The sequence below is a fragment of the Engystomops pustulosus genome, chromosome 5 (genome assembly GCF_040894005.1).
Source record: "Engystomops pustulosus chromosome 5, aEngPut4.maternal, whole genome shotgun sequence".
Lineage (NCBI taxonomy): Eukaryota > Metazoa > Chordata > Amphibia > Anura > Leptodactylidae > Engystomops > Engystomops pustulosus.
The window spans coordinates 113,673,617-113,745,705 of record NC_092415.1 but is presented as its reverse complement, the minus strand read 5'-3'; the positions used below and the strand labels follow the sequence as shown (position 1 = coordinate 113,745,705).

At 39.6% G+C, this 72,089-nt stretch overlaps 1 protein-coding gene across 1 annotated transcript; it reads left to right on the top strand.

The window, feature by feature from the left end:
* The first annotated feature begins 27,956 nt into the window (after nt 1–27,956).
* Nucleotides 27,957–32,264, top strand: LOC140133158 (iroquois-class homeodomain protein irx-1-A-like). The gene is made up of 4 exons (XM_072152922.1): nt 27,957–28,546; nt 30,031–31,045; nt 31,300–31,369; nt 31,670–32,264. Exons 1-4 carry the CDS (start codon nt 28,283–28,285, stop codon nt 31,725–31,727), a joined length of 1,407 nt encoding a protein of 468 aa, XP_072009023.1. The 5' UTR covers nt 27,957–28,282; the 3' UTR covers nt 31,728–32,264.
* The last annotated feature ends 39,825 nt before the right edge of the window (nt 32,265–72,089 follow it).

Below are 72,089 nucleotides of genomic sequence, written 5' to 3'. Positions count from 1 at the left end.
TTAATACATACAAAATTCCAATGTAGTAAACTGGCTAGACCACACGCTGAGCACTGAGGGGGTAACTTATTGTGTGATCTAGCTCATGGTATGGCATTGCTGTATCCCTTTTATGCCCCCATACATGCCTAAGATACATGTTTGAATTTGTTAAAAAAAAATTAAAATTGGTTAAAATTTGGAAAATTCTCCATTATTTTAAATATTATACATTTTTAACCCCTTAAAGCATTATGATGTGTACATCATAATGCTATTAAGGATGCATGAAGATGGCTCACATCCTGAGCCCTTTTAAAAGCTGCCATCAGCATGTAATGGCATGAATGGGATCTCAACTCCCCATGACATTATGGAGGTGCGGGCAGGCACAAACCATTCCCATTGCATCTTACAGTCTGTATTAGACTCCAGTACCTGTTGTTCAGCAGAATCTATAACAGTGTGCCCAAGGTATAATCTTATAGATCCATAGAAAAGGTGGAGGTAGTGGTCCTGCTGCTGGGTTGTTGCCTTTCTACAGCCTTTTCACATCTCCTGGTGTACTGGCATGTGTCCTGGTAGCGCCTCCAGCCTCTGGACACCATGCTGACAGACACAGCAAAACTTCTGGCCACAGCTGGCATTGATCCTTGTGCTATCCTGAATGAACTGCACTACCTGAGCCACTTGTGTGGGTTGCAGAGCCATCTCATGCTACCACCAACTTTCAAAATTGACCAAAACATCAGCCAGAAAGCTTTGGTACTGAGAAGTGGTCTGTGATTTTGCGGACGTCTTTTCGAAGAAGAAGGAAGAGACTTTGCCACCATACTGTCCATACGACTGCCCGAATGACCTGCTGCTGGACACATTTCCTCCATGGGTCGGGTGTACTCACTATCTGTGCACGAAACCGCAGCAATGTCAGCCTACGTCAAAGAGAACCTGCAGAGGGAGGTCAAACGTAAATCCTTTTCTCCTGCCAGTGCAGGGTTCTTCTTTGTGGCCAAAAATGATGGGTCACTTTGTCCCTGCATAGACTATCGCGGCCTTAACAAGGTCAATTGGTAAGAATAAAAAAATTAAAAAGTTATTTTTCTGCTCATTAATGTAAACTCTACACCCAATCTTGACCAAAAAAAATAAAAAAAAAAAATATATATATATATATATATATATATATATATATATATATATATATATATATATACACACTCGAGCATAAGCCTAGTTTTTCAGCTGAAAACCCAAACTTGGCTTATACTTGAGTAAAACAAATATAGGTTTTACCAGGTTTTTGTTGTAAAATTAGCAGCCTCGGCGTATACTTGGGTCGGCTTATACTCGAGTATATATGCGGTACATATTTTTGCTAGTTTATTAAACAAAATTCTTATCCCATCTTATCTGGACAAAGGAAAAAAATAACTGGACCGTTGCTCAGCGCTCCAAAGTGTTGTTTTCAGTTTAACCCCTTAGCGCTCCGCAGTGGATATATCTACCGCTGAGGTGATGCCGACTCAGCTCTGGATCGGAGCCGAACCGGCATCAGGAAACATGGGGTGCCGGCTGTGACTAATAGCCGACACCCCAGTGTTATACCCACGGTCGGAGTGGGCTCCAATCACAGGTGTTTAACCTGTTAAGTGCCGTGGTCAATGTGACCGCGGCATTTAACCTGCTTTTGGAGGGTCTTTCCCCCACGATCACCCCTGCGCCGTTTTCAGGGGCGCCAATCGTTGCTATGGCAGCCCTGGGGTCCGATCAGGACCGCAGAGCTGCCTGCTGGCACTGCTTGAAAGATGGCGCCTGTGACGTCATCTTAAAGGCACAGTGTCAGCCTATGCATGTGCATAGGCGGACACTGCTAATACCCTGCAATACATCAGTACTGCATGGTATTATCATGAACAAGCAATCAGTAAAAAGAAAGTTTTCCAATAAAAAATTAAGTAATAAATCAATAAAAATGCCCATAAGCCCCATAACATATAAAGAGACATATAACGCAAAAAAAAAAGTCTAAATCGTAAAATCCTATTCAATCCCAAAAAAATGCAATAAAAAGTGATAAAAAAAACATATGTACTCCAGAATGATACTGTTGCAAAGTACAACAAGCCATCAACCAGCTCCAAAAAATTTAAAATGTTACGCCACTTGGAAGATGGCAATGCAAAAATGATAGATTTTTTCCCCACATTAGGGTTTTATTTAACAAAGTTAGAATAAAGATAACATGATTATTAGGCTATGCGGTGAATACGAAAAAAAAAAAAAAGTTACAAATCCAATACAGAATTCAAGCTTTTCTACTCCTGTCCTCAAAAAACAAGTTCCTAAATTTTCAGCAATAGGGGACACCAACCCAAAATGGTGGCACTGGAAAAAGCATCTCATCTCGCAAAAAAAAAAAAAAAATGCCATCATATGGCCCCAATAAAGAAAAAGTGAAAATTTTATAGCCTACAAAGAGGGGCCAATGAGGAAACCAAAATCCTGGCAGCTGCAGGGAGCTCCTTCCCTTCTGCACCTCGCTGTGCGCCCATAAAACAAGAAACGGCCACATGTGGGGGGTCTCTGTTCTCAGGAGAAATTGCAGAACAAATTGTATGGTGGGTTTTCTTTTTCTATATTTTGGAAATGTGTAAATTGTAGGGCTAAATGAACATATAACCGACAAAATTTGACCATTCTAAATTTCACCTAAATTTTTAAATCAATTACTAAGAAGATCTCAATGGGTTAACAATCTTCCTAAAAACAGTTTCTGATAGTTTGCAGGGGTGCAGATTTGAAAATGGTTTTATTATATAGGGGGTGTTGCTGTTAAATATGTAAGATTTCATTCAAAACACTATTTATACGCAAAATAGTTAATCCTGGAAATACGGAAAAATCGATTTTCGATTTCTAAGCCGAGTGACATGAAAATAAATTATCCAGACATTTCAAAAAATTATGAAAATGTAAATTAGACATATGGGAAATGTTATTCTTACTTATTTAGATGGTAAATCTATCTGCCTGAAAACGCAATAATTTTGAAATTTCGAAAAAAGGGAAATTTTTCCAAAAATTCACCATTTTTTCTTTTTTGTAAATAAACGCAGAACTTATCCAACATTTTCCACTAGCATGAAGAACAACATGTGGGGAAAAAAATTCTCAGAATCACTTTGATAAATAACAGTGTTCCAAAGTTATAACCATATAAATCGATGCATGTCAGAATCCAAAAAAAAAACGGGCTGAGCCTTAAGCTACAAAATGGTAAATTTTGCATTTCATTTGAAAATAAAGGTCTCAGAGTTTGGAGGAAAAGTGGTGAAGCACATAATCCAAGCTGCTTCAGAACGAACTATAGGCTACTATCAAAGCAGCCTGGGCTTCCATAACACATGTCTTCCCATCAGCTGATCTTCTCCATACCATGGTGCATTGATGCAGTCATACCAAAAAAGGAGCCCTATCAAAGTATTGAGTGCATTTACTGTACATACTTTTCATTTGGCCACTATTTCTGTGTTCAAAAATATTTTACAGTGTCTTATAGAATATTCTAATTTACTGACATAACTGACATCTATCTTAGTGATGGCTTTGGTAGCATGGCTTATTCCTTTTTCTGCTGGTCAGGTGTGTTAGTTTTGCTATTTGAATACAGCAAAGTTTAGATCTTTAGTGAATTTCCGAAAAAAAATTTAAAAAAGGCCCTGGAAAAGTCACAAATGGCTAGAAGCCGTTTCCTACGTCCAGCAAGAGCAGGTACTGATTTGTGCCAAATTTGTGACTTTTTTGCAACTTTTGTTCAAAAAGTAACAACTTACACATCTGTAATATATTGAAAACTCAAGAAACACTGCAGAAAACTATACCATGGCGAATTTTGTAGTGGGGTTATCATGCAAAAAAAAGTCACAAATTGATACATGCACCACAAAATGTGGCAAAAACAGAGGAAAAGGCCATGCCAAAACAAAGGTACATGTGACCCAATGATTATTGGGTTATCCTTGGCTTTAAGCCATAATCATTAACATTAGCATATACAAAGCCTTGAAAGGCCAATCTGTTTGTAACATATAATATACAAGTTTCACTTTTTGAACTGAATTGCTGGAAAAAAATATATACAGGCGGTCCCCTACTTAAGGACACCCGACTTACAGACAACCCATAGTTACAGACGGACCCCTCTGCCCACTGTGACCTCTAGTGAAGCTCTCTGGATGCTTTAAAATAGTCCCAGACTGCAATAATCAGCTTAAAATTGTCTGCAATGAAGCTTTATTGATAATTCTTGGTCCTATTACAGCAAAAAAAATTGAAACTCCAATTGTCACTGGGGCAAAAAAAAAAATAAATTGTCGGGAACTATAATGATAAAATATACAGTTTCGACTTACATACAAATTCAACTTAAGAACAAACCTACAGTCCCTATCTTGTATGTAACCCGGGGACTGCCTGTAGTGAGTAAGAAAGTCATCACATTACTTTCACACAAACACTTTACAAATAGTCTAATTCTATAGCAAAAGCCAGTGTAAGGACTGATATATAGTTATTCATCTCCGATATCATATCCAAAGTTACTGTCCATCTAACCAGAATGATCTCACATATCTCATATATCTGTCACAAATGTCTGCACAATAGGAATCCAACTGATATGTTTCTTTTTAAAGGCTGTAAAAGAAATCTTTAAATACCCACACCCAGGAGCTGCTATTGGAGCAAGTTGCCAGAATAAACAGATTAAAGATCAATAGAGGTCAGTAGATTTAATCACGCAAAACTGACACATATAGGAGAGGGATAAAGGTAGGAAATCAGCTTGCTCAATCCATTGTACCAATGCCCTTGTCTGTTTTTTTTTTTGTCTGTCATTTCTGTTTTTTGCTTTCTAATGGACTCTGTTGTTCACGTCTTTCACTGGACAATCTGAGTAACACATCGTCTTTATTCTTTGGGTCTGTACAATCATGGAGATATGAAATTTATTTAGGTTTTATTATTTTTTAATTGAATTTAAAGATTTGAAATCTTCTGTACAAAAACAAATTTGCCACATTCTGACATCCATAGCCTTTTCATACTTCAGTGTAGGGACCTATGTAAGGTTTTGCAGGATGAACTTATGTTATCATTTTGGGGACCATATGACCTTTTGATCACTTTTATCGAATTTATCACAATAGGTGAAAGTGTTGAATCTGACTCATTTGGAAGTTTTTTTTTCCCATTACAGGGTTCACTGCATGGAATAATCAGTTTTATATTTTGATATATGGGGGACTTTGGCATGCAGCAGTACCTAATATGTTTATAATTATAATTATTTGTTTATATTCCTTATATTCCACTCTAGGCAAACGGGTGCTTTGAACTTTTATACTTTTTTAAATTATGCCTTTCCTTTTTTTTTTTTCTTTTTTTTTCCTTAACTTTTTCACATCACTTAGGGTTCTTGATCTCTAGGTGGTCTAATCGCTCTTGCAATATATTGCAATACTACTGTCTGCGGCTCCCGAGAGGCTCCTGTCATAGCAAAGCCAAGTGCCTGGTTTAACACCCATGATCAGTGCTGGCACTGTCTAAATTAACATAGTACTGAGCTCATTGTGCTGATGTTACAGAGGTTTCCAGGCCTGAACACACTTACGACATATCAATAGAATAGGCACTTAATATAAAATTGGTGACTGTTCAAAGCCTCGCATCATTAAAGATCCACACCATGCTCACACCAAAGACCCTTGACTTTATATGGCTACATAGATTGGCAGCTGCCAGCACCGATTGTAGCAATTGAGGGTATGTGTACATGTATATTACTATCACTGTGATCAGTTTAGAATGGTCAAAAAAAAATTGTGAGACTATTTTAATTTAGAATAATACATAAAGTTCACTTAATAAAACATATATTTTCACTTTTTTTCTTTACTAAGAGTGACCAGTTGCGTTTATTCTTAACTTGGTCTTTACCTCCTACGTACCGTTTCCTTTGTCAGTATCCAGTGCAGCATCACTACCTAGGCTTTGTATACCAATAGCGGCCAAAATTGATAGGTGATGCAACACTGGATTGAAGGCAAGGACTGAGGGTCTTAAGCATTTTTACACCACCTATATGACCAATCTTATGTATTTCATGTTATACTCATTGTTATTTTACTGTTGTTAAAAGGAAATCTACCATCAATTTCAAGCATGATAATGCAGGGACATTTACTCATAAATCACTTACCCCTCACATTGTGTGAGATGACAGCAGGCAGAGGGAGGAAGGAAGTGCCTCGGGTGCAGGGGGAGGTGAGACATGCTCCTGCACCCCGTAAAAGCCTGTGAACCCAGAGTACAGAGCGGCTCTACTAACTTCCCCCAGAGCCCTTCTGGCACATTAGCAAAACTTTAAAGGGAACCTGTCACCACATTTGTACATATACATGCCTTATGCCTCCTTACTGGACACAGTTGATGTCATGTGACCAGAGTGACATCATCTCAGGTCCTTTAGCCTCTTAACAATAGCAAACTGTACTCTATGTATGCATGTGACCACACGAAGTCACAGCAGCCTCCATGGACTTCTACTCATTTCCAACCTCCATGGAGGGTGATGTGATTTCATGTAATCACATACATGGTGTACACAGTTTGCTATTATTAGAAAGCTAAAGGACCTGCGATAATGTCACTCTGGTCACATGTCATGAATGTAACACAAGGCACTGTGTAAAAGAAGTGACACAATATTTCCCATATGTACATCGAGTTTTATATTTCTGTAGTTGAATATAAGCAGACAGTCCTTAAGTACAAGGAGACAGGGGGTCAGTTAAAATAAAGGGGCGCGGTTTACTGCCAGCCTGGACAAGAGAAGAGTCACAGATACCAGAAATAAGTAAAAAAAAATGTAGGTGATATGAGGAGGACTTGTAACCCTTTATCAGCAGGCATTGTCAGTGGTCAAAATCTGGTGACAGTTCCTCTTTAAACATTGATTTAAGAAGGAAGGAGGCCATGGATAACAGGTATAAGAAGAATGCCACAGTCATGGTGCCTGAAATTATGAGTTAGTGTCCCAGGTTTATCATGTTGGATTTTTATGGTAGATGCCCTTTTACTTATTAGGCTGTTGAGTCAATTGCAGATAGGAACAGTAATGATTTCAGTGGCTACTGTAAAAGAGCAAACATACATACTCTCCCAAACCTGTGTCTCCATAATTACAGACTACAACAAATCCTGTATGCAGTCCTTCTACTCCTTCTGTGACTTCTATTATATTATAAAAAAAAAAAAACAAGAGGGTGGGGGCATATTTATCAAACGGTTTGTGATATAGTTCTGTAATTTGAAATGCCTTGTGCCAAAAATATCAAGGGATTTTATAACCAAAACTGATCCAACAGTTCAAGTAATTTCTCCTGCATCCAAAATACCATACTACAAGTAAAATCTTTAATTGTCATAGTGTACCCACATATTTCACTTTCAGATTGAAAGTGGCAAACGAGCTTAAATCCAGTCTTCATTCTTTTTCCTTTCTGACTCCACTGTACCAAGAAGAAAAAAAAGCTTTTCCTAAAAATAAATTTCATATAAGGTGGTCATAGAATTATGAGACGCAATACCTTTTATGAAGTAATGTTACTTTAGTCAAATCAAGCATCAGCTCTGGAATTAGTAATATATTTATTCTCTATTGTGCATGGCTCTTGATGTTGTTAACGTTATCCATATTTTAGACTGCACTATGCATTTTGCACTGTCCAAGTAAGTAAAACAGGAAACTTCTGAAACCCTCAAAGAATAAAATGCATTTATTATGATATAAGAAAATAATCTAAATTGTGTAATGTTAAGGGGAAGGATACTTTTCAAGCAGTTGATATAGCCCACAAGTCTACTGATACTTGGCAGATCATCTCAAGTTTGTTGACATTGCAGGGTTAAGTGATTTGGTCTGTTTGAAATGCAGCTCTTTCAATGCTGACTCTTGCACAGCTGTACTCTAATGTAATAGAGCACAATGCAAGCTGTTCAGTAATTGACACAAGATTCTTGCTGCTAGCGGATACTTAGGAGGCTGCAATACTTTATAACAAATGAGATAACATTAATGTACTGTATTCGGCTAGTACTTAACCTTCACAATGAACAGAGTCCTGTGCTTGGGGCAGGTACATTATGTGCCTTCTCTACTCTCCATTGCTATTTGTGCTAATATGTCATTTTCAATGTGTTTCTTCATGGCTATATTTAATCTAATTTATGTGGCTAATATTAAAGGACATTTTATCCAATAGATGAAATAATAGCGATCTTAGAGTAAAACCTTCTGACCTGTCTGCTATTCATGTGTCAACCTGAGTTACTGTTGTGAAATACATTTATTAATAGAAGTACGGTTAATTAATAAAATGTACATATTGCTTGACTACGGTACTGAAGAGGTTACCTTAATGTTCCTGATTACAAAATCTCATCTCATCTGTTAGTTAGCAATCTCAGATTATGTTATATTAAATGATGGCAACTCTTCTTTTATTATCTGACTGCAAGAAATCATCTTCTTAGACAGACACAGGAATTCTCAGTGACATTACAGAATATATAGATGCTTTGTTTACTATACTGTGCCAGGTATAATGCATTCAAAAGTACAGAAAAAAATGTTAACATAATCAAGCATGGTGGGTCATATGACCAAGTGAGCCCTCTGGTGGAAGTAATTTTTCCCAAAACACTAGGTCTATGGAATTATAGACCTTCAATAAGAACTCAATCTGAAGCTTGAAGCACAACTTTATACTGACATGACTTTAAACTGATTTTATAATTGAAGAACCTTTTCTTTTACATTTATATTTTTATGTTTGGATACATTACATTTATTATATGTTAAGCAGAGCTCTGCATTGCAATTTTTGCTACATTTATTTTTGTTTAAAGAAACAATTCATCTGCTTTGTAATAACATTTTTAGAATAATATACTAATGATAAAGTACTAATGTCTATACAGGCACATGTCAAACTATTATAGGTGATCAAAAAATTATATTTCCATTTCATTCATAACTAATTCTACTTATGTATACTCAATGCTATTTATGCTCTTTATTTTTACTAAAAATGCATTCCCTAAATTCCTTAATGCTTCTGGCATTAGACTGACTTCAATATGAATTAGATGTAACATTTTTAATACTACATTAAAACACACGATCAATTTCATTCATTTAACACCAAATGACTTGTAGGATCTACTAAGATCCAGCCGACAGCAGGCTAGAATGAATCTCGGCCAGGTCAGACCTGGTGGAGGTCTCAGCTATAGTCTCCATTGGTTTTCCCATGGAAAATATAGTAATTAGAGCAGTTTGGGGTATGTGACATGTTACAGGAAAAGCCAGGGAACTGGCAGAGATGGGGCTTTTAACATATAAATATAAAACTGACAATCAAAACATATAACATGCAGTACCTAATCAGACTTAAGACCACCAGCACTAGCAAACCATAAAGTGGAGCTAGAGGACTACAAGTGGCAGCAGTCCCACGTTGTATGAAACTTTTCCAATACAATATATGGTATTTCCTGCTCAAATGTCACAAGCTTGGAAGTTACAAGGTAAAAAAAGTAGTACCTCAACAACAAAATGTTCAACTAAGGAGAAGAAACTCCAGAACCAGGCAGCAGTTCAGCGGTCCAAGTCTACTCTGAGAAGCGTGTCTTGCTGCATGCACTGGCTGTGTTGCATGGAAGAAGGGTCCCTCAGAAACACACACCTGGCTTCCTAGGTTCCTTTCTCTCACATTAGCAGCTCGATGCTACTATTCATTCAAAGAGGATAACAAACCACATTGTCCCAGATTCATTAAAGCCCCTGCGCCAGTTTTCTGTCGGACTTTGCACATTTGTGTCGCAACTGCACTATACGGCAATGAAAGGAATGTGCACAGTGTACAATCAGACTGTGCTCCACATTTATCATGCAGAGTCTTCCTGTGCTCCACAATCAGACAAAATTGTGTTGCACGAAAAAAAAAGGTGCACTCTGTTGGAGCAGTGAAAAGGGTGCCAGATTTGTGATAAATGTGGGCCATTTTGTAATACTGTCTCCTCAGATAAGTAATTAGAGGGATTTTAGTATACACACAAACAAAGTCTTTGAAAATAGCACTCGCACATAAAAGCAAAAGAAAATGCTGCAATGTTCAGGAGTCATGTTGTGATTTGAGATGTCATGTGTTGCCCACTTCTAGTTTCGCTTTTATGGACATACATTGGCCACAAACTATCCAGGTGTAAAACAAAGATGGTCATATTGACTTACAGTCATGAAAAAACAATGTACAAAATATATGACTTCTATGAGTCTCTGCATCAGGAAATAAATGTATCACACATTTAAAATTTGATGCCTAGAAGTTTAAAAAAAAACAAGACATGACAAATTAAACTGCAAGATTATTAAACAAAACACTAGGCCAATATGTGTTAAAACTTTATCTTCTACAGTAATTAAGATTGTTAATAGCACCTATTATTATGCTTATTATTTAATTAATTAAATAATTGATCATCAACCAGTGTGACTAAATCAATAAAAGCAGGAATTAAGGCAGTTTGCAGCAATGATCTTAGTCTGGGAAGGTCTGTTTAACTGTAAAAAAGTTTATTCACAGACGATAAACATACAAGTACACAATCTTCCCAGGAGAGAATGTCCCAGCACAATCACCAAAAGGTCAGACCATGCAATGCTCAGAGAAATGGCAAAACCCCCATGAAGTACCTCTCTGACTGAAAAGGCCTCCTTTAGCATGTTACATTTTCAAGCCCATGAAAGTACAATTCGAAAGTGGCTTTACAAGTATGACTTGTTTGGACTTGTTGCCAGGAGAAACCCTCTACTCCCTGCTCTGCGCGCCAGCATATGATAAAAGCCCTGCCCTCTGCTGTGCCATATACATCAAGTGGATCCGGTGTATGGCTGCACTGGCGTACAATTACGTAATTACCCATGGCCATTCAGGATTGCAGGCTACAGTTAGGTTAAGGCCCCTTCCACACTAGCGAGTGTGATGCGATGAACTCGCATCACACTCGCAACGCAAGCTGCCGGGAACGCACGGGACGAACCCTGCACCGCGGGAGTGAACTGACATGCTGAGTTCACTCCCGCGGTGCAGCGTTCGGGCCGTGCGTTCCCGGCAGCTTGCGTTGCGAGTGTGATGCGAGTTCATCGCATCACACTCGCTAGTGTGGAAGGGGCCTAAGAATGACCCGCTTCTGCCCATTCTAGTATCAATCATGTCCTCGTTCACACTGCTCCATGCCCAAGGACATGTAGCAGCAGATCACTGGTGGTAGACTGTCCACACTATCTTGCTCACTTCCTTGGGGGTGTTGATGCCACTGTTTTTTCATATTTTCAGGGATCCGGTATGTAGGAGAATGACTTTATTAAAATATGTAAATGATCCTGAGGCCCAGCCGGGCGCTAATCATGCATATCCACCACCAATTATTATTCACCCCTCTAGGTCCCATATCTTGGCAGACAGCTGGTGATGTTACCAGTAATCTAGTGGTAGATGTCCTTTAAAGGGGTAAATAATCACAATTTCGGGCACATTGCAATTGTGATTATTTGAGGGCTTGTACTAATACTAATATAGAAGCCCTTATGTGTCCCCCATTGTGTGACTTAATACAAGTATAAATCATTTCACCAAGGAAAAAATATTTGGAGGCAGGGTAGAATTTAGTGAAACTGTGTCTAAAAAAACTGTTCCATCCATGTTCAGAATATTAAGGCAGTATACACAACACGCATTTATAAATAGCCACAATGCCCACGACTAATGTCTCCTTCTTAGGTCAGTTTCATGTTGCTCCGTGATCAATCCGCGAGCATGAGAAGTGCAGTGCCACGGACTGATCATTTTGCTGGGGACTAAATTCTGTGCATTATATTTATATATGATGCACGGAGTTCTTGTTTCCCTGAAATGCAACATAGCCAAAAGTACAGAAACAAAAACTCTTTGCATCATATATCAATATTATGCATAGATTTCAGTCCCCAGCAGCGTGATCAGTCCATACCACGGCACTTCTCACATCCATGATCACGGACTCATCATGGACAAATGTGAATCCAGCCATTTAGTCGGTCGTCTGCCCAGTCTCCTCTACTTTTCAAATCCTCTGACTTTACAGATAGCCTCTTTGCTTTCCTTACAAAAGGGCTTTCTAGATCAGTAATAACAATAATATCAGTTTACTAACACCATTAGTGCTTAATTAGGTTGTATGTTAATGAGGTAGATTAAACACTGATAGAACAGCATCTGTTCCTCTACTAAGGCGTTAAAGAAAAACTTCAGATCCAATGGAATAAACACCTTCTTTACACACCTTCATTCCAATGGTCATTGAAAATGTACAAGATCTCCTTTAGGGGAAGCTGGATGGGGTATTACAAGAAAGATCTCATTACCATTAAAAAGACCCCTTTACTCTTCCAAAAACAGTACAAACCTACAATGAATATGTGTGAAGGTCTATTTACTGACAATCTCTTTATGTTACGTTCACAAATACAAGCTGTTACTCCCAGCATTAAAGCTTCTTTTACTTTTTCAAATATCTGTAGTTTTCTAATTAAATAGTAATTAAAGGTGCAGGTCAACATAGAAATGTATATTGCCTGGTAATTGATGTGAGATTGATGGGCTTGGAGCAGCTTTCAAACTGTCTTTGGAAATGTTAATAACTTTTACACCATGCGGTGATGTACCAGTCTAATTGGAGAGAGTAACAAGGGAATCTACATTTTACCCTGTGTCATAGGGGCTTTTTTCTCTGTGGTTGGGAATGTCTTGCTGCCCTTTTCCCACCCACACTGCAAATAGGTAGGAGGACATAATTGTACTGCGGATGGTGGTAACAAATTATATATCACTCTTCTAAAATCTTGGCCAGCCCTCTCACAATTGTTCTCATTTGACAATTATTCAACTTGGATTAGGAAAATGTAGATCAAGCTATATAGTCTTCTTCACTGGGGATAAAATATTATTTCCACTGTTACTTTATTATTATTTTTTTTGTCATTGTTATTCAAGTATTTACATTTATGTATCCTACATCTTAAAGCATCTGCACAGCTATCCACAAGAATCCACATGTTTTTTTTACTAAATATCACTTCTAATTCTTATGTTAATTGCTTGGAGGCACTTTGAAGATTATTAGAGGGAACATCTTCCTAGTATAATGTTATTATCATTTTCTGTTTGTACTGAATTGGCATTCCACTAATAATCTCATAAGTAGCAGGGTATTTTATATTTATTGATCTCACAATATAGGAGCTGATATAAACTTCTATTACAATCCTGTAGGGCATATACAGGATTCCCTGCATCCATATCATAGTATATAAGGCTGGAAAAAGACACAAGTCCATCAAGTCCAACCTTTAAGCATTAAATAAATGTGTTATCCCCATAACCCGTGATATTTTTTCTCTCCAGAAAGGCATCCAGGCCTCTCTTGAACGCGTACATAGAGTCCGCCATAACAACCTCCTACGGCACTTTATGCTTCACTTTAGATGGTCCCTTCTTGTAAACAGCAGTTTTGAATCTGTCTTCAGGAGCCATTTTTCTAGCTCCCCCAAGTCCCCATAGAGAATAATGTTTCTGATAAAATAAAAGTTAGAGGAAAGTGTGCCATTTTCTCTGTGGAGCAGTGTCCTGTGTCCACTGGGAATGGCCAATGAGAGGCGGATTCCCCCCACCCTCGGGAAACCGCTCAGCCCTGCATCTATTTCAAATTAGAAAAATGCCCATCTACCTTATATTCTCTAGGGGGACATGTGGGGGCCAGAAAAAGGGCTCCTGATGACAGGTTCCTGTCATCAGGAGCACTTTTTCTGGCTCCTCCATGTCCCCATAGAGAATAATGTGCACATTGCCAAAGTGCTTTTATAGTAAAACTGACTTTTTCCGATAAAATAAAAGTTAGAGGAAAGTTTAACTTTTTCTCTACAGAGCAGTGTCCTGTGTCCCCTGGGAAGGGCCAATGAGAAGCGGTTTCCCCCACCCTCAGGAAACCGTTCCATCATAATAATAATAATAATCTTTATTTATATAGCGCCATCAAATTCGGTAGCGCTTCACAAATCAGGGAGTGAGGGCCCTGCTCACAAGAGCTTACAGTCTATGATGCATTTGATTATTTTTTCTCAAATTTTTGCACCTTTTGTGGCGCAATTGATTATTTACACAAAAATGTTGACCTTTTTCACACGCCAGCAAAGGTTTACTACGTCTTTCTTTCAGTGTTGCTTCTAATATACTTTAAAAATCAGATATGGACATATGAAAAACTTCCACAGTTTTGTGAAATCAAAAGATTAAATTTTTGATGCAAATAAACTCCAGTCTTGTGCAAACGGTGGCTTAAGAATGTCATAAGTATCTTAAGACTCTGACTTTGGGGGAGATGTATCAAGCTGCCTAAGAGTAAGAATGTGCTTAGTTGCCCATGGAAACTAATTACAGCTCCCCTTTAAAATATTCATGAGCACTGGTAAAATTAAAGCTGAGCTGTAATTGGTTACCATGGGCAACTAAACACATTCTTACTCTTCAGCAGTTCGATAAATCTCCTCCTTTGTGTGACTTGAAAAAAGCCAAAAAAATACAACAGTCAAATGCTAAATATATAACCCTCTAAGATAAATCAAACAAGTCAAAAACTGTGGATTTAATACTAGTTCCATCAATAGTAAAAGTTCTTATTTTGACTTGGATAAAAGTATATTAATATAACAGGCATATGGGGAACTTATTACACTTCCTGCATTTCTACTTTCCCAAAAACCTTTTTTGGCAAAAAATTTTTGTGCACATGTAGACGAAAAAAGAAAGTCTACCAACTTCTAAACCCCTTTCCGAATGTAAAGTGTCTTTTTTTCTTCTTACAATGCACAAAATACATTAAGTATTTAAAATTCCAGGGCAAAGCATCACTAAATTTGGATGCCTAAAAACAGACCTTCCGCCACAAATTAATAAATTCCCCCCATTGTGTGTAAAAATCCTTGACAATTCATAATTAGACACATGCTCACTGTTTTATTGTCCACATCAATGCAGTACAAAGGCCACAAATGTCCCTGCACTCTGGAGACTGATCTCTGGTGGGTATTTTGAATTGCCTCTAGTATCCTGCTTTTCTATCTTTCATGGTCTTCTGCAAGCACATGGGCTTCTGAAAGCCACATTCAAATATCTATATAAAGCTAAATTCACACTACTTTTCCTCCACTAAAAAAGTGGAGAATGGAGGTTTAACACAGGTCTAACATATCAGTTCAAAATCATATTGACATCAACGTAAATTTTATGTCATCCGTTAAGGTCAGTTTGGCATGGCATCTGGTATCCACGCATTTTATTCGAATGGAGAAAAAGTACTGCAGCCTGTGTAATTTTTTCCGTCCAAAAAACGCATGGGTAACAGATACCTGCCTAAATGGAACATAACGGATAACATAAAATTTAAAATTGATGTCAATGGGATTTTTAAGTGATACGTTAAAAATCCATTAAACCTTTATTCTTTACTTTTTCAACGAAAGGAAGGAACGGAAAGAAGGAACAATAGTGTGAAATGAGCCAAACAAGAATTGAAACAAAATATTTTATGTATATATGTAACAATTAAAGAGAAATTCCCCTAATAGAGCATTTAGCAAAAGATTGAGTTCTTTCCTATAACTTTTAAAACTTAATGGTTAAAAACAAAGCAGCCTTCTGACTTCCTGTACTTCTCCTGTCAGTTGTAATGTATGGATTCACCTTTTGATTGAAGGGTCCAACAACAATGGACATTTTAGTAAACACTCTGATTGGTAGTTTTAATCTATTGGCCTGGATTGACCATCTAAGGCTCACTTCACACTACATACTTCAGGAATTCTGTTTATTTACCTCCGTTATAAAAAGTTAAGATGGTAAATAATCTGTAATACTAAAGTATTAGTATTTACTGAAGTAAAATACACTTTTATTTTCAATAGAATCATCTAGAGCTTCTATATTTGTATCTGTATCTATCCCTCATAGATGTCTATAGGTGTCTCATTTTCATCTGCCTTCCTATCTTTCTCTCTATGCCTCACATGTATCTATAATCTATCTCCCTATATATATAACTATTTCTGTGTACCTACATCTGTCTATTTCTTCATCTTCAACAAAACTGTAAACACACTTACTATCCGTCCGTTACTGACTTCAATGTAAAAGATGTTATCTGTTATGGTCAGTTAGACATCATCTGTTATAAATAATTTTTTTTATTTTTCAAACTGAAAAAAAGGACTTCAAGCACCTTATTTTTTCTGTAATATTTATAACGGGTACGTTCAATTTCCCTTTTTTCCTTTTTTTAAGCAGAAGCTATAAACGGAAATCTGAATGATAATGTGAACTTGGCCTTACAAACTATCATTTCTACATAATCACATACATATTATCTATAAATGTGACACTTCCTTAGCAACCTTGCTCCTTATAGTGGGATGACATACCTACACAACCTACATTACATACTTACACAATTCCCTAATATATAGAAGCTATTTTATTATGTAACAATGGCATCTATTGGTCTTCCCCAGAATTGGGCTCCACAATATAGCTAGTAAATTCCCTGTACATAAGTGGCAGGATGTTTATAATGAAGTGTTGTGAAACAAACAACATATAATGTCACTTCCACGCCAAAGATGAGGGCCCTAAACCTAGAAGGGCTGGATAGGATATTATCAGAAAACAAACATAAAATTTTATTCAATTCAGATAAAATTTCATGGAAGAACATATGACCTAGAATTATTCGCACAACAATACACTTTAAAAGAGCATATGTCATTTCTACTCAGCAGAGGACAGATCTTATTACACAAACAGACGGCTTTTTATAGAGGCCTAAACAGCCTTAATAAATAAGTATTCACTGTTATTTGAAGGCAGTTTAATGGTCCATAATTAATTTTAGTTAGACAATAATATCCAGTTGTTACAGTCCATCAATAACTTATTAAGCAATATATAATAACTGATAGTGTCTTTCATCCTTTTAGATAGGGAATGATTTGTTCCAATGCTTCATTTTTGGCGCTGAATAATTACGGAAGGGGTTCAAGAGGTATAGCTATATAGGAGCAGGACCTAAACCTAGCTTTTGATTTGAATCAGTGGATGCAGGCCATTAAATGGATTGCCTAACAATCAGGCTAGATAAATAATCTGGAGCAAAGTTTAAAAAATGCATTTGCAGTGGTAGCTCCCCCCAAAAAGGTTAAATAAGACCCATTTCACACTACCTTTCCTTCACTCCGTTCCTCCCCTCCATTAAAAAAGTGAAGAATGGAGGTTTAACAGAGGTTTGACGTTTCATGTTCAAAATCTCATGATGACATTGATGTCAATGGGATTTTTAAATAATATGATAAAACTCTGTTAAACCTTTATTCTTTACTTTTTTAATGGAGGGAAGGAACAAAAAGAAGGAATGCAAGTGTGAAATGAACCTAAGGGTCGATGCTTAATTACGAGGGTGGTTCAATAAGTATCCGTGTTTGGCAACAGAGGACGTTCCTGAGGGAAGTTGGTGTTATCATCGTGTGCTGCCATCTATCAAACAATGGCAAAACAAATTGCAGACTGATTGATAGGTTAGTTTGGATTTGGCAGCCATTTGAGTAAGACTTTTTTTGTGATTTTCGCTAAGGTGGAAAAAGAGCTGTATCGTTCGATAATTCGCTTTCTGTTTTTGGATGGGAAAAAATGTGAGGAGATAAAAGCAAAGTTGGATGCTGTTTATGGGGACACTTCGCCATCTATGATTTTTTGGGATCCGGCGTCATCCTCATGGATTATTTTGAAAAAGGAAAAAACGATCACTGGACAATACTACAGTGAGTTATTGGACTGCTTTGCCAAATTGAAGGAGACGCGACCGCATTTGGTGAAAAAGAAGGTGCTGTTTCAACCCAATAACGCACCAGCACATTCATCTGGAGCTGTTGCCGCCAAACTGCATGAATTGCGTTTAGAATTGCTGCCACACCCCCCATACTCAATCTGAAGCCCTGCGACTTTTCTTGTTCCATAACATGAAGAAATGGCTTGTGGGAAAAAAAGTATTTTGGAGAGTTCGACAAATCCTATTTTTTGGAGGGGTTTAAAAAATAGCAGGAACGTTGGGAGAAGAGTATCTTTCTAAAAGGGGACTATGTTAAAAAAATTTATTTTTTAAAAAAATGGTGTCTTCATTTCTAACATGGGTACTTATTGAGCCGCCCTCGTAGATGCATCTATGAGATTTCGTTCATATATGGTAGTCATCTCCCAAAGTTGTTCATTTTTGTTTGCAGGTGTTTACCTTGATTTCTAGAGTCCTAGAGGCAAGGATTGACCCAAATATCCCCTTAGTGTAATCACTTACATTTTAATAGCTACAAGACAGGTCTTTACATCAAAATGAAAAACAATGGCCCAGGTATATTATTGTGTCTGCAGCAGTTTTTTGTTCACATTTCCATGAAAAAAGTTGTCTCGCATGTGTATTTGTTATGTTCCTGCGCCACAATTGTGTCACAGTTGCATTTTAGGTGTTACTAGTTGCGCCAAATTTATTCCTAAAATGCGCCTCAATTTTATCACAACAGAATAAAGCAAAATGCACAAAAAAAATATGTGCAACTAAGAGCATGCAACAGTATTCAATAATATGAGTTCCAGCTTATCCTTCCAAGCCGCACTTCTGCTGTCATCCTAGGCTCGGACTGTGTCCTACATCCCTGTCATCCCTGGCTGCCACCGTGAGTTTAGTCGCACCCGTGGATTGACATGGTGGCACCCCGCCGCAGCAAGACCATCCCGCTTTGCAGTGGGCTGTGGTGAAAACCAGGGTGCTACTTAGACTCCAGTCCTGGGTTGCGGCTAGTACTCCATCTCCCGCGCTGGTCCAGAGGGTCCACTGGTCCACAGACTCCTCCCTCTAGACTCTTCCCATAGAGACTTTCCTCCCGGGTACTCCCAGGTACCTCCCAGTTGTCTGTGTGACCGTTAGAATTATCAATAAAGCTTCTTTACAGACACCTTACAGCTGATCACTGTAGCCTGGCACTAAAGAAAAGCATCCAGAGAGCTTCACCAGAGGTCACAGTGGGCAGAGGGGTCCATCTTTAACTATGGGTCATCTGTAAGTTGGGTGTCCTTAAGTAAAGGACCGCCTGTAAACTGTAAAGTATAAGAACGTTTGCCCAACTCTGCACTAAAATAAATAATAAAAATAATAATAAAAGTACAAAAATAAGCAATTCTCTAATTTACTCTAACTAGAAATCTGCAGGTGTTTAAATGCTAGCAGAGGTTTTATCTTGTCCTCAGGCTAATCTCCATTTGCCAAGCTTTATGGTAACCATGGGAAACCATATAGAACAGCTTGAGACGAGAGTAGGCTTGTGACTCATCACAGGCTTCAGATCGTCCATTTACAGACATTGGGGCACATTTACTTACCTGGTCCCTGCGTGATCCCCGATCCGGACTGTCCAACGAGGATGAACTCTGCCGTGATTCATGAAGATCGTGCACGCGATATCCTGCATGTGTCGCTTCCCCGATCAAGTCCGCTAGAGTTCACCTTCTTCTTCCCGGTGTATGTAAGTGCATGGCTTGCGACACAATTTTTAAGTTAAATCCAGCGGTTTGTCCGAATCTGTCAGATCGTCCGACGGCCCGCCCCCGATTTGTGTTGCATGAAAGCCGTTGCGATTGCACCAAAATCTGATCGCATGAACCAAAAAACCCTTTCAAATCCCTGCCCCAGCAGCGCAAAACGGAAATCGTCGGCATACCCAACGAAAGTGCAGTCCGCGGGGCCCTTAGTAAATGAGCCCCATTCTGTCCTGCATCATTTGAAAGTCCTTAGTGTTCTGGCAAAAGGCTTTCAGTGATGTTACAAGCATGTGACTCATCGCCGATTACAAACATGCTGTCCTGTTCTCGGTTCAGTACCATGAGCTAATGTCCCAAATACCCCTTCAATGACATTTCTGTTACTATCTATCACATGTTCTTTTTTTAAGTATAAAGCATTTTATAGCACTTTAGTATTTCCGTGGCTCTACATAGAATAGTCCATTCATATGTGGGTACAGACAGTTGTGCAGGTATTTTATATGGTAAATAGATATTATAAATGATGGTAGTTGATAGTTATTATAGATGATAGCATGTGAAGCCAGAGCATGGAGGGACTCTGGAAAAGTCTGGCTCATTAGGAAGGAGGCCATGGGTAACAAATTTAATATTAGCATAGTCAAAGCGCTTGGATCTATGAGGTAGTTTCCCTAGTTTATCATGATTGATTTTGGTGGAAGATTTCCTTTAAATGATAAATTGCTAATTATATATAAGATAATCAGATAAGATAATTCTTCATTAGCCCCACAGTGGGGAAATTCGCTGTATGGAAGCTTATGCATTTACATCATATAATGTTCTAGAGATTCCCTCTAGTGGGAGTTGTATGTAGCCAGATGTCTATCATTTATCTTTATGGAAGGATAAGGAGAGGCAGTGGTTTTGGACCTACAACAAAAATATGTTTTCTTTAAATTTGATCTGTCAGTTTCCCTCTATAAGCAAAGGTTACTGGTTTTAACTCCTACTGGCCAAAACAACACAAGAAAAATGTTTTACCATTTGGTTTCTCATGGGTCTCAGAGCATGGCTGAGCTGTATTTATGAGCAGAGCAATGATGAGGTTTAAAATAATAAGTCATTTTTAACAGAAGTATAAGGGGGGGGGGCATCATTTCTAGGATGAGGGATTGTAGCCAGCAGTCCTAGCTGTAATGTGCAGGACTACCTAGACTGTGTGCAGCAACAACTACTTCTCCTGCAGCCCAGTGAATCTCTGGCTATTCATGATACAGATTTTCAAAATAAGTGGTTATAACAACATGGAATCAGCTACCATGTTACCCAACTATGGGATAGCAAGATGCCCATAAGTTACCCACAAGGATTTGCTGCTTTGAACCTCTAGCCAGAATCTTGGTTTGCACTTTTGGCTACAGACTGATTTAATTCACAATGTAAGCATAAAGAAAGATTATGAAAACAGCAAATGCAAATTCAAAGTGAGTGAGGCCTGCATAATCCACTCTGTGTCACTACTGGGTGGCTTCTCTGTCATAAGAGTGCTCTCCAGGCAAGACAGAATGCAAAGGCATGTGCAGGGGTTTTAATTCTGTTTCACTATTACGTTATACAAAATAAGAGGGGGCTGTAAAAAGAAATGCTTCCAACAGCATATTTTACTTAACCTCTTTGTTAACTTCACAAGCTGTAAGGACTAATTGGTTGCTGTAACATACTATAGACTAACACTTGTAGTATACTAGTATACACCAGTATAAATTATTACTGTCCATTATACATATATTCTTACTGAATGCAACCTATTGGGCCTAAGTGAACCAACTAAGTAATGGTTTTATCACAGCTCATTAACAGCAACCCAATCCACAAGAAAGAATTCCTACCATTCCAACCTCTGAATTTTCTGCATGTGAACTTATAGACATACTCCATGACTAAAACCCAGAGCTGTTTAGGACCGTTATACAGTACCCTTTGAGGTATATGGTTCCACACTGTACCTCTGTTATAAAGAGAGTTTTTCAGGGGAATTGAGTATAAATGTATTGCATGTGGCATGAGGCCCTATCGGAAATCTCAATACTTTAAGTTCTTTTGTTTAATGATGCAAAAGAATTGCTACACTGTATATTAAATGAACAATAATTTCAGTTTCTTCTGTTAAGTAACATATTGTTCACTAGGTGTGGATTCTATTTTATTTGAAATACTAATACTGCCTCCCTCTTTTGATACAAATGTTTGGTCTATACTATATACTTTAAATTATTTAATGTCTTTTTAAGTACACTATTTGTTAATATGGTCTCAGTTTAGTAAAGCCACAGAAGCTCAATATTTTGCAGATGTAATGTGAATGCTGAGAAACACAATGCGGACAAAAACAGATATTTTACATTTTATATTTGCTTATTTGATTGTGTAATTGATACCTTACCTAATGTTTTTCATCTTTTATGTATAAAATGCTATATTATGTGAAATAAAGTGTGTAGATGTGTTTCCATTGCATTTTCTCACACATTTTGGAGGTGGGTATAGGGTTTGAAACTGCAATGTTGTATTTAAAAAATGAAAAGGATTTACCACTTTATATTTGTGTCATAGCATAGCAGCAATTGGATTACTGCTTGAAGTTGCATGAGAGATAATAGAGAAAAGTCACAAGTATACCCAGAAACTAAAATTATTTTCTTCCAGATCCATCCTAAAAAATAACATTTTGAAAATAAACAACCACATTTTCACAATCAACAGTAACTAGTATTTAAAATATCCTTATGATTCACATTTCACTGATTTATATTATTTAATGTTCTTTTTTATTGTTTAAATTGATGCTTACTTTACAACACTGTATTGTCTAAGGCCCATGTGACATGTAATTTTTGCATTACATAACATGAGATTAGACCTTGATCTTGTCTGTAAATGTACCCCATGAATTATGAAGTTGTGGAATATGCTGTCACTATATAAATAAATATTATCACTGTAATTATTATTTTGGTAAGGTTAATAGGGTGTTTTAAGCTGCATAAAAAATGGATAGATATGCCTGGCTGTAGTGTTAAAGTGGATCCATAAATTATTTGTTGTACAACAATATTTTTAAAATACAAAACCCTGTGATGTCATCTTAATGGGCTAAGTTAAGGTGCAAACTGTAAATACAGAATGAGGGATAAGTGCACTAATTTGACATGGTGATTTCCATAATGTGAAGAAAATTAGAAATTTGTAGAAAATATGTAAATGCATTGCTAAGTGGGAATATTTATTGATAGTAATACGAATGCATTACTTGCATCATGTTACTAGTTTAATAATGATATGTGCAGGCAGTGTGTATCTTTGTAGAAACTCTAAAATTGATCTGGAAATTACTATTCACTGTGAAAGGTCTCCTGATCTTAGATAAACTACATAGACAAGAAGTGAGAACAGGTATATGTTAGCAGTGCTATTCTTGTCTGCCTTAATTGGATTGTACTTCTCTACCTGCAATACCTCGGAGAACAAAGCTACCTAATGTATCATTATGTAACCATAATGTCCTTTTATTAAAAGTTCTTATCAATGATTTGCACTGTACTGATTTGCCAAACAGGCCTTTACCCTTTAAACAAATAATTCATTAGGTAATTAAATTGGAGAGAGATTACTCTAATTAAATATACACGGCTAGTGAATCATAATTTCACCGTGGCCTAGCAGCACAGGCACAATCTTCTATTCTTTACATAAAAGGGAGAGCTTTATATAAATCCTCTTGCGATTGGAAGAATAGATGCACATAAGAATACAGAGGCAAGGGGAAGCTGTCTTAAAATCTACAGATAGCAAAAGTTCTCTTCCAACACCTCTCCTCTTAAGACTGGTTTAATAGCATGAGAGCAGAGGAGGATTAAGAGGGGATCCTGTTCATAAATATATGCATACATAGAGCTGGGGCTCTCCTGGAATTAGTTCTGCATAATTTGAGATGCGAAGTCTTGAAGGTCTCAGAGAAGAGCTTGGTGCATCTCCTCATTCTTGACATGGCTTACAATGGTCAGAGAGGTGCACACGTGAAGGAACTTTGTAGCCAGCGATCTGCTGTATGTCCTGCTTGCCTCTAATAGCATTTAGAGCTGAAGCCATAAAGACTCTAATCTGGAGGGAAGAAGTTCCTGCTCCCTGCTTTGATCTCCTTCCTCTTGGCTGTGTAAAGCTGACAGTTCGGCTGAATGGCATTCAGTGCTTTCATTTGTAAGACATGAGTTTCCTAGTGTTGCGGAGCTAGCAGCTACACCTGTACTGCAGGAATTTACACTCAATTGCTCCAGGATGGCATTGATTTGGGACGGGTGAAATACAAACACAAACTAATTAAAAACTGTATAATGCAGCCCTACAGGAACAAGGCAGGGAAGGAGGGAAACAAATAAATACAACTGCAGCTGGCACAGCAATTGTGCACATGCCCCCAAGCCATACTCCAGAGTGGCAACACAAAATTATTAATACTAACTGCAACCAAAAAAAACAGAGAATCCTCCACAAGAGGTGATCATGTTGGAGAGACAGAATGGAGTGCTATGCTTAATTAGGAAGTGATGAATTACACTGCCCATGCTTCTTATCTTTCTTTCTTTTTTTTTTTTTTCTATTCCTGCATAGAAACACGTGTGTATAAACATTTAAATAAAACGATAACAAAAACTTTGCTAAAATGTGTTTTCTAATTTGTAGCACCATCTTTTACCTCCACTGATAGGAACTGCCGGGACCTCATGGGGAGGGGAGCAGGCACAATGTATATTTAGATTGATATACTTGCCCTAATCGTTGTTGTGACAAAGCAAGGGTGCTTTCCCAGAGCCTGCTGGAGAAGGTGCTAAGTAATAATGATTGTTTAACAAGGCTCATAAATCAGGGCTCCGGAGGGATGAATAGGGGCTGAATGTGAAAAGGCTACTTGCTGTCAAGTGGAGGATGACCAGCAACAACATAACACATTGTAGCCTGCCCACCACAGCCATCCACCTTGTGCTACTCATCAGTAGCACATTACATGTATTCAGATAAAAGATCGCTCTTAACATGTAGAACTTTTTGGGAGATAAGTTTCCATTCCAGCAGACATGGTTTTCTTTAGTTTAGCATTTTATTTCTTCCATTTCTGGATAATCAAACCAAGAATAGTGTAATCCGATGTATTTATTTTACTATCTGTAAGGCAAATGTTTCATTCAATCTTTCCAGACTCCGGACCGAGGTGCTCCAGCGATGTAGATCATCTCAACACCTGCTGCCAATATTGTATATAAATATTTTCTGTCTTCATATAAAGATGTATATGTATGTATAAATATTTTTGAATATATACAAATTCTAAATATTCATATATGTCCTTCTTAATACAGATATATAGAAATTGTGTTTGTATACATTATCTCTCTAAATATTTGAATGTACACATCCGTCATTTGCATATAACCCGCACAATATATAAAGTATGGTATATGTGTGTGTGTGTATATAAATATATATGTTTTTTTAATATCACAGAATATAAACTCAAACTCATCCAAACTATAAACGAAGCCAGTACCGTTCTCAAATTGTGCCCTGCTAAGCATCTTATTCTCTCTCGCCCTGTGCTGTGGTGTCTTCTTTCATCTCCCTGGAGGAGCTATATTCGGCGGTTGTGTATTATCAGCAGTGCCATCTCCAGTAGTGGCAGCAGGTTATGCCAGGCAGTCACCCCCCTTCCTTGCTGATGTGTTGTGCACTGCACATTCCCAGGGCTGCTCCATCCACTCCTAGGACATCTGGAGCAGATCACAATCACTGACTTCATCTTTCCTGGAGCAGCCATAAGACAGCCAAGCAGCGACCCCTATGCCTGAATTAGCATCTCTTATCCGCTCCATCTCAACTGATTTGTTATTTATAAAAGGGGAATCTTTTGGAGGAGTATGCATCGCCTTAAGAAACTGCAGCAGCGATCCCTATCTCCTTCTAATTCAGCGCTATCTGTTCACTGATCTTATGTGAGGAAGGCTGACTATTGTATTCCCAATCAGTTGTCAATCTATGTCCAACAATGACACTGGACGTGGTGACATTAGGGGAAGAGCCCTACCAAGGGTGATAAACTCTGCCTTGTGCCTCTCCACTGGCTGTAGAGTAATTTGATGGCATCAGCTATTTCTCTGCAGCGATCAGAGGATCATTCAATGCTCTGCTCCTAAACTGTGCGCACTTAATGAAGTGGCAGATTTCTTTTCTACAGGTTTGCCAAGAACTTAATAGGGCATGTTTAGCTTTAAGAAATGAAGATTCTTTCTCTGTCTCTTTCTCTCTATATATATATTTCCACATTAAAATACAATTGCATGTTGAACCTATTTATCACAATCTTACTCTCTCAGTTTTCATACAGCATTGCATTGAAGAAGAATAGCGATGGCTGACCATGCCTCAGTTAAACTGATTTTAACTTAAGAAGCTTAGTCATGTGGTTCTGGTCCGGGGTTTTAGTCGTACAGAAAAAAGGAGTAAACTCAAAAAATGTAGTTTATTTTCAAGTAATGGCTACTGGGCAGACTTATTATGTTATTAAATGGACAATTTTTCATGTACAGGGAGGATTTTATATGTTACATTCTTATGGAATTCACTGTAATTGTGGCTTTAGAGGAATGCTTGGGTGATGTCTGCAGAATCTATCTATCTATCTATCTATCTATCTATCTATATATATATATATATATATATATATATATATATATATATATATATATGTGTGTGTGTGTGTGTGCTTGTGAACGCATGTATAAAAGTGTACACAAATATATGGGTACGGGAGATCTGTTATACTGGGTTAAGGTGAGTATATAAACTACACAGAGTTGAGCGAAGCCTTTTCTTAAACCCCTGGATGAACATTCCAGTAACATCTGAGCATTACGAAGATTTGAGTAGTTTCAATGGTCTGATCCCACCTTTATTTACCTATAACCCTGTAATGGGATCCTTCAGTTTGCACAACACACTTGTAATTTTGGGGGCTTGTTCCTAGTGCTAATCCAGATTCTTTAAAGTGTGAGTGGCACAGTAAGTGCCGCATGTGGAGGGGCACAGTACAGAATTGTACCACACTACAAATGACAAAGTATTAGCTTGTGTGTTTTATACAGTATACAAATTATTTAAATATGCTTACTACAAACAGTTTTTTAAATAAAAAAATAAGAAAAATGCGTTAAAAATAGTAAACAAATTTAAATTGGTTGTAGAACAATTAAAATGTGACGGACCTATTAGCCACAGGGTGGATACCCGATGTATAGAGAGGGCAGATGAAATAGAGCAACTAATTGTTTTATTGTGTGCTCCTAATAACACAATGCATACATTACTATACTACTACTATATACATCACATAGTTTGGTCACAAAATGGTGTAAAGAAATAATATATATATAGAAGGTAAATGATGGATCTGAGAATATATTCTCAGATGCATCATATATATATATATATATATATATATATATATATATATATATATATATATATATGTGTGATATATGTGCAGATATATATATATATATATATATATATATGTATCATATCAGATGTAGTTCAAAAAAGATAAATATAGATGGTTATTGTATTAGATTATCGTTATTGTGTAATATTGAAGCATTAATTTCATTTACTGCCTGATAATTGCCTATAGTTTGTATAAAGATAGCTAGACATTATTATATGTTTGTATTATAGTATATTTCATTCCCCTCATTGTATCTTGGATGTGTCTGTATATGACTTTCTGTGATGTAGCGATAATAATTACTAGTAATTACATGATGATCACATTATCATCTTTTTCTTTCTGTTGTGGGCACAGTAGATGCTCTCCATGTACTATGAGGTAGTAGATTGCCGGCCTGGTGTGTGTGGCACAGGTAATAAGACAGTCACTCAGTTGCTTTTGTACAGGGGACAGTGTGTGGACTGGAAACAGCCGAGCCCCAGTGTCGGACAGCTGTAAGCTCGTGTAGACAGGTTGTCATGCAGCGTGAGAAGGAGAGGGGTGCCATGGCTGAGCGCTAGCTACACATACATATACATACACAGGGGGGAGAGGGTCTATAGCACACCCCATATACACACACACACACATAGACAAGAGTGGAGTGTCCCAGCCAATGCTCAGGCCACATGCTCCAGAGGGGGAGGCGCCTGCAGCTCCAGCGGATGCCAATCAAAGCATCAACTTCAAATTGTATGTGAAAGATCAGCCCAGGACCCGGGGGCAGACACATCAGTTGGAGCTCAATTGTTGATCAGATCACATCTGAGGGATTTAGGAGCACTCGGGAGCCGAGGCTTGTGGGGGGACAGCGGGCTCCTCTCCCCTATCTGTCTGTATCCAGCACTACACTCAGGAGCTGAGGCTTGTGGGGGGACAGCTCACACTCATCTCCCCCTAGTTCTGTACACACTACTACTTTCCTGCCATGTCCTTCCCGCAGCTGGGCTACCCCCAGTACCTGAGCGCCGGCCAGGCCGCCGTCTATGGAGGGGAGCGGCCGGGGGTGCTGGCAGCCGCCGCCGCCGCAGCCGCAGCCGCCGCCGCCGGGACGGGGAGGCCGGCAGGAAGCGAGCTCGGGAGCAGCTCCACCGCCGCGGTCACCTCCGTGCTGGGCATGTACCCGTACAGCGCCCCCAATTACAGCGCCTTCCTGCCCTACACCGCAGACCTCAGCCTCTTCTCGCAGATGGTAAGTGCACTATATGTACTACTTGTAGCTTTCCTGGGGGAGCGCATCCGGCTCCTTCCTGAAACTTTCCCGACTCCTAGAAACTCACCAAAGTCATCGGGAAATGGGGCAAATCTCTGGACTCATCACTTTGTGGGAGAACATTTACTGTCCCGTCCATTGTGAGAGCTCCACATAATCCCAATCCGCTGATAGTTCCAATCCGCCTGAATTATTTATTACAAGGCGAACCCGATTGTCCCTAAATCCTTGCAGAAAGAAATCTGTTGTCATCATTGCAAATAGACAAAGGGCGAAGAGTATAATAACATTATTATGTCTCATTTATGAATGTGTTTCAAATAAGCATGCGGATGTTACTGTCATTTAGACAAAGTCCACATTATCTCATCGATAGTCAAATTCGTTTACTTTGTAAAGAATCGTCATGGAAATTGTCTGTTTTCCTATGATGGGCAATGAAGGGAAGGACAGGAAAGTTTAATTCTTAATGTATATTTCTACAGTAAGACCTGGGAAGTTTTGCTTGTGTCTGGTGTTTGTAACCATCTCATCAGGAATGTGATTTGCCCATCTTGTATATGATAACGAGGCCTAATGGGGTTATTATGGGGTAATATTGTTTCTCAGTTTTGCCCCCGGATGAGGATAAATAGGTGATAAAAGATAAATAGTGACTTTTTAAAACAGGCAAACATCGTGTATTTACTTAGTTCTAGATCAAAGCCCTACTTGGTTTACTTAAAGTAGTTGTGTACAATTTAATAAGAGCGAAGTGTTTTATTTGGTCAATAGTAGAAATAATAGTCCAGCAGATAGAATATCATATTTGGAGCCTTTGTAATTGTTTACACCATAAAATATCTTTGTAGCACGAATTTACAGTATGGCCGCACCTGTGTAAACTGCAAAGCACATTTCATTTCTAGTGTTTGTCCAGGCTACTGAGGTTAATATAACCAAAACTCACGGGCGAAAACATCTCTACATAAGTTATTATTAATATTATTATTATTAATATTTTGTTATAAACATAAGAGATGGCTGTAGATAGATATATTACATACATGTATTATATACATTTATAAAAATAAAAAATAAACATTATTCGATGTTTTGCAGTCACTGTAAAATATTAATTTGTAGATATACGTTTTATATATATATACACATAATATATATATATGATTACAATTTCTAAAAGAGCAAAATCACTGTGATTTTCTTTTTAAAGCATCTGAGAATTGAGGGTAAGGCTATTTAGACTTAAAGATAAAATGTTTTCTTATTATTATTATGATTATTATTATCAATATTTTTATCCGGTATATTTCTTAATTTCATATAACTTTTTTGCTGTCATCACATTTATGGAATTATTATTATTAGCAGTATTACTACCACTACTACAACTTCTATTTTGAGCTCAGGTTTTCATGTTTCCCTTTCACAGAACTAATTGACTACTTTTTCCTCTCTTCCAGGGATCACAGTATGAGCTGAAGGATAACCCTGGTGTGCACCCAGGCACTTTTGCTGCACATACTGCTCCAGGTTATTACCCTTATGGGCAGTTTCAGTATGGAGATCCTGGTCGGCCTAAAAATGCCACAAGGGAAAGTACAAGCACCCTAAAGGCCTGGCTGAACGAGCACAGGAAAAACCCTTATCCCACCAAGGGGGAGAAGATCATGCTGGCCATCATCACAAAGATGACCCTCACCCAGGTCTCCACGTGGTTTGCCAATGCCAGGAGGCGACTTAAGAAAGAGAATAAGGTGACCTGGGGTGCTAGGAGTAAGGAAGATGGCAATCTCTTTGGGAGTGACAATGAAGGGGACCATGAGAAAAATGAAGATGATGAGGAGATCGACCTGGAGAGCATAGATATTGATAAGATCGACGATAACGACGGGGAGCAAAGCAATGAAGATGATGATGACAAACCGGAGCACTTGAGGCAAAGTGACAAAGAAAGTTTAAAAAAGGACAGTGACGCACTCATATCAGGGACTGATGGACTGAAATCTAAAGACCCCCTTTCACTTGTCAAGGACAACTCTGAGTCCAGCAATACAAGAATAGTAAGCCCTGGTGGACAGGGGACATTGCAGATGCCACCTCACAACAAACCCAAAATATGGTCTCTAGCAGAGACAGCCACCAGCCCAGACGGTGCAATAAAGTCTTCTCCATCATCTCCCCAAGTTAACCACACGTCTCCTACCCCTACCATCCAGCACCCAGCTTTCCTGCCCAGCCATGGACTATACACATGCCAGATTGGCAAATTTCACAATTGGACAAATGGCGCTTTCCTTACTCAGAGTTCACTAATTAATATGAGGTCGTTGTTAGGAGTAAATCACCACCACAGCTCTCACCACAACCACCACCACCTCCAGGCTCACCAGCAAGCATCTCTTCTAACAGGGGCCAACCTAGGTGCCATCAACGGCAGCGACAAAACCACAGACAGGACCAGTCCTAAGCACACAGGTGACGCCATCAACTTTGTGACACTGTCATCAGTTCTGTCATATATAGTGCCATATCCCCCGTGTACTGATATACTTCTGTTTCTGAATATATGCACAGTATTTAGTTATAAAATAAGGCCATTTCTATAAAACTAAAACTGCCCACTGCTCTGGTATATTAGCATTCCTTATGTGATTTAGGGTGCCCTGTTTTATTACAATTGACAATATAATCTGATTATCCTTAATTTTTTTTAATTTTATGTCCTACAGACAGAGAAAATATTCCCAGAACGGATTCTCCTCCACAGCTAAAAAACTCCTTTCAAGCTGTTCGTGAAAAGTAAGTTTGTAAAATTTTGACATCTATAAGAAACGAATATTTCATGGCTTAATTCAGTTATAATGACAAATAACAAGTTATTATGATATTTAAGAAGAACGTAATTTCAGTCTATTGAAGTATGTGTCATGGTACAAAATTCAATATGATTTACTATTGTACATTCTAATAAGGACTCGGACCCACATTATTTTATTGTGCTTTTTATCGATCAGTTAACTAGAATTTTTGATATCAGTCATGTTTGTATTCAGAAATTGCAGAATGTGTTTTCTAATGTGTGAATTTTCTTGTTTGCAGCACTTTGTCACAGCAAGACGGGACCCCCCGCATATTAACAGCGCTGCCTTCTGCCTGAGCAGAGATTACAGACTCTTATTACAATCTGGACATTATGGGTATTATCTAGAAATTCTTTTGCAATAAGGTGGTGTTGTCAACCTACCGCCAAAATTCTAATAAAAAGAAGCGACTTAAAAATAATAAAAAAATAATGATAAACTCAGTAGGTGGATCCATTCCAGTGTCTTTTTCCTGATCCCACTCATTCTAACAAGTCCTGGATTCTTCGTTTTTTTCGGTAACCGGTTCACATGTCTCTGTGCTTTTTTCTGTATATAAAGTGATTGAAATTGTAAATAGTGCGTCAGCAAAACTTGTCTAAATCCTATATTTTTGTCTAATAAACTATATGAAATTCTATGAAACCTATTTCCTTTTTCTTCTGATTCCTCCTGCCAGATGAATCCTTCTCTGTCCCTAGCCCTGATTTCCATTTTAATGTCAGTCATTATGAAGTGAAAGGGATACGATGAAACAATTTGTCACGCTTTAGTGTATGGTGATTACTCTTATGCACAATCTGCTCACTTGTAGAAATTCCCGATTATTCAAACCTCAACTGTTTTCCATTTTCCTCTATTTTTTTTCTCCTTTTTAAAAATGTTTTACAACTGTGGTCTTTCAACTATTGATTCCATTTTAGTTTTATAGATTTTAAATAAGGGATTGTAAAGACAATTGTTGAGCTAATCCCAGTGGAGAGGGCACTTAACACCTCGAGCCACTTAATTTTATGGCCCAAGTTAACTCCAGTTGGGTTTTTATTTTTGTTACTGTCATTAATTGTAAAAGCTCTAATTGTACGTGATGATGATCGTGACCCCCCCCTCCTCTATTTCAGCGCAGGGCATTATAATGATCATTCAATTATGGTGAAAGGATGCATTCATCCCCCATAGACAAGCTGGTAAAAATATGTAATATTTTCAATGTTTCCTGATTTTTTTTATTTCTAATTGAGAACACTAAACGAGCATTGAGGTGCTAATAAGACGCCAGATGGTTGTGCATAGGAGAAAATGGAAGGAGGCAGCTGTGGAAGTCATTAAGAAATAATGTGGGGACGCCCTATCCAAACAATACTAGAGCCCAAAACAAGCACTTGTCGGAAGCCAAAGGAAGGAGGAGGGGGTCAAATAAAATATTAATAAAAGGCCCATCAAGTGCGAGAGCAGTTATAGTAGACACAAGCAAATAGATGTCTCTTCATCACTGGAATTGTCACTAAATGTTCTAATGCATCACTGTCTCTTTACTGCATTACCATAAGCATTTAAGGAAAATAATATGATTTGTTCTTTTTGTCAAATAATATAGTCATAATTTCATGCAAACCTTGGTAGTCATACTCCTTCTGATCTGTGTAATATAAAATGAATGAGATTATTTCATTCAAGTATTAATGGAATAGATTGTGTATGGTGCATACACAATTATTAGTGGTCTGCTGTTATGTGTATTTATTTATAGTGTTTAAGGAAAATATTATACGTCTCTATGATATAATCATATATTTACATATTATTTATTGTTATTGTCAATTTGGGCGCTGTATGGCGGAGCAGTGTACTAATCTGTAGTACAATAGCTCCATCTATAGGGCTCACAGCGTATTAAACTTTGGGACGAGCGCAGCGCTCTGTCAGGTACAAATGTAAAATTAGATGTAAAATATCTGGAATATAATGTGCCATTGTGAATGTATTGTGTGTCCTACTGCTGCTGCGGTGTACGATAGGGTGAGGCTGGTGATTTATTCGGGGGTTCGTGTGATGTGTGGCAATGAGGAGCAGATGTCGGTGGCACAGTCCTGTGGGGTAGAAAATGGCCATTTGATGGTGTGAAATGGGCAGGACGTCATTACTGATATTTGTCCAGTCAACAGGGTTAATTATAAAGTAACAAATTGCATCCAGAAAGGGCGTAGAGAGGGGCATTTCTCCCTGGCTTTTCTTTCTCACACTTTGAATTGCTAATTTTTGTTTGTATACAAAGTAGTTCCATTCACTGCCTCATCACATGTAAGTGCACTCATTGAATTGCACAATGATGTGTATTTCACCAAATACCTAGCGAACACATAGATACAGCATAAATAGCCTCTGTGAAATGTCACACATTAGTATGTGGACGAGCTTGTCTCAAAGTAAATGATATTTATTTTCCTGCCATTTGTAAATTATTCCTATAATTTCTTGTGCATTATCCCTATAATATATACGACTTTCCTGCTAGTTGTACGTTACACGTATATATATAGCTTGTAATATATATATATCTATATCAATCATTCTCCTGATACTTGTATATTATACTAATAATAAATACTACTCCACTACTACCTGTACATTATATTTATAATATATACTACTTTCCTGCTACTTGCATAATATATCTATAACATATACTACTTCACTGTTACTTGTAAATTAAACGTATAATATTATACCCCTTAACTGCTAGCTGTACATTTTGCATTTTGTACATTAAGACACTACAGTGAAGAACTAATATTTCAGCTATGCAACCCAAAATAAATTAAAAGTGGGTATTATCTAAAGTGGATATTAATGCATATTATTTAGCATTCTGCAACTATACTTTTAAGAAATGATTAGATACATTACTTAAAAAATAATATTTTATTTTTTCTTTAGAATGTAAATTGAGTTCTCAAATTATTGTGAGCTTTGTGTTTCAGTGGAAGTAGAATTTTATTTGGTGTATTTGGTTGGACAACTTATATTTTTATATCCATTTTCAGTAATCATTTAAGAAGCTAGAATTATTATTTGGGTTAACATCTGATTTATAAAATATAATTATAAAGATTAAAATAATGTTTAAATATGTAAACATTATTGACCAGTGTGACCTTGACCAGTGATAGGACATAAATATAAAACACAGAAATATGTAGTTTATCCAGACTATTGACTTTTGACCGAAATTAAATTGAATTGTTCTGAATAACTTGGAAAAAGATTAAGAACCAAAATAGAAAAAAAATTCTATATTTGAAACCCTGATGCAATACATTTTGTTATCAACAATACAAATTGTATGTATGTTTCGCCATTAATTGAATTCTAATAGAATAGCTTTAGATGCTGATGTAATGTGGAATGCTTTTACTTTGCTTACAGTGTATGTGTTCAATTTTATCTTCCCTCCAGTCTTGAAATGTTAGATTTTCTTTTACTTTACTTTTTTACTTCTTTAATTCTTTTTTTCTTGCTCTTTTTTTTTGCTTTCTTCCTAAGCAGCGATCAATTATTCACCAGAACATTTATATCCTCTGCAATATGGAGAATTCATATTCATATCTCTGTTTTAGTGGCCTGACACTGATTAATGTAATATGCACCATAGCTCCCAGTGCCGCTCTTCTCTATGAATCATGCACTATAAAGTTTCAATCGCCCTTGTAGATAAAAAAAAAAATAAAAATTGAGAGAGCAATAGAAAAAAAGAGTTAGCAGGGAAAAATGCCAAAGAGAGACAGAGGGGGGAATCTGTTCTGTAGCTGTGGGCTAGTGTTTGTATGGTAAATGGTGTCTGATTTAAATAACCGATGGGTAATTATTGACTATAACAGGCCTTCATTAGTTCAATCATTAGATCTACACTGGGAGACAAAGAAAGACTAGGCTGCATGCAGGTGGGCAGCTAACACTTTGCCTTAAATGAAAACCCCTCTTCTGCTTCCTTCTATGGTGAACACCCAGCATGAAACCAGTGGCAGTTTTACCTAAGGGCACAAATGATTTTTATTTTTTTATGCAGGCAAAATTAATTTAGTAACGAGCATACACAGTTCAAATGACAGGATTTGAATGGTGGAAGGAGGAAGGGAGTACTCATAATTATACTGTCACTTCTCACAATATCTTCCTTGTTGCCTTAGGGTGAGACAGATTAAAAGGAGATGGAAAGGGAAAGAAAGGGAAAATGCAACAAAAAGGAAAAAGGTTTATGGCACTAGAGAAATTCATTTGGAGAATAGAAGTTCAAAATATAAGCGCAACAAAAAGCTGCTGGTGTTGGGAGAAAAAGCCAATTCCCAGGACAGAGAAGCACTTGTGTCCACATGGCTGGGCTCATGGCTGTTTAAAGCAGCTCTATATAGAGTAGAGTGTAAAAGTCAAGCATTAAAGGCACTTGCAAGGTGTGCAAGCCAGAGAGAACTGCTGAAAAGTGCCCTTTGATTGTGTTATAAACAGAGCTTGTTTGTTACCATTTGAATCATTTTTTTGGACACACCATCTCTGTCTTTCTGTTTTGGAAGGTTATATATATAAAAGTAGCCTCCTAGTCTGTGTTGTCACATGAGCCATTAAGATGTTCTGTTTTCTCCTGCAGCTGTGTATATTGGCACTCCCTAGAATATTGTACTTGTTGGGTTTATGGACACGTGTCTTTGGGTGATTTTAATAAAGCTGTACACACAAAGAAAGTAATTCACTAATAAGAGCAAAGTGGAGGGGGGTGGAAGTTGCATTTTGGCACTTCACTGCAAACAAGTACTGCAGGAACTTTCTTAGATTTACTGAGAGTTGTCATGGCCGACTAACAAGCCGATTTACAAATTAGTGCATCTTACCCTAGCTTGTTGGATCTGTCTTAGCTTTCAGCTACCCAATCAGGTTAATTAGAAAATATAAGGAGAGGTTGTACTGAAGCAGAGAGCCATGAAAGGCTAATGTTAACCCTTACACTTTAGGGACAAAGTCACGGAAACCATTTAAGAATCAGGTCGCAAGTGCATATAAATAGAAATGTCGGCGTAAAGTGTGTTTAATTGCTTACATACAGCTTCCCCATATTTTGTAGCTTTGTCCAAAGAAGGCAGTCACAAAATTCCTCACCCGCAAAGGGCCTCACAATCTAATTTCTTTAGAATCCAGTTTGTTAGTTAATCTGTAAAAATTAGAAAATCAAGACCACATTAGTACATGAGAAATTTAACAATGATCTAGACAAAATTATACATTTGAAAACTATTGATCATGGATTGGGATCATTGCTTTTGATGCATATGAAAACAAAGCAGGGTATAGGAGCTCCTGTAGTTTACTCAGCCCACACATAGTTTTGGTTTAGGAGTGCCAGAAACATGTTCACCCAACCCTTTTCATATACCATGTAGGAAGGAATGAAGTAGCTGTGGCTTTACCCCTCCATTTTCCGTAAATGTTGTAGTGCCATATGACTACCGACCTGATAGAAGGCCTTTACATAAACCCTGACCCTGAGTTTCAACTGTGACTTTCGTGCCTCACATGAACTTGTCTCCAAAAAGGACTTGCCTAAGCCTGGAGTAGAAGTGCCCCACTCACACAGCACATCGCAGATGCACAAAGGATATATCAAGCGGCTGGAGACTTCTGAAAAATCTGGCAATTGCCAGGTGGCGGAGGCACCATCATACTCTGGCACACATAGTACCGAATGCTAAATGTGCCCCAAAATGTATTGAAGGAATAATACTTATATTTGTTGACCAGAAAATGTAAAAACTTTAGAATTTAGGTGAACGCATAGCAATTATTGAAATTTACATGTTTTTACTTGCCCTTATGTAAAACACAAGAGAAAAATTCCTTCACTCAAGCTAAATGATGCAAAGCTAAAACTGAGGAATTCTTTCCACAAACACCAAGTGTATTTGAAAAAAGTTTTTCTAAATTACACTGCCACATTAAGGTCCACTAAGGTTCAAACACAAGCAGAAACATATTTTTAGACATATAATATTTGTCCTGCATTATGAAAACTTAGGCTGCATATTTTAAAAATGTTTGCATTTCTACAGCTATAATATTTAATGATTTAGCTTTTAAGCCAAAGTAAAATTTCTTCATGCAAGAAAGTTAACTAATAAAACATTCTTCTGTCTGCCACAGAAGCAAACTATAAAAAACACTGGCAATGATAAAATAATGATAATTCTGAGAATCATACACATGCCTGTTTTTGTGATCAGTGTTGATTACTACCTTTATGGAATTCCATGGACAAAGTATTTGTCCTTGTTGTACAGGTGTACATTCAGACTTTAATTCTCACATTGAATTATAGTATAAAGTGTCCATAAGCACACAAGTGTTGTGTACAAGAGGAATAACATTTATGCCACCTACAATATTATTTGAGGGGAATTACCTTACTTAATAATTGCCAAGGCTGAATGCTCATTTAAATTTCCCATACTGTTCTACAGCTGATATGTTGTGAGTACACAAATTTAGGCCTGTAGTTAAATAAGAAAATTATAAGACAAATAGAGGGGAGTTACAGACTCCCTATAGTCCAGAAGGTAAGTATTAAATTGTTCTCCTGGTTCAAGACCTATTTTTTTTATAATGTCGCATAATGAATTAAAATATATTTTATTGCATGCATTACTTTTTATTAACACAGGTGTATTACCTGCTTAATATTTATTGCCAAATGTAGGACTGTTGCCATATGGTAATCTAAACTTTCCCCAAAAGCTACTGGAAAAGATTTTCATGCACCTATATTTGACAGTAAATATAAAATTGGCACAGACCCTAACATCACTTCTAAATGTTATAAGTTTGTAACGTAGTGTAGAAGTCCACATTTTTGGAAATCCTCTTTTCGCTGGCTAAACACTTTCCCACAGGCCTGGCATAATAGTTTGTTATAATAGAGAGGAATAAGCTGCTGCCATACACCTTTGTGTCCATAATGCTCAGATGGGTTTGCATCCTCATTATTAGTCCATTACTCTGTCTCAGATGAGCTGAGTTCACACAGTAGTGTATTTCTGCCATGTACTCCTTGCTTCACCAGGAAGCAAAATCTCTTGCAAGTAGCATAGTGAAAACATTTTCGTTGAAACAGAAGGGAGTTTCTTGACAGATTAATCAACAGCATTTTCCTTGTTTTAATCTCCCGAGTTGCATGTAATCACCAACCTAGATGCTCATTAGCATGTCTATCTGATGCTATTTACTGTCCCATAAAATAGCAATGACAACAATTGAAGTAAAACACTTAATACTGGTTATCAGATAACAGAGTTTCTGTTGGTGATTTTAGATAATTGCTTGCATTGTGGCTAAACTATATGATTAAAGGAATATTTAGCCAATGTACTTCCTACCTGTTCAGATCTTTGTGTCTGCGGATGCCTCTGTGTCTGCAAAAAAAGAAAATAAAATTTATAATATTATAATTTATTTAAACAATTTCTTAACACCAATAAAAAGGTTAAACTTGCAGTACTTGCAGTACTTTTTTTCTGTTAAAAAAAAACTGATTCAAAACTGATGGTGCCAAACTGACCATAAGTTTTTTTTTTTTAAATTGAAGTCAATGGGACAGATAGATAGACAGAAAAAGTTATATAGATAGAAAAATAGATAATGGATAGAATATAGATAAATGTGAGGTGTAGAAAGAGAGATAGGTAGGTAAATAGAAATAAAAGATCAATAGGTACATAAGTAATTAGAAATGAGAGTTCGATAGGTAGATAGATAGATCGATAGGTAGGTAAAAATTAGACATCATAGATGGCAGCTATTATGAGGGATAGATAGATTTTTTGATGGATGGATATATAGATAGTCGGACATAGAAGCTACAGATCGATGTTTTGAAAGTGAAAAAGTGTAATTAAAAAGAAAACGGATACTGACACTAAATGAAAGACAAGTGTCCGTTTTTTGAACAAGGAAACGTTAGGGTATTAGTTAAACAAACGGACACTATATCATCAGTTACTGTCAGTTATGGCGATGGTAGTGTGAACTTAGCCTAAACAAACAAAACTTGCCTTACATCTAAAATAGACGTTTTCCCAGACTCAATGAACATATAAAAATGGCACGTTGTTGAATGATATTGAATTGGAAGATAAGTAGCTTCCAGGCACCCCTGGTGTAAAAGTTGAGGATTGGTATGGAATGCTCCCATGCAGTTCAGAGTGATATTTTTGTAATCAATATGGTAGAGTCTTTTTTTTCCTTAGCATTAGAGAGATTATACATTCAAGGCAGCAAACATCCATCAATTAAAAATGTACACAAACAACTACACATATAAACGGCCACCTACAAAAGCTTCCCCAAGGAAAGAGAAAGCCCTTTAACCCCATAGCGCAACAAGACGTACCGGTACTTTTTATTGCACAACGGGGGAGTATGAAGAGGACTCACGGGCTGAGCCCCCTTTATACTAATCAGGTGCTTGCTTCACAATGAAGCAAACACCCGTCGCTAACACCAATCGCGGGTGTTAACCCTTTGATCGCTGCTGGCAAAGCTGCCAGTGGCATTAACAAGCCGGCGGTGCATGGGTGCCGCCATCTTGGCTCCGATCATCGATCCCCGTGATGTCATTGGGAAGTGGCAATCCATTGCCATGACAGCCCTGGATCACACAAAGATCCGAGGCTATCATGTTTTAGACTATTACAATGTGCGATTTGCACATTGTAATAGATAGTGTTCAAAATCTCCATATACTGCCATACTGTAGTATGGCAGTATATGGTAGGATCAATCAGACAACCTAGGTTTAAAGTACCCTAGGGATTCAGAAAAATAGTAAAAAATAAAAAAAAATAAAAAAAAATATAAAAAAACCCTAAAAATTAAAATCACCCCTCTTTCCCTAGAAGTCATAAAAATATAAATAAACAGTAAAAATCATATACACATTAAGTACGCCACATCCAAAAATGCCTGATCTATCAAAATATAACAACATTTTTTCACAGCGTTTAGCCCCGCAATGGAAAATAGCTCTGTACACCAAAATATGAAAAAGTTATTAGCGCAAAAATACGGCAAAATGAAGAATTTTTTTTTTACAGGAGGTTTTAATTTTTGTAAATGTATGAAAACATTATAAAACCTATGCAAATTTGGTATCCATTTGATTGTATTGACCCAATGAATGAAATAGACCTGCCATTTAGGGTGCACAGTGAAACATGTAAAATCCAAGCCCACAAGAAAGGGTGCAAATGTATTTTTTCATAATTTTCACTGCATTCAGAATTTTTTTCCCACTTCCCAGTATACGGCATAGAATATTAAATACAATCACTATGAAGGGCAATTTGTTACGCAGAAAACAAGTCATCACACAGCTCTCTACATGGAAAAATAAAAAAGTTATAGATTTTTGAAGGTGGGGAGTGGAAAATAAAGATGCAAAAACGTAAAAGGGCCTGGTCCTTAAGGTGTTTAAGGGGCATGTTAAGTAATAAACTTCTCTTGATGACAAATATACTATGAGCTTTATTGCTTTGGGATAATGTGTGATAATGTGTGGTTCAGACTTCCGGTTAAGACTCAGAAGACAATTTTTTATTTCAAGACTTTTTTTTTAAAACATAGACGTATTTTGATAAATGTATATATCATTTATATAGTACTGACATGTGTGACATGTGAAGGAACCTTAAGCCACTAGGAGGAGCAATGGTGCAGGATGTTAAATGCAGCTTTTTAATAGTTATTAATAAATGCATTTATATCCTCATATTTTACATTTGCGTTTAAATGAATATGCACTTCAGTGTATGTAGGCAGTTTATACGACCCATACTTACAAATGGACCTCTCTGCCCACTGTGACCTCTGGGGAAGTCTCTGGATTCTGATAATTTACTAAACTTTAGCCCCAGGCTGCAAAGACCAACTGTAAGGTGTCTGCAATGGAGCTTTATTGTTTATCCTTCTATTTTATCAACTCAACATGTTTAAATTCCGATGTCACAGGAACCAAAAAATAATTTGTCTGCAATTACACTTACTAAATATACCTGTTCCGACTTACAGACAAATTCAACTTAAGAACAAACCTACAGAACCTATAATGTATGTATCTTCTAACCTGCCTGTACCTGGAAAATATATTGAAACAATTGAACTAAGTTGGAGTTCTTAGTACTCCAATGACTATAAAGTCAGAATTGTCAACCATTAACCCCTTAATGACCTGGCCCTTTTTAGTTTTTTCACTTCCATTTTTCACTCACCACCTTCAAAAATCTATAACTTTTTTATTTTCCACATAAAGAGCTCTGTGTACCTCCTGTACAAATTTTTGTTTTGATTTTGCCATCTTCTGGTTCTTTTTCATACATTCGTTCGTAGCTGTGGGTGGTGTAATTTTTTTGCGACTTTTGATGGCGTTTTCATTGCTATCATTTTTAGGACTGTGCGACCTTTTGATCACTTTTTATAGACTTTTTCATATTTTTACAAAATGCCAAAAAAGTGCCATTTTCCGATTCTCACTATTTTCCGTTACGGAGCTAAACGCAGTGAAAAACATTGTTATTATATTTTGATAGATCGGGCATTTTTGGACGCGGAGATACCTAATGTGTTTATGATTTTTATTGTTTATTAATATTTATATCAGTTCTAGGGAAAGGGGGGGGATTTTAATTTTTAGGTTTTTTTCAAACTTTTTTTTATTTTTCAGACTATTTTAACCCTAAGTTGTCCAATCAATCCTATCATATACTGCCATACTATAGTATGGCAGTATATGGGGATTTTCCTCCTCATTCATTACAATGTGCAATTAGCACATTGAAATAAATGGATTAAAATGAGACAACCTCAGGTCTTTGGAAGACAGATTGACGCTCTCCAATGACGTCTTGGGGAGCGACGATCCGCGGCAAGATGGTGGCGCATGGGCGCGGCATCTTTTTCAAAATTCCCATCATGGGTGCTAGCATCGATCGAGGGTGGTACCGGTAATCCTTTGCTGCAATATGCAGCAAAGACTTATCGGCTATGGAGAGGGCCTGGCCCGCGAGACCTCTCTATGCGTCGGGAAGGGGTTAAAACTTATAACAGCTTTGAGAAATATTCTAAGTGTCAAAGGTGACAACACAATCTCATCAACTAATGATCATTAAACCCTTAGAACGCAGCCAGATTGTACATTAAGGATCAGACTCTTTTTTATACTGACATGTGTCCAGGGCCGATTCTAGATTATTTGCTGCCTGAGACAAAAATTGAATAACAGTGTTCCTAAATCATTTAAAACTCTCACAACACAACGGACTACTCTGCCTCACACACATAGTGGATATAGAATCTACGGTATGGCCTTTCTTCATTTATTATATAAATTGTAGTTCGTATAGGACCCTTCATTTATTATATATATTGGAACCCACTAGACTAATTATGGACCCCTTAACTAACTATATATACAATATATATATATATATATATATATATATATATATATACACACACATTTGGGCACACCTTCTCATTCAAAGATTTTTCTGTATTTTCAAGACTATAAAAATTGGAGATTCACACTGAAGGCATCAAAACTATGAATTAACATATAATTATGTAAACATGGAATGATATACTTAACAAAAAAGTGTGAACCAATGAAAAATATGTCTTATATTCTAGGTTCTTCAAAATAGCCACCTCTTGCTTTGATTACTTCATTTCACACTTTTGGCATTCTGTTGATGAGCTTCAAGAGGTAGCCACCAGAAATGGTCTTCCAACAGTCTTATAGTTGGTCCCAGAGATGTTTAGCACTTGTTGGCCCTTTTGCCTTCACTTAGCAGTCCAGCTCACCCCAAACCAACTCGATTGGATTCAGCTTTGATGACAGTGGAGGCCAGGTCATCTGGCGTAGCACCCCATCACTCTCCTTCTTGGTCAAATAGTCCTTACACAGCCTGGAGGTATGTTTTGAGTATCATGGAGTTAAATGATGGCTCAACTAAACGCAAACTGCATGCCGCTGCAAATTGCTGTAAAAGGGGTTTTCCCATGAAGAAAAGTTAGGCCCTATCCACGGGGATAATTATGCCCCATCCTATCAGTGCTGAGACCCCCACAGATCATGAAAACGAGGTGTCCGATGGGGTTCCACTTACCTCCATAAGACCCCTCATTGATCCGTCAGATTAATGGAGCAGAAGGCCGTCATGACTGTTCAGCTCCATAGAAATGAATGAAGCAGAATGGTCTTCTGAGGCCATTTTCTCTATTAATCTGATGGAGCAATGAGGGGCCCGACGGATCCCTTGTTTTCGTGATCTGTGAGGGTCTCAGCAACCATGGTATAGGGCCTAACTTTTCTTCATTGGAAAACCCCTTTAATATTATTATATTATATACAGACCCCCTTATATTATATGCAGCCCCTTATATTATATACAGCCCCCTTTTTATATAATATACAGTCCCCCTATTATATAATATATATAACTTTGCCCTTTTCCAAAAATAATAAAGCATGTACTTACCTTGACTCTAGTCACGCTCCCATGCTGCTGTTTGTGCCCTCTTCATCCTCCTTTTGCAGCTCTTCTCCTGCCCTCTGCCCTGTTTCGGGATGCAGGCAGGGTCCCCCAGAGCAACAGAATGACAAAATGATCTGTGCCGCTCTGTACATCATATGCGTCTATTTCTTAAAGATACAGGTGTTGGGGTAGGATTTAAGACATCCTTTTTTAGTGTGCATTGGCTGCATTGATATTTCTATTGAATAAGCATGCAAAGGATGACTCAGAACAACTTGACATCAGGATTGAAGTCTTATTGACATTCCTTAGCTTAAAAACTTTTCTGTCTCGGCACCATCTTGAGTTCATTGTTTCTATTACAGTACTTTTTAGGAAAATAAGAAAAGTAGAAATGACAGGATTTGATCTATCAGCTAGGTTTACCTTAACACAGGTGCGTTTGATTTTCTATGTGGGAAATGAACCTGAATCGCCCACTTTATGGTCTCATATTTTGCCGCCCCCTCAGGGCTTGGACATCTGCCACCTGAAGAGAGATTCTCATCTCAACTCATGTCATATGTGGCCCTATATGTGTTGCTTTATATGGTTACACTTTAACTTACCAAAGTGATATTGAGATAGTTTTTTTCTACTACATGTCTGTGGTAAATTTTGATTGATGTGTTTCAAATGTATTTATATAAAAAACCTAAAATTTGGCAAACATTTTTTAAAAATCGCCATTTCAAATTATCTCCTTTTCAGACAGATATTTTTACCACCTAATTTTTTAAATGTCCTTATATTTTATCACAACTTGTAACTTGTATATGATTAAATAGGAAAAAAAGATAAAAGCACTCAAAGTGTAACTCTATCTGTGAGGCTGAATAAATTCAGTAAAACGGTGCCTCTCACCTGGTTAAGTTATGCTCAATGCATAACTACTATTGTATATTCAAAGCTCCCATGGTTCATGCTGCTACTGGTCTGGTCCTCTCTGTGGGACCCTTAGAAGCCTTTGTTTAGTAGGTATTTACAGGAAAAGAAAAGATGGAGATTTACTGGAGTGAGATTTACTGCTGCGTTTCTGAGCTTCTTTTTAAATAAACTTGCCGATAATATGGTGTTTGTTTAAAAACAGGTTATTTATTCTTCTTTGAAAGTGATGAGTATTAGAACACATAACCAATAATCCAAAGCTATGAGTTTTGAGGCTAAACATCACCTCTTTTTCAAGCTAGTACAAGGATGTGCACCTCCTTGTACAAGCTTGAAAAAGAGGCAATGTTTAGACTGTCTCCCCCTCCGCTCCTGCTCGGCACTCCCCCTCACTCTTCCTGATATAATCTCACTGCAGTGCAGGAAGTTCCAGGAAACAGTGGGAGGGGGAATTGCTCCTTGCACACTGTAACAACCTGTGAGTCTGCAGCAAGGAGGGGCTCTGGGAACTGCACCACTAGCCTTTCAGGCGCAATACTATAAATGTAAAAGTCGATTTTAGACGGAAGAAGGCCTTCTTTTATAACAAATATAAGAAGATTGTTACAGTAACAGTGACTAGATCTGTGAGCTAGTTCCCTGGTTTATCCATGATTGATTTTGATAGTAAAGTTCCTTAAAGAGAACCCGTCATGCAAAATAACCCCCTAAACTAAATATATTTTCATAAACAGCCATTAGAGAACATTGCCTCTATCCCTTCATTGTCCCTCTGCATGCCTGTAAACTTAAGCAATGAGGTCCTAAAGCTGTATGCAAATGACCTGTGAAATTTCCAATGAGTCATTAGCATATTCAAGCTGTCCAGCTTATTCATGAGTAGGAGGTACATCCACACCCCCAGTGCTTGACTGACAGCTGCTCCATGTAATGGCTGCTCCATGTGCTTGCTGGTGGCCACGCCTCCTGCAGCCTGTGTGTACATGTGTGTGTGTGTGTGTGTATGTATGAAAGATACAACAGCTCCAGGATGCAGCCATGTGATAGCAGAACATGTCAGGTACTTGTGTCTGTGTCTCTGTGTATTAGGAGGATGCAGCTTGTCAGCAGATGCAGCACACACACTAGCAATTCTTTACTATACATTACACACAGACATGAGCAGGGGGAGGAGAGGGGAGGGGGAACAGGGGTGACATCACCGCCTCTGACCATGTGACCAGACTCATTTACATAATAAAGATGATTTTATAATGATTAATGTATGAATTGACTAGATAAAGGCTGTGATGGGATCCTTGTGAGCTACTCCAACAGGTAGAAGTGACAGGACTAGTGACGGAGACCTGATGACAGGTGTCCTTTAAATAATATTTATATTTAAGACATATATAATGTATATGGTCCAAACCAAGATCAACACTACTTTTTCTGTACTTTGCTCCTATGGAGTCATCCCTTTGGCCAAACACAACTGACCTTAACCACTTGGCCGTTTTGCACTTTCCTGACATGACCCTATTTTTTAAAAATCTGACATGTGTCAATATAAGTGGTTATAACTTTGGAACACTTTAACATATTCTGCTGATTTTGAGATTTCTTTTTTTTTTTGTTACACATTGTACTTCATGTTGGTTGAGAAATTAAAGAAATATGTTTATCATTTATTTATGAAATAAACAAAAATTTGGCAAAAATTTTGAAAAAACTCCAAATTCAACTTTTTGGAAAGTTAGTGATATCATGAAAATAACTTGATAACTAACATTTCCATATGTCTGCTGTAACTTGTTTTCATTTTTAAAACATCCTTTCTTTTTTAAGGATGTTAGGAGGCTTATAACTTTAGGTGTGATTTTTCAGATTTTCACAAAAATTATCAAAATCTATTTTTGGGGGCCAATTTAGTTAGAAGTGACTTTATAAAGCCTATATGACAGGACCCCCCCCATAAATTACACCATTTTAGAAACTGCACCCCTAAAAATATTAAAACAACCTTTTGGAAGTTTGCTAACCCTACAAGCGTTTCATGAGGTTGAAAAATAAATGGAAGTGAAATTACAGAAACGTATCTAACAATATATTCATTGAACACTAAAGTTTGCACCTTCATAATGGATTAAAAAGGAAAATGCATTTTACAATGTTTATTGCAATTCCTCCTGAGTATGTCAATTCCCATTTTGTCACTGTATCCCGGGTGGCACTTGGAAGGAAAAGAGGGCTGTTTAGTTTTTGGAGGACTGAAAAAGATGAAAAATTTTCATGTATCAAGATGCATTTCGAGAACCCTAGTGGTACCAAAACAGAGGAAGCTCCAAGCAGAGACATCATTTTAGAAAGTACAAAGAATTTTGCAAGGTATGATTTGTGTATTTCTCCCAACAGGTGTTTGATTCAATGAGGCCCAAACAGGAAAAATGTGAAAATTTTCTCAATAAGTCACTTTTACCCCAAATTTTTGTAAGCCACAAAGGATAAAAGATGAAACAACCCCCAGAAATATGTAAAACCATTTCTTCTGAGCATAGAATTGCCCTATATGTGCATATAAAATGTTGTGCGGGTATTTCTGGGCTTAGAAGGGAAATAGGGTTGTTGGCCTTTTAGAAGCCAAATTTGACAGAAATCTTTTAAATGTGTTAGGATGCATTTGGAGAGCCTTAGTGGTACCAAAACATAGGGGAACCCCAACAAGTTTTTGGGTAAATGTGTAAAACTATTTCTCCCGAGTCTAGAATTGTCCCACATGTGAATATAAAATATTGGTAGGGTTCAGAAGGGAAAGAGGGATGTTTGCTTTTTAGAAGCCAAATTTGACAGAAATCCTTAACATGGGTCAGGATGTATTTGGAGAACCTTAGTGATACAAAGCAAAGGAAAACTCCAACAATTGACACCATTTAGGAAAGTACACCCCTTGGAGGTCACTTTATCCCCTATTTTTTAGAGCCACAAGTGATAATAAATCTAATTACCTTCCAAAATGTGTAAAACTATTTCTCCCAAGTGTAGAATTACCCCACATGTAAATACAAAATGTTGTATGGGCGCGTAGAAGGAAAAATCTTTTACATGCATTTGGAGAGCCCTAGTGGTATAAAACAGAGGAGAACCCAAAAACTGACCCTAATTTTTGAATGCAAACCCTAAAGAATTTAGCAAGGTGTAATATGAAAGGAAAAAAGGTGAAAATTGTCTTATAAAGCTCACGTTTACCCCTAATGAAATAACCCCCAAGTGCAGAAGTACCCCACATGTGCATATAAAATGTTGTATGGAAAGAGGAATGTTGTCAAAGCAAAGTTTTACAGAAATCCTTCACAAGTGTCAGGGTGAGCCCTGGTGGTACAAAACAGAGGGAAACCCTAACAGTTACTCTAATTTTTGTACACCCCTTGGAGAATTTAGCAAGGTGTAATATGTGGTGTTGTGCATTACAAGTGGTGAAATTAGCATTTTGAACATACAGGTCGTTTCCAAATATTATGTGCAATGGATGCCCATGATGGAAATTGCAATTATTTCTGGAAAGTTCAGTGCCCATTATTTGATGCCCAGTTTGTGTCACTGTGATGTTTCTGATTACCGTATATACTCGAGTATAAGCCGAGCCGAGTATAAGCCTAATTTTACCACAAAATACTGGGAAAACTTATTGACTCGAGTATAAGCCGAGGGTGGGAAATGCATTGGGCACAGCCTCCCCAGTATATAGCTAGCCAGGCTCTGCCCCAGTGTATATAGCCAGCCAGCTCCTGCCCCAGTGTATATAGCCTGCCAGACCCTGCCCCAGTGTATATAGCCTGCCAGACCCTGCCCCAGTGTATATAGGCTGCCGCTGCTGCCGGACAGATCGCACAGAAGATATACAGGGGTCACCGGAAAGGTGAGTTTAGATATATTTATTTTTTTGACTCGAGTATAAGCCGAGTTTGGTTTTTTCAGCACATTTTTTTGTGCTGAAAAACTAGGCTTATACTCGAGTATATAAGGTATGTCATGTTTCTGATTAGGAAGCCATGTTTCTTAACATGAGAAAGACCCTCCATGTAATCCTAAACTCTTGCCAGAAAATACAACAATCACTTGGAATATAAATAAATAATAAAAATAAATAAAGAACTTGGAGAATTCCAAAGGTTGCTAACACATCCAAAGGTTTGGAGGGGAAATAGAAAACTTAAATAAAAATATATTTTTAAACTACCAGTACATCTCTAAAGGAAATAATCAAGGGGTACAATGAGCAATTTGACCTAACAGTTGTTAGATTAACTCCTTTTACCGAAATTAATTCACAAGAAAGGTTGGGTGTAAATTGTCAAAGCAATGGGTATAAGGTGGTAGAATATAGGGGACCAACAAAAATTTTATCTCGTAGTAGTTTATAGTGCCCTTCCTAACCCCCACTCTTTTCTGAGTCCTTCCTTTAGAGCAGCGGAATTCACCAGGGAAATGTTGTTGTGGCAAAACAGGGGGGCATCTAATCCAAAGGTACTAGTGCCCTGTCCTTCTTGTTCAAATATTATTTGAAAATTGAGAAATTATACATAAATATGCTTCCAGTAGAACATACACAGTGAGAAAACCTAGGTACATATATTGTTAACATTAACAATAACATTGTTTGTGGAACTAGACTATCTAGTAATGGGGATGGGTGGGTAAGGACCCAAGGGAGGCCTAAATGGCCAGATTTATGGGTTATATTGTATCGGGAGGGGAAATGGGAGAAGTGAATCGCGCCTTCAATGAGGAGGAGAAATGTAGTATGGGGTGGTGTGGGTTGGTGGGGGGTGTAGGGCTTCCTTAGAAATTCCTTGCTGTTTGTTTTACCAAACCACAGGGGGGAATACTAGATGAGAAAGGGAGGATATCAAATGTGCTTAGGGGACAAGGAAGTTCGGAGAGTCATTACCCTCTTCCTCTTGTAGGAGTATTTTGCATTGACTGGTTTTGAAGAATAAGAACCAGGACTCCCAGTGTTTCTTGTAGGCGCTATGTTTCCTGCGATCTTAAGCGCTAAGTTTTTCTAATCTAGCAAGCTGAGCAATTTTATGAATTCATTGTTTTATAGATGGGGGTCTAGATTGTTTCCAAAGAAGCGGGATAAGAGATTAGGCCATGAGTAAAAGGAAGTAGAAAAGCTTGCCTGGTTGGTTTTTGGTGTTTGAGTCAGGGTTGATATTCAGGAAGAGGAGTTTAGCGATGCCCATTGTGATGAATATTGCTGTTATTGGCTGGTCTGGATCGACCAGCTAATAGCGGCGAACATGGACAGAGGGGGCAGTGAAACCCTGCGAGGCAAAATTGATGGCTGTCGGGAACAGCCACCATCTTGCCTCAATTATGGGTCATGGGTATTACTGACGTCATAAGAAAACTTGCTGCTATTGGCTGGTCTGCATTGGTTTGCATCATGAACTGGGGGGAGGGGTGATGAAACCCCTCTGGTCCACGGGGCAGGATGGATGGCCGTCAGGAACAGCCATCATCTTGCCTGATCACGGTGTCTGAAACGCGTCAGCAGGTCACTTCCCGACGCTCGTCGTGAAGGGGTTTATAGGCTATACAATCTTTAATTTTTTTGGGCAATTTGAACAAATAAGGGCTTATTTTTTTGCATGACGAGATGCACTTTAAAAAAATACTTCATTTTAGCTTATTGATGAGATTTTTTAACTCTTTAATGTGTGGAGAAAAACAAAATCATCAATTCTTGTTTCAGATTTTTTAACATTTTTTGAAGGCGTTCACAGTAGCATAAAAATAACATATTATCTTTATTCTACGGATCACTCTGATTACAGTGATACCTCAGTTATATAGTTTTAATTAAATGAGTTAAATTTTACTGAAGAAAAACTATCGCCAGAGCTGGTTGTGGGCTTATTTTTTGCATGGCAAGTTGTTATTTTCAGTGGTACCATTTTGGTGCTTGTAACTTTTTATGGTCACTTTTTATGGTCACTTTTTAGAACATTTTTGGGAAAGCGATTTACACTTACATTTTGGCACGTTTTTTAGGGGTTTTTTTCCCCCATGTTTTCTAAGCAAGTCCAATAATGATTATGATTTTTTGTACAGGTTGTTACATACTCGGCGATTTAGTTATTTTTGTACTTTATTAGGTGAGTAATTGGGGCCTTTCACTTTTTTTTATTATTTAATTTTATTTTTTACAAAAACTTTATTTATTGTTTTAACATATTTTTATTTTTACTGACATGTTTGAAATACTAGCCATGACTTAAAAAGCCATCCACAGCCTTTACCCTCCATACATTTCAGAACTCATCAGTCTATACCATCCCACACATATTCTTTGTTCCTCACAGGACCTTCAGCTTCACTCAGTTACCATCCGCTCTTCTCACAACCGTATCCAGGACTTTTCCTGCGCATCTTCGATACTCTGAAATTCTCTACCAAAGCTCTCCCCTATTTTCCAAATTTTCAAATATAATCTAAAAACCCACCTGTTGAGGATTGCCTACAACACACAATAACAGCACTGCTTCCTCATTTTAAGTCCCCATCTATTCTCCCATAAAGATTGTGAGCCCTCACGGGTAGGGTTCACCTTCCACTTGTCTCTGGATCACTGTAGTTTTGTACTTGCATTTGTTCTTGTATTGACGTAATTCATGTGTAGTTATACGGCCGTACTTCAACAGTTGCGGGTGCTCACCGCTAGGGATCCTACCCTGATATGAGAAGTAGCAAAAATGGAAGCACTCCTTTAAGTAGATGCTGAAGGTTATTTTTATTTATGTAACATGGTAAAATCTGTCACATTTCCACACAGACAGCCTTTGTCAAACAGGGCCATGGAGGGATACAGATTGAGAGCTGTAGTTTGGAATTGGAAGTATGCAGTAGCACGTGGGATTGCCACGGGTCTGTTTGACAAAGCTGTCTGTGCCGAAACATCACATTGGGGCTCATTTACTTACCCCGTCCTGTCGCGATCCAGCAGCGCGTTCTCCGACGCGTGTGTCAAGCGACCTTTTTATTTTTTTAAATAGCGCGATTCCGTCGGGTTTTCTGATGGCCACGCCCCCATTTTTCGTTGCATGCAAGCCGGCGCTGATGCATCACAATCCGATCGTGTGCGCCAAAACTGTAAAATTTGAAAAACCTGCTGGAAAAACGCGATTCGGACCCTTAGTAAATGTGCCCCATTGTATTTTCTGTGTTTCCAAAATAAAAATAACCTTCAGCTTCTACTCAAAGGAGTGCTTCCATTTTTGCTAGTTCTTAATGTAATGTATGTGAACCCCTAACTGATTGTACAGCACCATGGAATTAATGGTGGTCTATAACTAAATAAATAATAGTAACCAGCACTTTGGTTTGTTGTGAATGAAAGAGAATGGAGAAAGAAAATGGCAATGCAAATGAGCCTTACAGTGCTATGCAAATCACCTGTGTGTTCAATTATTACAGTGGTTTTCAAAACATCATAACTTTGCATTGCCTACCTCTTGGAATTTTCAACCAGACTTTGTGTTACTTAAAAAAAAAATAGTGGTAAGTATGACATATGTTCTTAGAAGAGGAGACTGGCCTAGAGGCAGAGCAAATGTTTGGGTTTGACTTTTTTCTTCCTGTCCGGGATGCACCAACATCTCTTCACGCCTGATGTCAGTACGACTGGGATGCACTGCATTGACAACCTGCTTAATAAAAAATAACATGAAATATTTCTACTTGATGAAGTGAAGAGTGGCTTACAACCAAGGAAAACTCAGAAGTCATTATCTTGCAAAGGCTTCCAAAGAGCTTTAACCCCTTTTTTGTTTTTGCGTTTCCATTTTTTACTCCCCACCTTCAAAAATCAATAAGCTTTTTTTATTTTTCCATGTAAAGAGCTGTGTGAGCGCTTGTTTTCTGTGTAACAAATTGAACTTTATTGTGATGGTTTTTAATATTCCATGCCATGTACTTGGAAGTGGTAAAAAAAAAATTCCAAATGCAGTGAAAATGGTGAAAAACACATTTGCACCATTTTCTTGTGGGCTTGGTTTTTGGAGCTTTCACAGTGTTCCCCAAATGACATGTAGTCTTCATTCTTTGGGTCAGTACGATCACAGAGATATCACATTGTATAGGTTTTATAATGTTTTTTATACATTTACAAAAATTAAAACCTGTACAAAAAAAAAAATTCTTAATTTTGCCATGTTCTGGCGCTAATAACTGTCTCATACTTCGGTGTACAGAGCTGTGGGTAATGTCATTTCTTACAACTTTGGATGATATTTTCATGCTACCATTTTTAGTTCTGTATGACCATTTGATCACTTTTTATTTAATATTTTAATTTTTCAATATTTAAAAAAAGTGGTATTTTTGACTTACGTAGTACGTATGAGTACGTATTATTATTTATTTACTTGTACAATTTAATGGGTTGAACTGTACATATTATAATTTATTATAGCTTTTACTTAGATGATGTTTAATATGGGGGCAATGTAGTCTCAGGGAACAAAATATTATATAATTAATTAGGGGTCATGGACTATTTGGAATATAATTTCTTAAAGGGGTTGTTCATTTTAAGGATTTTCCAGCAAATAAATTCATATTATTTGTTTGATAAAAAGTTATACAGTTTTACAAAATACTTTCTAAAACCAGTCTTAATGTTTGTTTGAGATCTCTTCGTGCTGTCATGCAACAGGAAACTTCATTGTTTGCTTACTGTAGATAAACACAGGTCCATTGTCATGTGATGTCATACAGGTGCACTGCTCGTTATATCACACAGTGTAATCAGAGCTGTGTGATACTAACAAGCTGGCCACCTTTGTGGCATCACATGACCAGGGACAGGTGAAGTTAGGAATGAAGTTTCCTGTTGCATGACAACACGCAGATGTCTAGAAAACTGTACAGATTTGAGACAGAAAGTATATTAGAAATCTGTACAACTTTTCTTTAGACAAACAATATCAATTATTTCCTGGAATGAGCTTAAAGTGGACAACCTCCTTAAGGGGCAGCAAGAGGTACATAAGATAAATACAAAACAGCAGTAGAGGGATATCCAAGTGGAGGGCTAAATGGCTAAAATATAAGAGAAGTATAACATAAGATAAATAATTCAGTATTGGACTCTTTATAAAATGAAAACAATTCAGGAGGTTGCTGTACATAACATAGTTCAATGGGGAGATATTGTAATGAATAAAGGAGGATGTGTATTTATATGGATTCATTTTTATATAAATTTCTTCAGGGGTCACCATATATTTGTGCCATGTGCGGAAGAAACAGTGTGGTCAGTTGTGTTCAGAGGGGTATATATTATTAAGAAAAGAAGTGTGGAATATCAAATTTTATTTGGGGGAAAATATACACTCACCGGCCACTTTATTAGGTACACCATGCTAGTAACGGGTTGGACCCTCTTTTGCCTTCAGAACTGCCTCAATTCTTTGTGGCATAGATTCAACAAGGTGCTGGAAGCATTCCTCGGAGATTTTGGTCCATATTGACATGATGGCATCACACAGTTGCCGCAGATTTTTCGGCTGCACATCCATGATGCGAATCTCCCGTTCCACCACATCCCAAAGATGCTCTATTGGATTGAGATCTGGTGACTGTGGAGGCCATTTGAGTACAGTGAACTCATTGTCATGTTCAAGAAACCAGTCTGAGATGATTCCAGCTTTATGACATGGCGCATTATCCTGCTGAAAGTAGCCATCAGATGTTGGGTACATTGTGGTCATAAAGGGATGGACATGGTCAGCAACAATACTCAGGTAGGCTGTGGCGTTGCAACGATGCTCAATTGGTACCAAGGGGCCCATAGAGTGCCAAGAAAATATTCCCTACACCATGACACCACCACCACCAGCCTGAACCGTTGATACAAGGCAGGATGGATCCATGCTTTCATGTTGTTGACGCCAAATTCTGACCCTACCATCCGAATGTCGCAGCAGAAATTGAGACTCAGGCAATCAGACCAGGCAATGTTTTTCCAATCTTCTACTGTCCAATTTCGATGAGCTTGTGCAAATTGTAGCATCAGTTTCCTGTTCTTAGCTGAAAGGAGTGGCACCAGGTGTGGTCTTCTGCTGCTGTAGCCCATCTGCCTCAAAGTTCGACGTACTGTGCGTTCAGAGATGCTCTTCTGCCTACCTTGGTTGTAACGGGTGGTGAGTCACTGTTGCCTTTCTATCAGCTCGAACCAGTCTGCCCATTCTTCTTTGACCTCTGGCATCAACAAGGCATTTCCGCCCACAGAACTGCCGCTCACTGGATGTTTTTTCTTTTTCGGACCATTCTCTGTAAACCCTAGAGATGGTTGTGCATGAAAATCCCAGTAGATCAGCAGTTTCTGAAATACTCAGACCAGCCCTTCTGGCACCAACAACCATGCCACGTTTAAAGGCACTCAAATCACCTTTCTTCCCCATACTGATGATCGGTTTGAACTGCAGGAGATTGTCTTGACCATGTCTACATGCCTAAATGCACTGAGTTGCCGCCATGTGATTGGCTGATTAGAAATTAAGTGTTAACGAGCAGTTGGGCAGGTGTACCTAATAAAGTGGCCGGTGAGTGTACTGTTTGTGAATGGTATTTTAGGAACTTTACAAGGAAGGATCTTTGAGACAAAATGTTCTGTAGGGGCAGAAGCAAATAGAAATTATTATTTGATTTGTTACTCTCATGGATGCTGTCATCTTCTTGAAATATTGGGGCACCTTTACTTACCCGGTCTTGTTGCAATCCCCGATATCCTGCATGTGTCGCTTCCCCGCTGAGGTCCGCTGGAGTTCACCTTCTTCTTCCCGGTGTGAATGTATGTCTTGCGACACAATTTGAAATGTTAAGTCCGAATCAGTTGGATCGTCCGACAGCCCAGCCCCGATTTGTGTCGTGTGAAAGCCGGCACGATTGCGACTAAATCTGATCGCATGTGACACAATCCCCGCCGCGATTGCCGAAAACCTCGGACAACCCGACGGAAATGCAGTCGAGTGACCTTAGTAAATAAGCCCCATTGCATATGTGACGTTTTGGGATTCAAGGCAGAATAGCATATATATGCTGGGTAGAGGTGAGCGAGCACTAAAATGCTCGGGTGCTCGTTATTCGAGACAAATTTTTGCAGATGCTCGAGTGCTCGTCTCGAATAACGAACCCCATTGAAGTCAATGGGAGACTCGAGCATTTTTCAAGGGGACCAAGGGTCTGCACAGGGAAGCTTGGCCAAACACCTGGAAACCTCAGAAAATGATGGAAACACCACGGAAATGGACAGGAAACAGCAGGGGATGCATGCATGGAGTGACCGAATGAGGCTAGATAGCATCTAAAACATCCAATATTTGACCCTGACACTATAGAAGACGGCATGCAGAGGCAGCGGAAGGCTAGAGAGTGGCATGGCAACATACCCCAAATGGACTGAGGCTTCAAACCAATGGGTGGCAGAGAGGAACCAAAGGAGGTGAGCAAGAAGCGCTGAAATGATTTCCTATGTGAACAAAAGGTTGACGGTATATTTAGTCGATAACACAGCATGGTGGCGACATAGTGACCAAGTTCCATAACGGATCTGGTGAAACACCCGAAAAATTAGCCTGACACAGCTCGTTTGATAAGGCAGCCATGTGGAGGCAGCCATGGAGACGACTTCCATGATTAACAGTGACAGTATGGGGCATCCATATTGCGCTGCTATGATTGAAACTTCAGGTCCTCAGCATGGCGGCGACAGATGCGCCGAGTTCCATTATGTATCTGGTGAAACACCTGAAAATTCTGCCTGACACAGCTCGTTTCATAAGGGGATGATGTGCTGTATATCCTCTCGCCCTCCAGCGTCTGGGGTATAGACAGTTGAAAGTTGCGCATGGAGACATTGGTGGACGCTGTGGAGGATCGTGGAGGCAAAATGGACAGGAAACAGCAGGGGCAGTATGCATGGATGCCTCTGAGGCTGCCTAATCTTGCGATGGAGCTGGCGGTCCGCTGCCAGGTGAGCTTTCGCCTGTCCAAGCCCCTGTCTCTCGGCTCCTCCCCACCCAAAATGGGCCTGGGGGCCAGAAGCGTTTACTTTGAAAAAAATGTAGAATTAGACTCACCGGTAATTCAGTTTCCATCTAGTCCTCCATGACGGCCCACTTGGAGGATGCCCCTTGACCTCTGTAGGGACAGGAAGCAGAGAGGTTAAAAGCCTCCCACCCGCATCCTCCTACCAGTGTCTACCAAATAACTACACCGGTGGAAGGTACAACAAAATTTTATTTTGTATGTTAAGTATTCACATACAATTCAGAATTAACCTAGGGAGGGAAAATATATAGGCCGTCATGGAGGACTAGATAGAAACTGAATTACCAGTGAGTCTAATTCTACATTTCCAATACGTCCCCCATGACGGCCCACTTGGAGATCTACCAAATAAGTAGAAACTCTAGGGTGGGATGACTGCTTGAAGAACCTTCCTGCCAAAGGAAAGATCCTGAGAACAAGGTAAGTCCAGTCGGTAGTGTTTTATAAACGTGGATGGTGAGGACCAGGTAGCGGCCTTGCAGATCTGCTCTAGAGAAGCACCTCTTTTCTCAGCCCAGGAAGTGGACATAGCCCTGGTGGAGTGAGCCTTCAGATTCGTAGGAACCTCCTTCCCTTGCTTCGTATAGCAGGTAGAGATAGCTAATTTTAACCATCTTGCTATAGATGTTTTTGAAGCCCTCTTTCCTTTATTCTTCCCCTGGAATTGAATAAACAGATTATTGTCTATGCGCCAGGGTTCTGTAGCCTGTAGGTAAGCTAGCACAATTCTTCTTACATCCAGAAGATGCCATGAAGCTTCCTTGCTAGAAGAGGGATTTTCGCAGAAAGATGGAAGGGTGATCTCTTGACTCCTGTGGAATCTGGATGCTACCTTAGGAATGAAGCCTGGATCTAGAGTAAGGATTATACGATCAGACAGCACACGCATGTAAGGCTCTTTGATTGAGATAGCCTGAAGCTCACCCAATCTTCTAGCTGTAGTGACAGCAATGAGAAGGGTAGTTTTTAGCGTTAGGTACTTAATAGTAGCGCTATCCAGAGGTTCAAACGGTGGTCTGGAAAGTGCATCTAGTACCAGTTTTAGGTCCCAGGTAGGAATTCTCCTGAGAATCTGGGGTCTGATTCTGGAGGAGGCTAGGATAAACCTTTTGACCCACCTGTGCTCCGCCAGAGGACAATCAAAGAAGGCGCCAAGGGCCGACACCTGGACCTTCAAGGTGCTGGTGGAAAGGCCTTGATCCAGGCCTTTCTGTAGGAAGTCCAGAATCTGTAAGCTATTGGGGTTAGGTTGAGATGGGGGATTATCCCCACAGAATGTTACAAATTTCTTCCAGATTTTGTGATATATTGCAAACGTAACTTTCTTCCTACTTGCCTTAAGAGTGGCTACTACAGCCCTGGAAAGCCCCCGCGATGTCAGGAACTCTGACTCAGGATCCATGCTGCTAGCTGAAGCCTTCCTGGGTCGGGATGAAGAATCGGTCCCTGATGTAGAAGGTCTCTCCGTGAAGGTAGTATCACCGGTTGCTGCTGGGCCAAGGATGTCAGTAGGGAGTACCAAATCTTTTTTGGCCAATTTGGGCAGATGAGTATTACCCTTGCCTGGTCTGAAAGAATTTTCCTGAGAACCCTTGCAATCAAAGGAATAGGGGGGAAGGCATAGGAAAGAGGTTCGATCCATTGATGGCTGAAGGCATCCAGTCGATCCTTCGGTTCCCCTGCTTCCAGAGAGTAATATCGATGGCATACTGAGTTCTCTTTTGTGGCGAAGAGATCGATCTGAGGAACCCCCCACAGGTCCGTCAGTTGGAGGAAGACTTCCTGATTGATGCTCCACTCGTTGGGGGAGACTTCCCTCCTGCTGAGGTAGTCCGCCTCCCTGTTCAGAGTTCCTCTCAGGTCAGTTGTACAGATGGAAAGTACATTTCCCTCTGGCCAGGAGAAGATGGTGCGCGTTAGGGAGGAGAGAGTTGATGACCTTGTTCCTCCTTGTCTTCTCAGATAAGACACCGCCGTGGTGTTGTCTGATAGTATGTGTACATGCTGATTTTTTAGGAGAGATGCATTTAATCTTAGGGCTTCCCAGACAGCCCGTAACTCTCGGTAATTGGATGGTTTCCTGGATTGGGAGGGTGTCCATAGACCCTGGGCGTAGTGGGAAGGGAAGACCGCTCCCCAGCCCACACTGCTTGCGTCCGTCGTAGTCGTAAGACGTGGAAGGCAGTGCCAATGGACCCCGTTTTCCAAATTTTTCCTTTGTAACCACCACTGTAAGTCCCTTTTTACTGAGGATGGAATGATGACTCTCTTGTCCAACCCTGAGGACCTTCTGTTCCAACTGCTGAGAATCCAACTCTGCAGGATACGGGAATGGTTTTGGCTCCAGGCCACCGATGGGAGGCAAGCGGTAAGGAGACCTAGCACTTTCATTGCTCCTCGGATTGAGATGGAAATCTTCCTTCTGAAGGAGTGAACCTGATGTCTCAGATCTTCCACTTTTTCCTGAGGGAGAAAGGACATTAGGTGAGTAGAATTTAACATTACACCAAGGAATTTCTTGTGAGTAGAGGGAGAAAGGTCTGACTTCCGAGTGTTGATAAGCCATCCTAGATCTGATAGTTTTACTATAGTAAGATCTCTTGCTGCAATAAGATCTGACCTGTCTTTTCCCACAATCAGCAGATCGTCTAAGTAAGGGATGATAGATACTCCCTGTAGTCTTAGGAATGCCACCACCTCCACCATGATCTTTGTAAATACTCTTGGAGCTGAGGAGATCCCAAAAGGAAGAGCCCGAAACTGGAAGTGGAGGATAGAACCCTCTGGAGAGAAGACAGAGAACCTGAGAAATCTCTGGGATGAGGGGTGAATTGGGATGTGATAATAGGCGTCTTGCAGATCTATTGTGCACATACAGTAATCGGTGTGAATAAGTTGGGTGGCAGATCTTACAGATTCCAAGTTGTTCAAAGCCTTTAAGTTTATTATTAGCCGGTTTGACCCGTTGGGTTTTTTGACCAGGAAGAGGGGGGAGTAAAAGCCTCTCTTTACTTGATCTTGAGGAACTCGGGTGACCACTCCTGAGAGGATGAGAGATGAAACTTCCTGCCAGATGAGATAATGGGTAGAGGAAGAAGTAGAAGAGAAGGGTGGCATGAATCTTGATGGCGGGGGGGGGGGGCACTGAATTCTATCCTGTACCCTGTGCTGACAATATTCAGGACCCAAGGGTTTGAAGTAATGGATGTTTCTGCCTTGCGGTCCATAGGATCCTTAAGTTGTGCAGAGTCTTCAAATGGTAGGTCTGTTTTTTTGACTACCTTCGTTACTTGTACGTCCATCTTTGGAACAGAGTCCCAGACTCTGAGACCTCTTGATCAAAGGCGAGACGTCGCCTAAACCCTTTGGAAGTTGTTATCTTCTTCTCTGGGTCCTTCTATTCTTCCGTAATTAAACCTAAAAGGGTATCATTAACCGGAAAGACGCGTTCTTTTTTCATCTTCAGCCCTCCAAACAACTCGTCCTCTCGGGACATGCAAGGAACATCCTCTTCAATATTTAGAGTTTCGCGTATAGCCTTTAGTAAGTTACCTAACTCTTCTAATTGGAAGAGGTGACGCGGATCAGTTTTTGGATTTATATCCTGGGAATCAAGATCCTCCGTATCGACTTGAGAACAGGATGGGACTTCTGAATCATAGTTCTCTTCCTCAGAGGAGGAGATATCCGCTAATCTCTGTTTTTTAGGAGGGGGTTCCTTCTGTGCTGCCGAAGCTACTGAAGCAACTACTTTTTCCTCAATAAAGGATTTTAACTCATCCATAAAAAAAGTTCTCTTCTCGCATGAACTCTTCAATACAAGTTCTGCAGATGGGCTTTGAGTATGCCTCAGGCATGGTATGAAAACACATGTTGCATTTTTTAGCAGTACTTCTGCTCTTCATAGGCTTGTTAGCCTTCTCAGACCTTTCCAGTCTGTCCTCTTTTCCTTTCCCCTTAGTCCCTTGATCTTTATCCTAAGGGAGAAGGTGAGGAATGAATAACTTGGGGTTCTAAAGTATATAGTAACTACTTACTAGAACATGCTATACAGCACCACTTACATGACCAGTAGGGTGGAGTATGCCCAAGTCTGCCTCATCAGCCATATCAGGAATGTCTGGGACGGCAAAGCCACTGAAACAGTAAATGCACCAGTACGAGACACCGCAACTGGCCCCCATGATAGTGCTAGTTTAAGTACCTTATCGGGGAGCCCATCCCCCTAGCAGGTGGCTGTTGTGCGCCTATTCCGGCGCTCCGGGATGCACTGACATCACTTCCGGTTGCAGCCCAGGGACTCCTGGGAACGGAGCGCCCAAAATGTGTCGCGCGTCCTCGCGTAGGCCGTCGACAGCCGCTGGAGAGGACCGAACTTCCGGATCACCTAGGACCAGGGAGGGAGGCCCAGCCGTGGACCTGATCCGGAGGGGAACTAAAGCCTGCAATAGACCGGCGTAACCCCAGGTAACAGAAAAAACGTCCCCCCCCCACTTTGGAGGAGAGGGAGAGCCTCTCTGACCTATTCCCTGTAGGGACAGGAAGACACTGGCGGGAGGATGCGGGTGGGAGGCTTTTAACCTCTCTGCTTCCTGTCCCTACAGAGGTCAAGGGGCATCCTCCAAGTGGGCCGTCATGGGGGACGTATTGGAAAGTATAATTTTCAAAGCAGGCGGGGGCTACAAACAGCACTTCTAAGAACCTTTTGTATAAGATCAAGTGTAGTACTGTTCTTATAAGTAATTGGCTTGCTTATGGCGGGTGAGGGGAATGTAAACAGATGCGCAAGAAGCGCTGAAATAATATTGGTAAATGATAAAAGTTTGCCAGTATATTTTGTGGATAACACAGCAGGGTGGCAACAAAGTTAACAAGTTTGATGTGGAAGCCATGAAAACAACCCAAAATTCTGCCTGACACAGCTCGTTTGCTAAGGGGACGATGTATGGAGGCGGCTATATGGACGACTTTGGGAGGCAGCTATGGAGATGATGTGTGGAGGTAGCAATGGAGACAACGTGTGGAGGCAGCTAAAAAGACGACGTGTGGAGGCTGCTATGGAGACAATTAAATCTGTATGTGGCAGTCCAAAAAAGTTTACAGAGGACCGGGTAGGTGGCCCTCCAGAAAAATTAAATACATAGAGTACTATAGCTAGAGCCAGTTGGCCCTGGCAAAAAATAGCCAGTTTCCTGCTTTAGTGTACAAATAGGAGGAGAAGGAGGAAAATGAGGAGGAGGAGTACATACATTATTCAGGTTGAGCTTCTTTCACCTGGTGGAGAATGGAAATCCTCAGAAATCCAGGCTTTATTCATCTTGATAAGCATCAGCCTGTCAGCGCTGTCAGTCGACAGGTGTGTACGCTTATCAGTCGCCGCTGACCATCTGTGTTGACTCCTCAAAGTTACTCAGCACCTGACAGATATCAGACATCCACATCCACTCCTCATTGTAGACTTGAGGAAGCTGACTGACCTGACTACCAGTTCTGGCGGAAGTTGACATCTGGCAGTCTACAATTGCTCTGCGCTGCTGGTAAACTCTGGATAACATGGTTAATGTTGAATTCCACCTAGTGGGCACGTCGCTCAACAGTCGGTGAGCGGGCAGTTGGAGGTTGCGCTGCGCTGCCCCGAGCATCTGTGCTGGACTTCCTGAAATGCGCACAGATGCGGCGCACCTTCATGAGCAAATCAGACAGATTGGGGTATGTCTTGAGGAACCGCTGAATTATGAGATTTAACACATGGGCCAGGCATAGCACATGTGTCAGTCTGCCGAGTTGCAGAGCCGCCACCAGGTTATGGCCATTGTCACACACAACCATGCCTGGCTTCAGGTTCAGCGGTGCCATCCACAGATCAGTCTGCGCCGTGATGCCCTGTAATAGCTCTTGGGCGGTGTGCCTTTTATCGCCTAGGCTCAGCAGTTTGAGCACAGCCTGCTGTCGCTTAGCGACGGCACTGCTGCTGTGCCTAGAGCGCCTAATGGCGCCATGCCCACGGATGGTAATTCGGAGGAGGAGGCATAGTAGGCCTGAGAGACCTTGACCGATGTAGGCCCCGCAATCCTCGGCGTCGGCAGTATATGACCAGCCCCATATATATGACTGGTGGACAAATGGCTAGAAGCATTGTCCGCAATCCACGACATCACCTGTTCGCACTGTTCTGGCCTCAACAGTGCTCTACCACGAGTCCTATTAACTTGAGACATGAACCTAGGAAGTGTAGCTCTGCGGCGTCCCCCTGCTCCCTCATCAGCAGGTGGAGTCTCACCCCGCCCAGGACCACGGCCTCTGACCCCTGCAGTAGTTGGACGCCCTCTAGCCCTCGGGTTCAACATTTTCAAAATTAAAGTGTAAACTGTAAATTTTTTGTGTTTGTGTTTTTGTTTTTTTAACAAAACAAAGCTATCCTATTGTTATGCCTAGTTTCTAACCTACACTGACAGCACACAACAGGATTTTGTGCTGTGCCTGATGACTTTTAGTTTTGAAAAAAAAAAAAAAACTGAAAAGAAAAGAAAAATCAGACTGTGCCTAATTCAATCAAACCCCTAATAAATTGTTCCACTTAGGTGTTTGAGATGGATATGTGTGTCACTAAGAGCTAAATATAATGTTCGCAAGTCTCCCTGCAAATTCCTTACAATATGGTACTAGCTGCACTACTAGTGCCAGCAAGCCCAGCCACAAGCAAACAAAACAAAAATAAAATATCATGCTATTCTTGCCCTAACAAGGGCTGTTGGGTTCTTGTAGACTCACTCCTGCCTAACAGTAAGCTAATATAACAGCCTAACGCTATCCCTGCAGCAGCAGCAGCTCTCTCCCTAACGGCATCCAGACAGAGAATGATGCGGGCAGGGGCTAGTCTATTCCAGGGTCACCTGATCAGGCCAGCCAACCACTGCTATCGCTTTGTAAGGGTACCACGTCATGCTCGGTGGAGTGCAGAGTCTCCTGGCTTGTGATTGGCTCTGTTTCTGGCCGCCAAAAATCAAAACAGCGGGAGATGCCATTTTCTCGAGCTGGCGAAGTATTCGTCCGAGCAACGAGCAGTTACGAGTACGTGGATGCTCGAACGAGCATCAAGCTCGGACGAGTGTGTTTGCTCATCTCTAATGCTGTGCTAAACAGAATTGACAAAAACATTATTTAGGTATAGTCCTGGGAGAGTGCTGTGGACTGTTATTTTTGTCTTTGTGGTATCTTGGGGGACACAGTGTAGAAATGTAGTGCAAGGAGCAGAAGACATGCAGATGTTAATGGACATCTACCACCAGGATGAAGGATTGTAAACCAAGCACACAGACATACTCTGGCCCCCTCTGGCAGAATTTGCTCTTTAAACTTCTTATGCCCATTTTTTTTAAGAAAAAAAAGGCTTAAAAGTTTTTTCAAATGAGCCTGGCTCCAGGCTCCATTAACTCCTATGGAGCCCGGAGCCCCTGAGGCTCATTTGCAGAATTTAAAACCTTTTTTTGTAACATAAACAGGGCATAAGGTGCTGTCGATTGCTGGCGGTGCGTGGGTACAGCCATCTTGGCACGGATTGTCGCTCCCCGTGATGTCATCAGGGAGCAGCGATCCTTTGCTATGATAGCCTTGGGTCACAAAAAGACCAGAGGCTGTCTCTTTTTCCACTGTGTATTACAATGTGCCATTTGCACAGTAAAAATCCTAAACATGTTATGTATTGCCACATCCCATTATGCCCGATTTATCATAATATAATAATGGTTATTCTCGGGCTTTAACCCCCATAATGGAAAATAGCGCTCAAAGTCGAAAAAAAAGCCACTTTTTTTGCCATTTTGAAAAATATAAAAAATTCTATAAAAAGTGAACAAAAGATCATGCAGTCCTCAAAATGGTAGCATAAAAAACGTCATGCAAAGTTGGAAAAAATTATACCTCACATAGCTCTATACACTGAAGTATGAAACGTTATTAGTACCAGAAGATGGCAAAATCAAAATTTTATTTTTGTACAGGAAGTTTTAATTTTTTAAAGTGAAAGCTGTAAAATCCAAGCCCACAAGAAAATGGCAAATTAATTTTTTCACCAATTTCACTACATTTGGTACTTTTTCCCACTTCCCAGTACACGGCATGGAATATTAAATACTGTCACTATGAGGTGCAATTTCTATGCAGAAAACAAGCCCTCATATAGTTCCTTACATGGAAAAATAAAAAAAAATTATGAATTTTTGAAGGTGGGGAGTGAAAAATAAAAATGCAAAAACAAAAAAGGACCTGGTCATCAATGGATTAAAAGGAACGAGGCATTGGATTGCAAATATAAGCTTACACACAGTCACAGTTCCTGGATTTATGAGGAAGTGTTCCTAGTTTATCATGCTTCATTTTGATGGTAGATTCCCTCTACATTTTTAAGAAAAATACCATACCAAAGTCATCCTTGTAAAGCTAGTCATAGAGAAAAAGCTTCTAGTTTGTCAATATTACAATATTATACCATACTAAATAAACTCTGTTCATATTTCCATCCTATATTTCCATACATTAGTAGTATACATCATAAATGTCATCAGAAAATTCTCTCTTCAAAGTACTGATACAATGTGTAACTTTACTAATTAAAGCATAAAGGAAATATTTGGAAATGAAAGTGCAGTATGTAAGAGCAATAGCCTCTGTGATGACAAACAAAAGCCAGTGCCAGGAATACAGTACATCCTGTTCTAGTTTTATATTGTATGGTGTGCTCATTTTTTACTCTCTCCATGTGTCAGACAACTTCTATGAACTACCTCAACAAGTTAATTTCAGCTTTACCTCAGCAAGAATGTTAGTTCTAAAAGCAGTATTATACTCCTGGCTTGTTAAATACTTGTGGCCTATGTTTTTAATATTTCTATAAATACTGGAATTGTTTATGGATAAAAAAAGTAAAAGAAAGTTTATATATATATTTTTTGTGGTCAATTTGTTGGACACTGTTCATAGAACTTAAAGGGATTTAAAGGGAAGCTGGAGATCCCTCCGTCCACTGTGTTTTTCTACTTTTCTTCCACGTACCGTCATTTGTATATATTTGATTCAGTACAAATGGCTCACATAAATGAGGTAAAGGTTGGTTGTAAGAACATGTGTCTGGCCAAACTTAACAGCATTTTTTCTGCATACAGCTTTGGCTGGCTGATCCATGAGATCTATTTATGAGTGCTAAGTGGTGCTGTAAGTTCCTCATATGTATGCAGATGTCAGAGGCTTGGATGTAATCATAAATTGGCTAGATTTCTGTATAGTATTTTTTGCCACTTATTGCTATACTATTTAAAGCCAAAATATCCATAGCAGATAGCATGTTCCAGGAAGAATCTGGTTGGATGCAACTAGAAATATAGGCTATTTTGGTCAAGGTCTGCACCAACAGAAAATTTTGTTTAGAATATGGTTTCAAACAGAAAATTTATTTTATGCGCACCTACCCTTACAGTAAATCCTGTCTATGATGATGGTAGAAGTCTAAGTAGCAACTGGTCTTCACCAGAGCCCGCTGCAAAGCGGGATGGTCTTGCTGAGGCAGGGTGCCACTAGGTTGTTCCACAGGTGTGACTAGCCCGTGGTGACAGCCAAGTTCGAGGTACAGGCAGTCAGGGCAGGCGGCAGAGATGCAAGGTCAAAGGTCCGAGGTCACAACAGGAGATCAATGCAAAAGGACAAGAAACACTGGGGAATCACAGGGAGAGCTCTCTATGAGGCATATGAGCACAAAGAAGCGGAGGGGAGTGATGGGAGGTGCTGGTCTTTATGGGAAACCAAGAAGTGCCAACGCCAATCACGGGTGCACTGGCCCTTTAAATCCTCCAGTGCTGACGCACACACACTAGAGAGCAGGTATGCACGCGCAGCCTAGACGGGATGGGAGCAGGAGCGTGGAGAGGTGAGTTCAGTCCTCCCACTTGGTCCCAAGAAACCTTTGGAGGAGGCCACGATCTAGAATATTCTCCAGCCGGAAGAACAAGTTGCTGAAAGAACAAACTGGCAAGCCATGGAGGATACAGAAGACCTGGGAGGGGATCAAAATGGGACATCCTGGAAAACCAGTCAGACCCTCCAGAGATTTGGAAGACACAGATGAAGTCGGGACAGGTAGAGGCGTCACCATGCAGCGTGAGTGGCCTTCTGATCCCCAACACAGGACCTCCCCAGTCTTCCAGTCAAGGACTGAGGCGTGAAGTTGCAGCCATGGAAGATCCAGGAGAAGAGATGATTTGGAGCATGGCAGAACATAGAAGAACAGTACTTCTTTGTGAAGAGCTCCAACTTGAAGAGAGACTGGTTCAGTGCGGTACCGGACCGGATCCGACAAGATTTGTCCAATGACTAAAGCTATGACAAGAGGTTTTTCTAGAGGAACCACTGGAATGTGATGCCGCAAAGTTTCCCGCAGAACCCGAGTCCAAGAAGGCTGAGACTAGCAGAGGAGTGCGGGTACCGACACCAAGGAGCACAGCAATAGTCAGACGTGGAGAAGCTGTATTCACATCTAGGGATGCTTCTCCGAAGAGCCCTAGGTGCTGGCGTCTCCTGGACGTTAGGTGACAGACAGGACAAGCCCCAATGAAGTACTTGGGACTGGCACAGTACAAGCAGAGGTTCTCCTGACAACGTCTGGAACGTTCCTTGACGGTGAGTCGACTAGCATAGGCCCCACTACAGACTGTGTGGCTTGAGGCTGGAGCAGCCTTTGGGAAGCTGGAGCCAAGGAAGGTAGACTTTTAAGCCTTTGTCAAAAAAGGAGATAGAGCCTTTAAAAATCACTCGTAAAAGGCAGGTGAGAAGCCATCAGGGCCGGAGCGTTTCCCTGCAGGAATATTCTTAAAGGCATCATTTATTTGGGCAACATCGAAGATTCCAACACTGCGGTCGCCGCCTCTTCAATGGGAGGGGGATCCTTATCTTTGAATTAGCAATTTTGTTTGATAGTGAAGCCAGGTGTAGGTCTGTGAGCTGACCTTTAATGTTATATAGTTGGGTACAGTACTCTACAAAACACCGCACTGATGTCTATGGAGTTATGTGAAATCTTTGTGGTTTTAATTTGAGCAATATGCATCAATCCAGACCGTGGGTGTAAAAACCGAGGGAGTGGGCTTCCGCATTTGTTCAAGTGTTCACATAGGTGGCTTTTAACCCCTTCCCGCCGCAGCCCTTTTTCGTTTTTGCGTTTTCATTTTTCACTCCCCACATTCAAAAATCTGTAACTTTTTTATTTTTCCATGTACAGAGCTGTGTGATGGCTTACTTTCTGCGTAACAAATTACACTTCAAAATGGTGTTATTTAATATTCCATGGCATGTACTGGGAAGCGGGGAAAAAATTCCAAATGCAATGAAATTGGTAAAAAAAAAACACATTTGTGCCGTATTCTTGTGGGCTTGGATTTTATGGTTTTCTCTGTGCACCCCAAATGACATGTCTACTTTATTCTTTGGGTCAGTACGATTACAGGTATACCGAATTTGTATAGGTTTTATAATGTTTTCATACATTTAAAAAAATTAAAACCTCCTGTACAAAATTTTTTTGGGGGATTTTGCCATCTTCTGGCGCTAATAACTTTTTCATACTTTGGTGTACGGAGCTGTGGGTGGTGCTGTTTTTTGCGAAATTTGATGACGTTTACAATGTTATCATATTTAGGACTGTACGACCTTTTAATCACTTTTTATAGAATTTTAATTTTTTTATAAATGGCAAAAAAGTGCCATTTTCGAATTTGGGCGCGATTTTCCGTTACGGGGTTAAACGCAGTGAAAAACCGTTATCATATTTTGATAGATCGGGCATTTTCGGATGCGGCGATACCTAATGTGTTTATGATTTTTACTGTTTATTTATATTTATATCAGTTCTAGGGAAAGGGGGGGCGATTTGAATTTTTAGGTTTTTTTATTATAATTTTTTTTTAAACTTTTTTTTATTTTTACTATTTTTCAGACTCCCTAGGGTACTTTAACCCTACGGTGTCTGTACGATCCTATCATATACTACCATACCACAGTATGGCAGTACATGGGGATTTTACTACCCATACATTACAATGTGTTGATAGCACATTGTAATGCATGGGTTAACCCGAAGTAGCTTCGGGTCTTCGTGAGACCCTAAACTACCATGGCGACGGATCGCCGCTCCCCGATGATGTCACAGGGAGCGACGATCCTCAGAAAGATGGCGTAGATGGCCTCAGAAAGCAGTAAAACACCCGCGATCGGTGCCGGCACCGATCGCGGGTGTTACCGGTAAGCCTTTGCTGCAATATGCAGCAAAGACTTACTGGCTATGGAGAGCGCTCGGCCCATGTCGGGAAGGGGTTAAACTGCATTTGCTGGGCCAGGGATTTCCGATCTCGTTGGGCACAGATCTCATCTCTAGTAATTATAAGGTCTGCCAAGTCCTCAGAGTACTGGTTTGATTTGTGCTTACTTTTTAGACGTTGCAACTGCTGTAGTAAAGAGGTGAGGAGTTTGGCCAAGTTTTCTTTCTTTAGTATGACTGAATAATCAGTGAACCTACTGCATAATTTGAGAGCCTCCCACTTCATCCGCAGGACCTCTGGGAGAAGATCCGGGGAAGGTTTGAAGGATTCAATGGTATGCTTGATTTCCTGTGTGCAAAGTGCGTCTTTTAACAAATAGTCATTAAGGCCCCACGACCAAGGTCGCTTGGCTATTGACGGGATAGTGCAAATACATAAATCAGGCCGTGATCTGTGATTACAATGTTTCCAATGGTGGCTGTTGGTTCCCAAGTAAGAGCCTAAGGAAAAAACTATACAACTATATGAGTCGTGTGCTGGGAAATAATAAGTGTAGTCCCTGTATTTAGGATATAGATTCCTCCAGACGTCTACCAATTGAAGGCTGTGTAGGTCCTTCCTAAGGGAGCTCAGCTGCCGCAGAGGGATGTGACTTTTCTCCATGGAGTAATCTAGTTTGGCGTCTAATGGGAAATTGAATTCCCCACAAAGCAGCAGCATCCCCTCCGAGGACCACAACAGTTAATTCAGAATTTTCTTACAGAGACTGGGAGCGATTGGGAAGGTACAGGTTCGGTAATGTAAAGATCTGATCAGCGATTTGTACCATGATTAAAGCATATCTACCAGCATCATCCATCAACTTACCCAGGGGAGATGGAGGGAGAGCCAAGAGAGAAACACTAGGAAAGAAAACAAGGAAAAAGGTGGACTAGGGAGAAGAAAAGTTGTAGAAGGAAAAAAGAAGGAAAGGAGGAACTAGAACAGAAGTGCCTTGTGGCAAAGAGGGTGAAGAAAAGGACTAGGTTTTCAGTAGAAGCCTACCAGCGAATTACGGGGTAACTATAAGCACGCACTCAGGCCTCCTGGGTGCGGTTCCCCAATTGGAAGGTGGTCTAACCAGAGAGGAGGCTCCTTCCGTGTATGAACAATGTCAAGAATAGGTGAGGTAAAGTCAAACCAGCAATCTAGTGACACAACAACATCATAACAAAGGCATGGATATTAAAGAGCATTATGAGTTGAAAAATCTATAACATTAGGAAAGGATATCAAGGGAGCAAAAACAGGATCCTTCATTTGGTCAGAAAGCAGAAATTTATTCTGGAGGGACCTCCTGGCAGTGCTGGCCCCTCCTCTGACCTTCAAGAGCGTTGCCAGCTCTCTGAGTGGGAGGACGTTGGGGATGAGGTGGGATCACCAGGCATAGGTATAAAATGCCATGCAAGTAGATCTGGAGCTGGAAGATTAAGGGCGGCTGCCACAGCAGGAATATCATTAGGATGTCTGATGTTGTAGGTAGTGTTGGCTTGCCTAAATTGGAGCAGAAAGCGGAATCCCCAAATATAGGACATATCATGTTGCCGAAGGATGTCAGGGAAAGGCCGAAGAGTCTTCCTATTCAAGAAGGTCAGGCGGGAGAGATCCGGCAATAACTGCAGCCTGGCATCTTGGAACAGATCCACTCAGTGTCTCTGCATCCGTGGTGTGTGGAGTGCAAAGTCCCGTAGCACTGTTTACTTAGCCCCATCTGCACTCCCGTGGACAGCTGTGTGGCTTCTGCTGCAGCCTCCACCACACGGCCCGACAGGTACCAGCAGTATTAGCGGCGCCTGCCCCCACGGCAGCTTCTGTGCTTGGCACCACATGTAGCAGTCATCTTGGCTTTGAGCGATACTGAGGGTCAGCACAGGGCAACATCCATCTCGGTCAGCAATGACGGAGGGTGGATGCTGGAGCTCACCACCAGAACTGGTTTGGGGACACAGTGCATGGTTATAGCCCGGTCTGGAGCAGGAGCTGGTGCTACGTGTCCCGTCTCCTCCATAGCTAGGTCACGCCCTCTCCAGGTGATTTTTAGATTGGTTTCTCATGACACATTGCAGTTCATGTTAGTTGAAAGACCGGTGATTTATCTGAATTAATTTATTCCTTGGTATTATGTATAGTTGTTAAAATCCAATTAATCTTGGGTAATAAGTTTTGCATTTATTTATGAAAAAAAAAAAAAAAAAAAAAAAAGTGTATAAAAAAGTATAAAATTTTGAAAATTGCTGATTTTTTACAATTTATACTTTTCTGGCACATTATTATAACACCAAAACAACTTGATAAGTAACATTTACCAACTGTTTGCTTTATGTTGATGCAACCCATTTGCTGATGGACACTTTCACAACACCTACCTATTGTGTTGTGAAAGTGTCTCTCTCCATGTCACTAGCTACCTGGTGAGACTGATCACCTAGGGCAGTGGTGGCGAACCTATGGCACTCAGAGCCATTTTTGTGGGCACTCAGACCATCACCCCAGGACAGAGTTCACCAAATAGGACCAAATCTTTCTGCAGTCCAAAGCAACTTAAGCGGCACTTCATTGGCTATTTCAAACTACGGAAAAAGTGAGAAGGTGCTGACTGAACTGCATTATCTTTGAAGCTCATCCTGCTGGACCCAACATTCTTTCTCTACAGAGAGACCCTGGAGAGACGCTACAACGAGAATCCTTCTTTCGCCCGAATTGGTGGCCTCAGGTGGCCAATACG

Excerpts from the sequence above, each read along its gene's own strand:
- LOC140133158 (XM_072152922.1), top strand. The coding sequence starts at position 28,283 with ATGTCCTTCCCGCAGCTGGGCTACCCCCAGTACCTGAGCGCCGGCCAG. Across the intron at positions 28,547-30,030 it reads TCAGCCTCTTCTCGCAGATG|GGATCACAGTATGAGCTGAA; the intron begins GTAAGTGCACTA and ends CCTCTCTTCCAG. Across the intron at positions 31,370-31,669 it reads TTTCAAGCTGTTCGTGAAAA|CACTTTGTCACAGCAAGACG; the intron begins GTAAGTTTGTAA and ends TCTTGTTTGCAG.